This window comes from Lytechinus variegatus, chromosome 8 (assembly GCF_018143015.1).
Source record: "Lytechinus variegatus isolate NC3 chromosome 8, Lvar_3.0, whole genome shotgun sequence".
Lineage (NCBI taxonomy): Eukaryota > Metazoa > Echinodermata > Echinoidea > Temnopleuroida > Toxopneustidae > Lytechinus > Lytechinus variegatus.
This window is the reverse complement of record NC_054747.1, coordinates 13,945,097-14,017,185: the sequence shown is the minus strand read 5'-3', so window position 1 is coordinate 14,017,185 and position 72,089 is coordinate 13,945,097. Positions and strand designations below refer to the sequence as shown.

Genomic DNA, 72,089 nt, shown 5'->3' with positions numbered 1-72,089 from the left:
TCTATTACATTGATGGTCTAGTAAAAGTTTGCGTCACATTAAATTTGGTTACCCTTATAGATATAACATTTGGTTAGCTCAGTAAACGAGGTTATGATGCATCACTACCATTTATATCCTGGAGGTTGTTACAAGCTCGGGCAGCTGCTGTTCTCATGTCTTGGTCAACGTCACACGGATTCTGAGGGGTATCTATGCCCTGGCATTCCTCGGTACCCGTCTGCCAACTATTACCAAACTCATCAACATTCCTTTGTCTACATCAAAGAGAGAGAAAGAGGGCACACTAAGAAACGTTTATGGATATAGTCATCAAAGTTTTACAGATAAATATGAAAATGTATATCTTATGTGATAACCTATCCCGGTAACCTAAACATGTTCTGCATGTTAAGAGAGGGAAATCTTCTGCAATCCAACTACATTGATTGCAATAATGGCATGATACGTTTCATAATACTACATAATTACAATAGGGAACGTATTCGGGAACACAGTAAATGTATTGAAAATGCAAGTCAACTCACAATGAACTGCTAAGAGACCTTCGTCGGAAATCGGTGAACCTGGATAGAAGTTTCGTCCCGGCTAAGTTTCATGAAAGGACTTGTCGGACGTTATATCCGACAAGTCCCATTTTATCCGACTGTTACCATAGGAACAGTGCCTCTCAGCCAATCAAAATCATGGAAAGATGTCAGATCTGACAACTTGTCGGATGAAAATATTGATGAAACGCTCCCCAGGACGAACCTGCAGTTTTGATTCACCAATTTCCACAAAGACTTCTCGGTTGGTCTTTGCCATGAAGGGCATTTGAAAACATACTGACATTGCGAAAGCTCCCTAATGTCGCTCCTATCAACATACCTATAAATCTTTCACGTCAATGATATACTTCTTACCAAAGTTCCATCACTGGTTGTGAATTCGTTGGTACTGATACCATCAAAGTTACCACAAAGTCCGCAGGCATTGTTCCAAAAATCATAAGAAACAGATATGTGTGCCAAAGATCCTCCATTGAATTGAATTCTGACTCCAAATTTCGTCTCCAGGGTCTACAAATGGATTGGTGTTAGGTTGAGAAAAAAAAACAACTTTATGTTATATCTGTCAGAAAATAAACCATTCACAAACTCACAATAGGTTTCACTGTCTTCAGCAAAACAATTATCATTTATCACTATTATCATTATCATTATTATTATTATTATAATTATCATCATCATCATTAAAATAATAAAACCTGTTCTGGCAATGTCGTAGAGAAAACAATCGGCCTTTAGCGACCCGGACACCATTAGGAATAACCTACCAGATACCGAGGATCCGCCCAAGCGTGGACGGATCCGTCCTGATAATCGATGTTTGACTGGGCCACGCCGTCCACAAGGAAAGCCTTGCGTTGACCAAGCGTGTACGTGGTGCCGTTTAGAAGCAGAAAGACCTTGCGCAGATAGGAGACAGTGGCATCTGGGTGGTTCTTGACCGGGTCACCCCAGATGTGGAAGTCCGGGAAGAGATCAGAGGCTTGACAGGGTTTTACCAGGGTATACATACAGTCGCCTTGGAAGTGGTGGTAGAACCGGTCAAAGGTCCGGTAGTGAGGGTCACCGGAGATCGTGCAGACAGCGGGAGCTGATAAGATAATTAATATTCAGAATTAACTCAACAATGATCAGATAGAGGCAATACAGAAAGTACATCATCTATCAACCCCCCCCCAAAAAAAAAAAAAAAAAACTTCTTCACGACTACCTCCCCGCACGGTTTACGCGCGGGAAAGAACGGTAGCTCGGCGGAAGGAATTCAGTTAAAATCGTTAAGAACTAGTCAGGGTAATACCTCGTAAGCATTCCCCACTCGGATTGAGAATGTAGTTATCTTGACAGTAGCACCATCTGACTCCATTCCTCACGGCACAGATCTCATTATCCCCACAGCCTAGAGGTTCGCACGTCAAGATCCCTCCTTGGCAGTTGCATCTTTCTTCGCACGTGTCCGGTGTGATCCAGACTTCTCCAGACTTGGAAAGACCAGAAATACAAGTCGGTAATGCTTAGGTCACATGGCCACTTCCGGTAGCTGTGGATGCTGATACCTAGTTGCTACTGTCCCGATTTACGCCATGATTTGCCTTTCGTAACTGACCGCGAACATTTTTGAACCATTTAAATTTTTCTACGATGAATACGATTGTCACGACTGATCTTTTTTTTTCTTTTTTAAAGGTCACACCTAGTTACAAGTAATGCACATTTCCATTTATGTGAAAGCAAGATAAAAGAGCATTGTGGATTAAATGCCTTGCTCACGGGTATATAGCTGCCGCAGCCGGGGATCGAACCCCAGACTTTTTCATGTATAGCCAGGCGCCTTAGACCACTCAGCCACGGCACCTCCACTGATAAGATCACTACGATTACTCTAAGATCAGGACCGTGGCGCAAATCGTGACAGAGTCAACTAGGTATTAGCATCCGCAGCTACCGGAAGTGGCCGTACGTGTGACCTAATCATAAAGGAGAGAAAATTGGTTTGTTAATAAATTAGTCAGTCGCAATATGATCGTGGAATTCGGTAGAACATTTACGAAATACATGTAGAGTAGTGAGCTATCGGTATGTAATGTTGACCGGAAAAGGGGACCTGGCTTTTAAAGCCTCGTTCTTTCTGTGGATGGTACCCATGTCGTTAATGTTAAAACCGATAGAAACAAGATAAGGATTCTGATTGAGCAATAGAAGAAAATGGATGTGGCCATGGGTGGATTTAAATGATTACAAGTACATGTATAATGCAACTGAAACTCTACTTACTATCAATTCTTCTTTTCTTCAATTTCGATGTAGAATATGTTTCTACAATGCCCATGTTATAATAACAACTTAGAACTTTGTTCAATATTGTTTTATAGGTAATATCCATGTCAAGCAATGTCAGGCCCTTCAACCCACTCACCTGCTCCTTATCCACTACATCCCTTTTCATCCCAACCCCGCCACATCCATTAACCCTATCTAGGCCGGGGGGGCCTCGGAGGCCCCCCCCCCCTCAACGAATCGCGCGATATTTTCGCCGTGCGAAATTTTTTGACCACGCCGCTCGCTGACTTTTTACTTTCAAGTCTTGCGCAACTTTTGAGACCAATTTTGCGTCACCCGGGTACGTGGTTACGAAATTACGCAACATTATGTAAGTGCATGTCAGACCGAATATTGCTCAAAAACGTGATTTCGTGTACAAAGTCAATGCAAATTGTGTTTTCAACCAAAATTCATAAATGTATGATTATTTTTAGTTTTGCTAGTCTAAATGTATTCATTTTATGCTTTTCATGATCACAGAAGAGTCCCCAACAAATTTCATTGAAAAAACAATGAAAAACAAAAATTCAAGAAACAACGAAATACATAAGAAATTGCAAAAAACAATATAATACATAAGAAAAAGATTTGATATCACAATTTTTTTCATGTACACTTGCTAAGGACACCACAAAGAGTTTCTATACCAAAAATTAGTACATTTGGAGCTCTATTTAGGGAGTTAGAGGAAAAAGTATGATTTCGCATACTAATTACGCATAAATTAGCATAATCACTTAATAGCGATTCGCATGAAATAAATTACTATACAATCTTGTAGATTATGTCCCAGGCAACCCGCGTGCCAATTTTCGGCGCGATCGTGCTGTCGACGGCCGAGATCTTAGGGGGGGCCTGGGAGGCCCCCCCCCCCGGCCATAGGAACTCCCAAAATACCCCCGGCCTAGATAGGGTTAAAACGAGGAAAGGGTGGAAGAGAAAAATCTTACAGAAATGTAGACATTGTTGGGTAAGGTACATCCACAATCGGCAATTTCGACGCATTTTTCTCCATCCAACACGAGGCCATCAGGACATACGCAGGTCTCGTGGCAGGGGCGAGGGCAGCTGTCGGCCACGGTGGGGTCGGCGCATGTGTTTGGGCAGGCCGTTCCACACATTCGATATCCCGTCCCTTCGGGACAATCAAAAGCTGCAATGAAGATAAGATTTCTAAACGAATCCATTCCTTGCTAGGAAGAACACAATGTCTCACAGTGGGTTCACAGTGTGAGGTCATCATCACACTGTTGAATTCGAGCATATTAACAGTGTGCTTCACATTTGCACATAGTCCCAATATATGGACACATTGTGAACACTCCACTGTAGAGATGTCCACAGTGTGAAATTGTCTTCAATTTGAGCCTTTTTACAGTGTGGATATCATTGCACTATCAAACTCCCAGACTAATCGTTCATTGTGCAAAATAAATGAAAATAAAATGGATATTAGACCAACTGTTTATGAGACAAAATGGTCAAGAACTGGTGATTAGACGAGGTGATTAACCCAAATAGTTATTGGACAATTGGTTGTTACACAAAATTTTGATAGACGGAAAAGCAGTAGATTAAATGAAAGTAGACCAGGCGATGAGTGGACGAGTTGGCAGTAGAGGAATTGGCAATGTACCTTCTCACCTATTACTAATTTTTTCCCCGTTTTACCACTTCTTTAAATTAAATAGGGACGATTGCCCCTGGATGAAACTTGGACTTACTACACTGTGGAATCCAGTTTCTCCATTCGCCTATAAGGACACCAGGGTTCCTAGCCTGGCAGAGTACTATGTATTCCTGCACGCTGGCACAGACAATCTTGTTCAATTCGTGTGTGTAACAGAGGTCATATTGGCACGAGGTGTAGAAATTGAAATGATCAACGAAGTTTGAACAGTCTCCGAAGATACCTGTAGATATCAAATAAAAACGTCGATGGTGATGATGATAACACAGGGTAGCCACTTTAGCACTTATGAAATGTTCTTTCAGCAGGCTCTTCGTAAGAGGATATGGTATTATAACCCATCTCCATTCTTTTACACCGAGCACCTGATAAGAACGCAGAAGATCACATTTGTATGTATGTAGGTATAAGGTATTTACTTGGTCGAGGATCGAACCAACGACCTTCTGTTCATGGACGGATGTTCTTCCACTGGGCCACCAAGTCTTGTGGCTAAGGAAGCTATTTTATATCTTAAATTCCTGCCATTATATTTTTCATTGACTATTGAATACCTCTGAACATTCTACGGTCTAAACCTCCTAACATTGGTAATTATAACCTTTGTAGGTCCGGGCCAAAGGCAAGGCTGCCACATTTAGTATGATTTTAATTTTTAGCATATTTTGTTTACCCTCGAAGAGCCATTCTTTGCACTATTCTTTAAAATTGATGTAGCTTGATTTCTCGAGTATTTAGCACGAAGTTCGGCATTGGAACAGAAAATGGAAGAGCACACCTGTGGATTACTATCTCACTAGATTTAGCATTACCCCTGATAGAAAATCTGGTGGATAAAAACTGAAGATATCCCCCCTTCCATCCTTGCTCGAAAACATCAACATGAAAGTCCTGCACCTGCCAACATAATAAACATGATAAATGGAAGTTGAAAATGGATAGAGAATCCATTCGATGGTTCCTGATGTAATACAGACTTATGTCTTTGGTAACATTTAGGGGCGATGGAAGGTTATTTTGATAGTGGCGAGACCTATTTTTCTCGATTGAATGTAAAGTTTACTACATGGCCAATATTCATCTCTTCATGCTGTTCTTTTAACTTCACCGATTTGTATCTTTACAGGGTATTTTTTCACTACTTAAAAAAGAAGAATATAGGTTGCGTTCACAGCTGGCCTACCTCCATTACGTTTAGGATCGAAGATTGAACAAGACCGTTCTATCCGGTTGGCTAGGGCAGTGTCTCTCTTACACGGATCATCAGTTGGGTCAGAACTCAAGACACAGAAGTCCTCGTTTGTACTCCACTTGAATCCGAAGAGGTTGACGTCATCGGTCTATGTAAGGGTAACCAAATTAAGCCGAAATTCATTACTGAAAAATCGTATCACTATATCTAAACCCCTTAGTCACTTTGGGCAATGTCTGTTTCTCATGCATTGAGATATTACGGTAAAGTGGAGATCCTACTCATAGTCTGGACGATGACACGACATTTGGTCCTGCGACATTTCCTCCGGTCTTAATATCTATGAAGGCATAGGGTTAAAGCTAGGATTGTAAATTGGGTGGGCATAAAGCAAAGATATAAATATTACGGTTATTTTAGTGTTGGAGGTTAGGTTTTATGTTTCGCTTAATTAGCAGATTTTCTATCGGAGCAATTGTCGCCGGAGCAAATGTCGTGGAAACACGCGACGAAGGCCTGGTTAGTGGTTGTGAGGCGAAATGTTGATGGACGGAATGGCATTAGACTAAATCAAAGTAGACCATGTGGTGAGTGGATTTGTTGGCAATAGATGAATTGGCATTTTACCGTCGACGATGATCTTTTTTTACATAATTATATTGGTTTTAGTTGTATAAAGTAGAGATACATATGATATCTATATATTTTTTTCAACCTTTTGGACAATTTATGTTACAACTGCTTCAGGTGTGGATTAGGGGATGGGTGGTCCCCAGAGAGCTTCTCCGCTGAAGCCAAGGTGGTAATGAATCTGCATTGCAGAGCACAGAGACTTCCATCAAAGAATTTTAAAAACAAGTATAATAACATTTTCTATAATTAATAGATGTTTTTCGGATTATGCAGTATAAATTTGACAGCTTTTTTCCAAAAGTTCAATGGTGTTGAGACGCAAAATATTTTTTTGCATCGTCAATGTAACCATGTAACCGGACATGGTGGCTCAGTGGTAGAGCGTCCGCCTCATGAACGGGAGGTCGTGGGTTCGATCCTCGGCCGAGTCAAACCAAAGACTTATAAAAATGGGACCTTCTGCCTTCTTGCTAGGCGCTCAGCATTTAGATTGGAGAAGGGTAATAATAACATATGTTATGCAGGGCCCGCTGGTAGAGCAGTTTCCTAACTGAAGTGGCTACCCTGGCTAAATAAAACGTTATTATAATTCCGCACCAGAATCTACAGCAGATAAATATCAGGTAATGCATGTACTATATAGAATAAAAACCACAAAAGAGAGGAAACGCCTTATGTTATAGACAGAGGCGGATTCAAGAGGGGGTATATTGACCCCCCCCCCCCCGACAGCTAATCAAAAAGTTTTATGTAAAGCCAATTATGACACAAATCACTAACAGTATATGATCAATTTATCAGATCATTTGGCACTCAAAGAATTCAGTGTTGAAAATTGATAATAGTTTCCTTCACATTTAAAATCAAGAAAGAAGAGGACACGATATAAGTACAACTTTGCCACTTTTGGCTTCGCATGATTTTAGCACAGAGTCAGACCGTGGTCTAAGTTAAACTGGACTTCATATTAGTAGACAGGAATAACCGTCGTTTGTGGGGATTTATTCAACAATTTCTGACATTTTAGTTCAGCGTAACAACCAAAATACAGAGACTGAAGCTTTTGGTCTACATACATGACATATGGTCTACAGCCATGGCGTAATTTCCTTCAGCAAGAAATTCATCCACATTGTGCTGCACTCAACCCAGGTGAGGTGAATGGGTACCTGGCAGAAATTTATTCCTTGAAATGCCACCGCGCTGTAAAAGGCTGCGGGGCTAAAGCCAGGGTAATAATATCCAAGTCCTTTGTTGGAAGCACATATGAACGTCATGACATAATGTGATATGCGCTATACGAGAATTGCGTTATAATTATTATATTACGGGCCCCCGTGAACACACACGTTACCATGGTAATTACCATTGGATGACAAAGCTACCATAATAGAATACAAATAATGCACGAAAGCGCGTACATACAGGGCCAAATATTAAGAACGATGTGCGAGAAGAGCCAGGTGATATATACCGCACCGAGGTCCACAAGGCCGAGTGCGGTATATCCGTTTGGCGAGTCGACTACAGAGTTCGTTATTTAGGTCCTCTATTCACAAGAATGCGTGCATTGTTTGTTTGATACAACCCCTCCCCCCCCCCCCCCCATGTTACTGAATGCTATATTTAATCTAAATTCTAGGCAATTATAGACAATTCCAGACCTCGCACTATCCTGCACTGCATAATAGTACTTATGGTATGACGTCAGAGTGCAGGAAAGTGCACTTTTTCATGAAATAGTGCAATTCGCTGAAAATCATGTGATCCGAATTGGACCAATCAGAATACAGAACATTATTGGGAGTTGTATAATAACCTTTATGCAACGGGCCCCTGGGCTAGAAGTGGATTAACATCTTCAAAACTTACCACTGTCCCATCTGGCAGTGTGAAGTCATTATCCGGGTTACCGTCAAAATTCCCGCACAAGCCACACGTCTTATCGTAGAAGGATGGACTGAGGTACACCTTTGCGAAGTGAGCACCGTTGTATGTTACTCTGAGTCCGAATTCGGTTTCAATGATCTGTTTATGAATTAAGATTTTAAAGATGTATGATATATATTTGAAATAAGGGTGCAAAATTACAAGACGATTGGGAAAAATAGAATTCTGATTAATTGATGCTCTCGTTAAAGGAATGTGAAAGCAATTGAAATAGCTAGTTTGACGTGAGTGTTTGATGGTCATGCACACTATTATAAAGTTCGATTTGTAGAAGAATTGAACGTGGTCAAATTTGTAGTCGTCATAAATAGGCCTACAAAAATACATGTATGGCATATTGGTAGACACATAAATCTGATATGTTGGGGTTTTTTTTTAAATGAAAACCATATTGCTATAGTGATGGACAAGGTATAAAATACGAGTCAGAACTATCGCGTATTGATAAATGATGACACGTGTTTGAGATACAATGTCCGTGTTCAGGGGCGGAAATCTCTCCCAAAAGGTAGGGGGGACAAGGGTTCTAGAAAATTTGACAAGCCCAAAAAAAAAAGCTAATACCTAAAATTTAAGGTCATTTCGACGAAAATATATTTGACAAGGAAAAAAAAAGGTCATCTCGTCCCAAAACGCAAGTTTTATTCCAATTTTGAGTGATATATTTCTTAGCCTCACCAAAGACCAAAAATAGTAGGGGGGACATTTGATATTGTGTCCCCCCCCTACTATTTTGAGTAGGGGGGACACGTCCCCCCTGGGATTTCCGCCCATGTCCGTGTTGGTCTTTAAGCACAACATTTCATGACACTTTACTCTTTATGAAAACACTCAGAATTTTTCATTCTATTTTTGATCACTTACTATAAGTGGGAATGCGTAGGTAATGGACACGCCATTCTGATTTACCGGGGCCGTCACCTTTAGGTCATCAACACGAAGAGTCCTCCCCGAAGGTTGCCCGATGGAGAAGGTCGTGCCATTGTATGTCAGGAATACTTGCCGCAGGATGGAGACCCTTGATGAAGGGCCTAACCTCACGTTGTTCCCATAGAGATGGAAGTCGGGTAACTGGTCGGTTTCAGGAGAGCACGGTTTCAGCAGGGTGTATTCGCAGTCGCCCTGAAAGTCGAATCGCTTCCCGTCAAAGGAAGTGTAGTGGGGGTCACCCATGATCTCGCAGTACCCCGGTCCTCGAGGAAAAAGTAGATTTAAATGTTATGATGGTTAAACCATGTTCAACAGTTGTGGTTTAACTCACTTGGTTGCCAAATGTGATGCGAATCTCCATCATCATTAGGCTCTATGCATTTCAAACATCTAGGCCTATAGCAATTTTCGTCAAAATCTGGAAATACATCTTTCAGCCATACCTTGGTTATATCACGGTCCGGCGTAATAACAATGCAACAGAATACAGGACCATGAACGCATGTTATGCTTTGTGCTGCCCAAGAACTGTACAGTCACTAAAACATGAAATTGTATGTTATGGATTCAAATGAGTATTTCAATCTATTAAATGTTTACACTGCTTAGCATGGTTGTGTTCTTACGCAAAGCGGGAAGGGGGGTACACGAAAGCATATATGTTCAGTCATGTGTGTCGATAGGTTTTGAGTGAAAACAAGGCAAGCGATAAAAAAGAAAAACACTGGATGGTGTCGTCTACCTGCAATTGAGACATCTAGAGAAAACCCGCGTCCATTCGGCCCTTCAGCAGAGAGATCTTCAAGAGCAATGGTGACGCCTCCAGCCTGGGAGAACAGTGTTTCTCCTGCAATACCAGCACCCGAGAAAGTACGCTCGAACGAAGGATTGTTCGAAGGCGTCGCCCCATCGGTGATCCTCACTCTCTCGTTCGTGGTCGTCGTGACGTCATTGATGTCGACCTGGACCTGAGAGCCATACGGAGCAGTAATAAACCACCAGCACATTATGCTAGAGTCTGAAGTCTCTGGCCGATTTGGGTCGTAAGGTGAGCGGATGTTCGCTGTTGGTAAAGTTCCTTCGGCAAGAACGAGAGAGCCACCGCAACCAGGATTGGCGTTGTTACCGTCTGAGGAACAGAATATCGTTTGGATAAATGCACTTAAGTTGCACCTGGGGAGCGTTTCATGAAAGGACTTGTCGGACGTTTTATCCGACAAGTCCCATTTTATCCGACAGTTACTATAGTAACAGTGCCTCTCAGCCAATCAGAATCAAGAAAAGATGTCAGATCTGACAACTTGTCAGACAATGTTGATGAAACGCTCCCCTGGTCTAATGTTACTTTAAATATCTATCGATCATTCCAATCTGACACCTGTTTATCATTTCCATGAGTTTAGTGGCTTTGCTACGATTGTCAGAAAAGCGACTGACAACAAATATTGTTGCCCCACCCCCACCTGACAAGGTTTTCATGATCAGTGATTGATGAATATGTCCTTATTTTCTTATAATATAAGACACATGGAGATATAGAAACCTTAAAGAACATCCTTTTGATTCCAATATCTGCCTTTCTGTCGCCTGGGGTCAAAAGGGTCAACAGATATGAAAAGGTCATAATAGTGGGCATGGTGGGTCCTAATTGTAGTAGGTCCATGGTTTAAGCCAGAGTTTCTTGAGGCAGAGTTCCAGTATTTTTTTTCAATTGTGAAAGATACCGGATCCTCATAACTGTTCTAATGGAACTTTCACACCGGCGAAACCGGTTTCAGACCAACCAAATCTAATACGTCATACCATCGGTCAGTAAGTCACACCAAACGAAACTAATATCGTTTGGTGTGACTACAAAAGGGATATGTTGCTAATTCATTTTGGGTGAGTTAGAAATTTGTCAAGTCGAAACTCAGTTACCTGTTGGTTCTAGTTGAAGACTAAATCCATTTCCGATGACGAATTGGAAGGCGTCTTGCAAAAGATACACGACGATGACATTTCCGGTCGATGTGAAGGCAGGCATTTGCCAGTCGATCAGGCCTTGGAGTCGAGTTACCTCGTGGTCCCAAGAGGGCGTTTCATGGTCGAAGATGCCGACTCTTTCATCCAATGTATCTACTCTTGTCCACGTCGCTTCGTGTTTAAAAAGTGGAAATTTTGATCGGTATAAACAAAATTGCATCTTTATCCTTTCGCCGTTTCACATTTATAATAATACATCTATCATGTCTATTCATTATATAACACGTTACTCTCAAAATACAAAAAAGATAATCTGGTCTCCAATCACGCTCGCCTCGGTGTGAGACGATTTCACTCCTTGTGAAGTGAAATTTGCATCTTTTGAAACTGGATTTTACCCTATTGGGGAGTTAATATGTCAAAATGAACATGCAGTTCACACCAATAAGAGTCACAATGCACTCTTTAAGGGTGTACAGGTTAATCCAAAGGAATTGATCCCTAGTATCACTCCAAGGAGTGTGATTATTGAGGGACTAGATTCGCTTTTGCTTTTAGTGAGTATGTTGAGGGTCCTCTTACATTATCCCAAACGTTTTTCTTGAATAATTCCGTTCATTATCAAAATACTAGCCCATTTCTATTATTTAAACGATAAACACAGTCTTATTCTTTTAAATTCATTAAGGCATAACGCATTCGGAACACTTTTTCTAAAAATAACGTCATGTTTAAGAAAAGGCTTATTAAGCATGAATGAAATAAAATATACAATGTATCTTTTTTCCTTCTTGCCCTATCCTACATGCATCCACCGACTTAAGCAATCATCATAGACTCTTAACACACAAAGAAAAACTTGAACATTTTCTCCTAGATGATACCTCGGACCCTGCGGTTAGCTTGTGCCACTACAGTCCACACGCAAGACATGTATCCTCCTCCTATGAAAGGCCTTATATGGTTGTTGTAAGGGGCCTCGAGTACGGTGTTTCCATCAATTTCGATACGCCCTCCGCAACCAAGTTCGTTTCCCGAGATATCTATATGCAATGAAAGTAAATAAAGGCTTATTCATATAACCAAGGCATGAACCTAAGAAACGGGTCGGGGCTTCAGTCCCCACCTTTAAACGTTTCTATAAAAAAAAAAATTAAAAAAAGAAAAATTATTTAACAAATGAGCATCTGACTGATTGTGATTTTTTGCTCAGTCATTTCCTCCCCCACAGCGTTTTCAGGTCACCTCCCATAGCCCTGAAAAGTGGGGGGGGGGGCTGGGTTAGGGTTACATCAGGTAACATCGGCAACCCCATTACGAAATCGTTCCCAGAGCACTGCACCCCCCCATTCTCCTCCCCACAAAAAACCCTGTTCCGCGACCCCGTGCCCTTGCAGGGTCCCCTTGTAACATAGAGGTCCAATCAATATGGACATCACTAAAATGCACAGGTCCGTTCAAAGTGTTTTCAATGTAAGTTACCATTTCCGAAGTGGAAAGTGATTAATATTCCGCATTTATATAGCGCTTAATACGTCGAAACGACGTCTCTAAGCGCCTTACAGACAAATTATTACCCCGGTCATCGGATACTTGCATGCCCACATACAATGTATGCACCTTCTCCACTCCCTGGGGAGCATTCCAACAAGAGTTCCAAGAATCAATTGCTAAATTGTCCTTATGATTTCTATTTATTTTTTTTATATTGTTAGCATTAAGTTTATATCTGATATACCATATTATTAAAGATTTAAGAAATGCGATTTTCTTTGTTTTCTTTGGATCAATCCCTTTTCTTATTGTCACATGTGTCTCTTGTCGAGACCCTGCATGGCGACTGCTCCTTGTCTGTTGATTATGATCCCGGGGGCCACTTCCATTCACGAGTGGATACCATGCACGACCATGGGGTCTCGAAAAGCACCCTAAACACGTAATATCCATATTCTGAAAATACACCCCTTAACAAGTATTGGCGTGTGAAACCCTACCTTTAACTGGTATTGGAAACAAAACGATACTCTAGGCAAATATTCCCTAAAATGAACCACTAAAACCACTAAACAAGTACAGGAATGTTTTATTGTTACGGGTCCTTCGGTCGTCTGCTTTACCTTATTGGTTTAGTACGACCCCACCTTCTACACCTCGCGCAAATCGGACTCTAAACACGAAGTGTTGGGGCAAAAAGGACATCCTTTATAAAACATTTTAATTTTGTTTTATCATCCCCGCAATTTCGACCCTAAACACGTAATTTTCCTAGCGAAAGATACCTTTTTTCATTATTTTTGTGTTTTTGACACCCTTATCACGTTACGTACGTAACGTCCCCTCGTGAAAGGACATCCTTTTTACGTGTTATTTCTTTGTTGGTCGCGCATGGTATCAACTCGTCAATGTAAGTGCCCCCCCTCCCCTCCCAGGGATTATGATCCAGAGTGAATCGAGGGATACCCAGAAGAAAATTAGCGTTATTATGTACGGGACTATAGACCTATCGTATTTTAGAAGGGAAAGATAAATGAAGATACTCTTCAGAAAGTTGTTTGTAGTTAACGTCATGAAGCCTTTTAATCAAAGTTCGAGTAGGTATGAATGAAGCAGTAATTTACAGCAGGCGATATAAATAAAATATTCAGAAGCATGATAGATGTTTTCTAAACGTAGATTTGAATAAAAACTCAAGCTAAAAAGGTGAGATGTTTATATCAGATTGAGGACAAAATGCTACAGAATCAATCATGATCACATCGAACTCACAATTTTTATGATAATTATCTTCTTGCAAGATGATAACATCGTGATGCCTTGTTGACAAGTTCAGATTTGTTTCGGTACGGGCGCTAACGGTGACAAATTTGCGGATCTATTGTCAATATTTTCATGAATACTGAGCTCATCATAAAGGAACCTACGTCAAAGTCTAATTTGAGGTCACTTGCCACGTTGATGATGTAAGATTTTAAGGATATTGACAAGTTTTTGAGATAATGACCGTCCGCGAAGTATGGACACACGCGAAGTTTGGACTCACTGACATAAGATCAGCCGCGAATCCTCGACATGAAGCTGCCGCCTCAACAACGAAACCGCGACTCCAGACCAATCAAATCGCGCTATTATCAGTGGCATGCCATCGGGCGCTTTTGAGTCGTTTCGCTGGTGTCACTGGGAAATGATATACTGGTTTATAGCCTACCTGATACGAACGAGAAATGGGCGAAGAAGCGAATTCCTGGATTTAGACTTTCTTGGTCGGCAGTGTATCGCACCGTCAACCCTGCTCCCGACGATATAATGTTCCCTGACGAGGTCCTTAATAGGATCCCTTTGTATGAAAGAAAATTGCAGATAATTATCTACTTCGTCAGTCAATTCATTGCCATTTTTCATTTCCCGCCCATTTGATGGTATACAATGGTGACGTAAGCATACTTTATTAAGACCATACATCCCACAACCAACAATTAGTCACCCAAAATAAATTGTAAGATTTTCAATGAGATTGAAATAGCACATGCTAAGCTTTCAAATGAAATATAACTTGTCAAATGTGATGAACAGAAAATAACCCTCGCAAGTTCTTTTTTGAAAATGCAGAAAAAATGGTAATCGACGGCTTCAAAAAATAAGAACACAAGGTTTGAAGTTTAGAGTCTACTCAGGCACTGAATTTCCACGATGGAATTTCCACAAATCTCAGTGAAACTTCTAAAGCAGTCCGCAAAAAGAAAAATGTGGCAAAGAAACTCTTTTCTTTCATTTAACTTCACAACTTCATATTTGGACAGTATGAAGAATCATTACCTGATTACTATTGTAGATATGACAAAATATTTTCCATTTTTTGACTTTTTGAAGACCAAAATTGTTACTTTGGCTAATTAGAGTATAGAAAACCTTCCCAGGGCTCCGTAACACAAAGGTTTGCGATGAATCGCAAATATGAAAGAACCGCGCTGATTGGTCCCTGGTCAGTATTTCAAACCTAATGTGCGTGTAACATTAATATTGATTGGTCAGTTCATTTAGCGATTGATCGCTAATCTTTGCGTTACGGAGCCCTTGTGATGTATTTTTGGTTAGGGCATAGATAGCTCTATGGTTAGGGGATGGCAGGTCACCTATGTAGAAAAATCAATATGACGATCATTGTTTTAAAGCAGATACGAACCTTTAAAGTCCTCAACAACTCAAAACCTGCCAGGATCCTCACCCATAATGCAACATTCTTAGCAATTAAGAGCTTTTTCACACGTGAATCTTGAATCATCATTGTAATGATATTTGCAATTCGCCTTTAGAATCATCGGACCTTTCACACAGAAAATTCGTTCCGCAATTTGAGTTAAACTTAACTGGAATACACCTCCAAGACTAGAATTTGAATTCGTGATTGTGACTAGTGTTCGCGATTCTAGTCTGGTTTCACACATGCTAAAAAATCATGATTAGTCTTATTTTTCACTGGAAATCATCACTCAAATTACTTTTTTTTACCGTGTGAAAAGGCGGGTAGTCTTGTAATATATATGCCCACTTGAATGACAACATGCTAATTCAGTAGGTCCTATACTCAATACATTCATACGGTAGTAATTATTAATCAAGAAGCATAACAAGTGGGTTCCTTTATAAAATAATTTACTTTCTGTATCCAAAATTTAATCATGGGCTAATTTCATTTTCTGTATGAGTAGTAATTAGCTAAAAGGGCATGCTTTTAAGAATACAACTTTTAATCGCAACAGACGGCCAACGATAAACCACACACAGTCCGAACCCAAAACTCACCTTGAATAATAGACACAAGGTACTGGTCATCGGTCGACGTCCCGTGGTCGTAGACGGCGATCTCTTCGTGTTCATCTGTCTGCATGAAGACGACATTCAGGTTGACGTGTTGCCCTGGAGGGGCGGTCACCTGCCACACACACTCCATTAGGTTTGTTGTTTGCAGTGGGACGATCAACTGGTTACCGAAACCGTTGCATTGAGGCAAAGCTGTTCGGATATCATGCACAGAGATGCGGTTAGTATGGGCCACATCATGGGTCGTGTGGTCGAGTGGTTAGAGGCTCTACCTTAGAGCGTTGGACTTAAAATCGCAAGGTTTTGAGTTCGAACCCCCACTCTGCCATTGTCTTCACTTCGATAAAAAAAAAGGGCGCCGAGAGTAAGGAGGTGCGATAGCTCAGTCGGTGGAGCGGGGGTTTTGGATTCCGTTGACCTGGGTTTGATTCCCAAGTGGTGCGCTAGTGCCTTTTGGTAAGGCATTTATCCTCATTACCAGGTCCCTCGGAGAGGACCTTAAGCCGTTGGTCCCCTGGTTGCTTGCTCACAGGCATTCGTGCTCTCTTAGCAGTCAGGTAAAAAAAACTCTCGGTATGTATGTAATATATGTTGTCTACAGTAGAGTACCGAAGTGTGACCTACGAACTGTTGCCATGGTGTCATGGTGGGCTGGTTCCAAACAGAGTCGCAGCTGACGATCGTCTGTACACATTTGTATTTGCAAATGACTTTGGATCGTCTGAAAAAAATAGGTGGCAAGCGATCAAGTTCCAATAGCAGCCATTTTCTCCTATTAGAAACACGCTTTCATTCGGTGGGTTCATTTTGTTTAGAACTAGGCCGCCATGACACCATGGCAACTGACGTCATCACTTCGGTACTCTATGACGATGTTGATCGATGGTAATGAAAATGCAGATGGCAAATTAAGGGGATGATAGTAACTGATGATGATAATTTGATCATGTTGTAATGGTAGTGAAAGTATAGTTATTGAATGTTTATTCCATCGCGAAATACGAAATTTTGTTCATTTAGACCAGGAAATCAGGCAAGCTTATCAAAATCATCAATGTTGGCTTTTGCGTTTAACCAGCAAAATGCTGTCCTGGACATCTAGTTCCTAGGGGAGTTACCATAAACAGAGTACAGAAACATAGAAATAGTGAGCTTTCGCATCGCCACCCAGAACGAATTCTAAGACTATAAATGAATTGAAAGTGCCCGTCAAAAGACAGTGAACAGCTGGGAGTCGGTCTTTGCCCCATATTGGCGAACCGGAACAACCGTTTCGTCTTAAAGGACAAGTCCACCCCAACAAAAACTTGATTTGAATAAAAAGAGAAAATTTCAACAAGCATAACTCTGAACATTTCATCAAAATCGGATGTAATATAGGAAAGTTATGACATTTTAAAATTTAGCTTCATTTCACAAAACAGTTATTTGCACATCTCGGTCGGTATGCAAATGAGGGAACTGATGACATCACTCATTATTTCCTTTGTATTTTATTATATGAAATATGAACTATTTTGATTATCTCGTCATTGTTTCATTCCTCCCTGAACACGTGGAATTCCATTAATTTTAACATTGTGTGCTTCACGCAAGGAGGTCCTAATCATCAAATTCGTAAAAATTGAAAAATTGTATAATTCAAACAATAAAAAACGAAAGAAATAGTGAGTGAGTGACATCATCGACTCTCTCATTTGGATGTAACTGGCTCGTTAAAATCACTATTTTGTTTTAAAAAAATAAGCGAAACTTTGAAATGTCGTAACTTTCTTATTTTACATCCGATTTTGATGAAATTTTCAGTGTTATGCTAGTTTGATTTTTTCTCTATTCATTTCAATAAACATTTTTCTGAGGTGGACTTGACCTTTAAGTGTCGGACCTGACGAAAGAAAAAAAATGGAAATGTGTCGTTTGTCCAAAGTCCCGGACGAAACTGCTATTTTGATTTACCAGTTTACGACAAAGACCTCTCGGCTGCGCTTTGTCATGATGGTATTTATAATATATTCTCTATGTTCTTGAATTCGTTGTGCGCCGTGGTGCGAACACTACTCAATTATGAAGATTTTAATGACAATAGAGTACCAAAGTGTGACGTCACGATGTCATGACAACTACCCGGCTGGTTCTAACCTGAGTCGCAGCTGCACGATCGTCTATACACATTTGTATTTGCAAACAATGGTGATGTGTTTTGTCACTGGTTGTTACCATCATTCTGAGAGTCGTAACAGGGCGCCGTTACATAAAGCTCTTCGTAAGTTAAAATTGACTTCAAGAACGACTGGTGATCCTTTCTTGTGGTAAATGGCAAAATAAATTGCGATAGTTCAGCGGGTAAGAAAGGATTCCCAGTCGATCCTAACTTACGAACAGCTTTATGCAACGGCCCCCGGGTTCATTTTGGTTAGAACCAAGCCGCCATGACACCATGGCAACTGACGCCATCGCTTCGTTACTCTATATGATGATGCTGATCGATGGTAGAGAAAGTGACGAGGGCAAATTAAAGGGAGGACATTGAGGATTTAGGGATGGTAATGATGATGATGGTAGTGAGAGTATAGTAGTTGAATGTTTTTTTCCATCACGAAACACGAATTTTTGCTCGTTTAGACCATCAGGAAATCGGGCAATCTTATCGAAATCATCAATGTTGGCTGGTTCCAATCACGTTAGCCAATCGTTTCAGTTTGAGTTTCGACCAATAATGGTACGATAAACCCAGGGTGACCAGATTTCACAAAATGAAATACAGGACAATATACAAAATTGAAGCCCACACACAGTGTTAGACTTGTGAAAAATATAAAGAATTGGAAGGGAGGGTGAATAAAAGAATGAAGGAGAGAAAGAAAAGAGATGAATTGAGAAGGACAGAAAATGAAGATTTTTTTTTAATAACAGAAAGTTAAAATAAAAGAAAGATGAAAGAAAGAATAGAGATAAAAAAAGTTTCCGTCATTCTTTGAAATGAATATAGAAAGAAAGAAAAAGAATGGAATGGAAGATGGATAAATATGTGAAAGAAAAAATAAAGAGAATCAAAGGGAAAATTTGAAAGTAAGAAAAATGAGGAGGAAAGAATGAAGGAAAGAAATATGTATCCTTCATTCTTTGAGAGAAAGAAAAACAGGGAGAGAGGGAGGGAGGGAGGAAGGAAGGAAGGAAGTAAGGAAAGAAAGAAAGAAAGAAGGAAAGAAAGAAAGAAAGAGGGAAAATAATTAAAAGGAAAAAATGAAATAAAGTAAGGAAGAAAGAGGGAGGGGAGAATGAAGGGAGGAGAGAACGAAAACTTAAAATAATGGAAGAGAAAATAATGGAAGGAGAGAAAGAACGAAAAGAAACAGGAGAGGAAGAGAGAAGGAAGCCAATGAAATTTGAAGGAAAGAAAGAATGAAGGAAATAAAAAAAGGAATTTTGATAAAGAAGGAAAGTCAGAGAAAAGAAATAGAGAAAAAAATGTTCAGGAAAGAAAGATAGGAAATAAAGATAGATGGAACAAAAAAGGACAAGCAGGAAGGATAGGGTAGAAAAGAAAGAAAGAGGACAAAAGTTCAAACTTCAAGCAAACAAAAAAAATCCAATCATCTAACAAAATCACTATGTTATTTGGTGTTATTTTTTAATGTATTTAAAAAAAATTTAAAAGTAAATTGTTTTAGAAAATCACCGCAGAACTTGCAAAACTTTACAGTTATCTATTCAATTGTTGTTTCTGCTCCGTCATCTGTTGGTTATTTAATGAAAATTCTTCACTTTTAAATGTATTAACTACATTTGTTCAATATTCTGAAATACGGGACAAATAGGCGTCCCGGGAAGGGTTTGTCGGGACGCCGGGACGAAGGAGCAAAATACGGGACAATCCCGGGAAATACGGGACGTCTGGTCACCGTGGATAAACCACAACGTAAAGTTAATTTGAATAAAAGTCAATCAAGTATATCACTGAAACCGTCATTTAAATTGGATGTAACATGTTTAACTTGCGCTCTAAATGCAACAGAGCTAATCTGGGGCCCGTTGCAGAAAGAGTTGCAACCAATCGCAACCCTAAAAATCAGGCGCAACTTGATTTTCAACCAATCATCAGCGCGCATTTGTTACTTCCGATTGATTTTTGGTTTGCTTTTAAACAGGTAACACGCAACTCTTTCTGCAACGGACCCCTGGTCCTAATTAATCACACTCCCCTCAGAGTAGGACGAGGGACCAGTCATTTTTTAGTAGGATTCTCATCTTTCGAGGGTGCATTATAGCTTCTTCTGGAGAGAAGAGTATATGTTTTTAGACACTTTTACTCCAAAAAGAGGCAAATCCACTCTCAAAAGATGTAAATCCCACCCCCAAAACGGCTGGTCCCTCGTGTCACTCTGAGAGGAGTGTGATTGGGGACCAGGGCCCCGTGACCCCAAAAGAGTTACGATTGATTCGATTAATCGTAACTCTATGGAAATCCATCAGTGACATCATTTTTTTCAATAGGAAATTCACACAATGTCCTTTTTAAACAAAAAGAAGCACAGTGAATTTTCCAGAAAACAATGAATGCTGAATATACATCATACTAGTAGTTAGAAAATATTTTGAACAAATATGAATAATACCTGTTGATGCTGGCCGTCTATACTTGCGATTAATCGGATTAATCGTAACTCTTTGTAAGACGGGGCCCCGGGACGGGGACCTGATTAGCTTTTTTGCATTTAGAGTGTAGTATCTCAAGTTTGTGTGGTCATACATACATTAAAATGATTAAATTTCAATATATTTTAACGAGTTAATTACTTACCATTAGCTGTTCCTTGTGCTACAACTAGAAAACTGTAATGAATGTAGTAAAGTAGAAAATTACGCAGATATGATAGACAATATTTTGCTAAAATTGTTCCTGACTTTTTGCTAAAAGTATTCTTGACTTTTCACACAAGTTTATGGAACACAATTTTATGGGGACCGTTTTCACAAGGGATAGACAATGATGTCGGATGTTTTATCCGATACTCTAAAAAATATTGGGTAAAAGTGCTCCATGAGGGTAATTAGGTGTCCAGCCAAAATTGGGCATTTCTTTTTGCCTTTTTAATTCATCCAGTGTAATGAAAATTTTGCACATTCTAAAGTAATTGCTGCTTATTTTCTAACCTTATTGGATAATAATGCTTCCCGCATGGGGTAAAATACTGTCCAAAATTATTTGGACACATAATTACCCTCGAAGTAGTAAAAACTTAACCCAAGTTTTTCTTTTTTTTTACAGTGGACAGTTACCACTCTAATCGTGCTTCTCATTAACCAATTACATCCGAGGAAATTTATAAGAGCCGAAAACATGTCAGACAAGAAAATGTTCATGAAACGCCCTCTTTGGCGAGTGTTTCATTATATTTTTTTTCGAAAACTTTCCAGGTTTGACAATTTCTTTGATTTGATATGCTGAGAAGTACTATATTTGCATGACAATTACTTGTATAACGTCAGACGCGTCCTTCATCAAATGCTTTCCCGATGTCTCACAGTTCTCCGTTTCTTATTCATTTTGATACTCATACATGTCATACGTATATTAGTTTATAGCATCGTTTGATTAAAGGTATTGTTTAACTTTGTGAGCAGCCGATTTAAAAAATTCTCAAACCAAGATGAAACATGTGTACCAGTGCATGTATTAGAACTAATAAACCCTGAAAACAACCATTATTGAGAATGAAAAGCTAAAACTACAAGGATAACCCCGATTTTGTAAATAGGCGTCTTATAGACGCCTAAATAGTACACATAAGTGTATGGGATGAAATTAAGATGGTGTTTCCGGTCACTTTATATTTCAATTTTTGAAGCACTAAATAATTATTTTCGAACGCAATTTTTTCTGGGCTTCATTTTTGTAACATATCCTAGACACAGGTGACAAGTGTGACCTTCTAGCTCAGATTTTTTAAAAGTCAAACCAATGTTAAACAATCACTTTAAAGTAATGTATAAGTAGCTTTGTCAAAAGAACGCTGATTTGTCTTCCTTTAATTGGCATGAGACATTAATTTCATTTCTAGCTTGTAAGAAATTTTGAACGAAAACAATCGCATGTGCCCAATTCTGGATCTAACCGTTTTTCACGCCTAGGACAAAAGTTACATTTTTTTACCCTTTGCGTGCTGTTGTTGCAATTTTGCACATTCGTACAGTTTAAATTCAACAATCATAATAATTAGTTTTCTCCCCTTCCTTCAATTAAGATAAGCTAATAAAAGGCAAATATATATTGCGTATCAAAAAAAAGTTTACACTTTGAAAAAGCCCTGGGAATTAAAAAGTATGCAACATATGGGTAATTTTTTACATATAATTTTGGGTTTGGGTCTCATCTACCCAATGAAAGTCAAAGTTTTGACAGAATGTTGCACTTGAGTGAGCACTGTCCATTTTTGTAAAGCTCGCAGAAATCTGATTGCGCAGAAATGCTCGTTTTCACGCTTTGTCAAGGGGAAAGGGCGAAATCAAACTTACCTTGCGAAACATTTCTCATACATTTCCCTTGCACTTTTAGTCAATTGAAATAAAACGGATACATTCAAGCTTTTGTAACAATTATGCCGCCCATTTTGAAATTTCAACACAAAGTAAGCACATCATTTACCCTTCTTGTGTCAGCTGGATCTGAGGACATAGCTGAATCTGAAAAAACGTTTATATCAGACATCTCCAGCATTTTTTCACTAGGTTTTTGACATTCAAAGTGGGTTTACATTTCATTTTCATTTAATACTTGTTCTCCACACTTTTCCCAAGCTTCAAATGATTAACAAAATGAAAATCAAGCCTAACCCATTTCATGTAAATCACAGCTCAGTGTAAAGCGAATATCGTCATGAGGGCCTCGGTTTGTGGGAGAGTAGGGTGGGGCGCAATGCACTCTTCGAAGTGTTTTGGTCAAGGAAAGAAGTTAAAAAAGGTAAAAATATCTTTAAATCAATTTTACTAGCTAAATTTCATATGTTCTTCATGATTAAGGTCTACTTTTATTCGCATAACTATTTCAAATTTCTACGCAAATCATTTTTCACTAACTTTTCATAAGTGGTGCTCACTCAAGCGGAAATATTTGTCGACAGTTATGTCGTCATTTGCTTAAATGGATCTGTACCAACGTTAAAATGTGGAAGAATCTTCAGGATATCACCAATATATAATTTTACGGGATTTTTTTTTAAGTGTTAACTTTTTTGATACGCACTGTAGTTCTTGGATAACATCTATGCAATAATAATAATAAGTATCAATGGTGCAATATGGATATCTTGAATGAAAGAAAATAACATGGAAAGAATTTTCATTATTCCCAAAAATTATTTCAGCGTGCAACGAGTTAAAGATGTCTATAAAAATATACAATTTAAACCAATGAACATTATAGGAAGAAAACAAGAACTGATCGAAACTAATTGTGATCTATATCCAGCAAAATGAAAGATTGAGGAGGGGGGCGAAAGGAACCATTACTGTGTCGGCATCAATATAATGCTCTAAAGATATAGGTACAACAATTTCAATACAATACAATAGTACAATAATTTACATTCTCAATTAAAAAACACCATCAAAAGTATACATAAAATACATAAGTAAATCATTGTCACATCATACAAAAAACATATTTATGAGAATGAGAGGCCAACAAAAAAGAGCAGGTAGCCTTATTGAACGTTGACCCAAAATCTAAGACAAAAAAAAGAATGAATATTTCAAAAAACAGATAACATAAATGAAAATATAGGGTAATTATTCTTGTAAGCAAATTTAGAATACAAACTTAAAAGATGTAATTTGCAATAACGCTTGAATGAATTGAGGGTTTGGCATGTTTTTAGAGAATACGGTAAATTATTCCTAAGATTAGGTACTTGAAAAAATTAAAGCTGGCATCACCAAAATATTATACAAAATATAATTCGAAGATAGCGAAAGTAGTAAGCTAAAACATTTTCAATTTCAAGGTTACCAAAATTGTGGATAGAAAATCTCACCCTTTATTTCCCAAGATTAGAGATAAGAAAAATAGATGGAGGTTGCCCGCCATGGCTTCAAACTTTTCCCGTTTTCTCAAACTTCGAAATTGCTTTTCCCGTCGAAAATAAATCAACCCGTCTTCGTTTGAATTCCGTTGCCTGTTGCTAGCTAGTGATGAAACTTAACGATTGCTTGCCAGATGACACAAGTGACAAAAACCTCCAACGGCGTACAACATTCTAAATATTTACCTTCATGTAGAGCGTTCATTGTGTGCTATATTAGTCGCCTGGTCTATGCAATTCTGCATCCTGCTGTAGGATGGTTATTTTGTCATTTTGCTATTTTGTTTATTTCCTTTATTTTTCAGCTGTTGTACATTTCTGTTCTGTCTAGACTTATGTTCATCTGCATTTCTTTTCAGCACTGCCCTTGCAGTGTGAACTTAGGTTATGTGAGTTTAATGATATTCAGTTGTCATTCATTCATTCTTCTCTGAATGCCTTTCCCTGATTCTCTTTTGTCATCTTCATTCCTTCTCTATTCTCTCTTCAGGTGTTCCACTCATTCCATCCCTCACCTGACTCCTTAGTTTCTACTTCCATTATTACATAATCACCAGACATCTTTGTCATCTCATCTCATTCCTTATTAGTTTATCTCATGAATTGGGTTCTTACATTTTAGTTCGATCCTTCCATTTTCTTTAGTTTGATTGGTTGTTATTTTTAATTTAAATATTTATGTAAATTATAGAATGATTTGATTTTAGCTGAGGCAAAGCAGCCCAGATATTAGACAGTGCACTACCAGACTTCTTCGGTTACAGTTCTATTTATTTGCGTCTTAGTTTCACTATTTCCCCTTCAGTTTGATAATTGAGTTTGCTGACTTAGAACTTTATTTTCCACTCCAAACCTATCAATTCTCAACCTTACACTGCTATGTAAGGCATGCTTACGTAATATTTTGCTTTGAAATATGCCTATCATAATCATGACAGATCATTTTACCAAAGTTGCCCATGAGGTAACTCCGGACTGGTCTATTCCTTGTCAAGATGGTGCAGCTCCCTGAGCGCAAGGGTTCAGGGCGGGCAGGCCATGCCTTCTCCCCCTTCAGTTTCATCCTCCTAACGACACATGCCGTGTCTTTTTTAAGTCGGCTTTTGAATTCTTAAATATCTGAGAAATTCGTAATTTTTAGGGTTTTTTCAACTAGGTTTACAGTGTTTTTTTTTTTTGTATCAAAAACACCAATTTTCAAGAAAAAGGGTAATTTGGAAAGAGCGGTCAATGGTCAGTCGCGGGGTCAAACGTATTTAGGGTATGTTTTTTCCCCTAATTTTTCTTTTTTTTAGACTAGCCAAACGTGTTTAGAGTATGTTTTTCCCCAAGCTTTTTCAACGAGGTCATATTTTGGCGGCAACTTGTTTAGGGGCCAAAATTTGTAAAAAAAAAAAAAAAAAAAAAAAAAGCCCAGGAAAAACTTGTTTAGGGGGTTATTTTGTACACAGAAAAAAACTCATTCAGGGGAAGTTTGGAAATTTTTTGGTCACGGGTGTGTACAGCAATAAATTTGACTGACCAGGGGGGGGATGGGGTATGAAAATATTGTGGAGAGGGTATAAAAGCGAATTATTCATATAATCAATAATTCAGGTCTATTTTTGCAGGGCACACATCTAAATAACTATAAAAACATTTTAAATTAGAGAATAATTATTGTAGGCTTATATACGATCGGCTGTTCAGCTAGGAAACAATCTTTGATCTAACTTACAATTGCCTTTGTCTCTCATCGATAGGTTTTAATAAAATAATTTGACTCTCACTCGCCAGCCAAACTCTTTACCCCTGAAAAGAAACATCATCTGCTATAAAGATGTTTTTATTGGTCCAAAACTATAGATTATTTCACACTGATATAAAACAACATGGCCTGTACGCAGAAATTTTTTTTAAGACGCATGATAAAAAAAAATCGAAGAAACGTGAAAGCGAGGGAAGAAGTGACTCAGCTTGTCATCCGGGGCGCTATTGCGTTTTCTAAAGTGATATTCCCGAAGGATTACGTACACATTTTTGGTGAGTTTTGTGAAAACTTTCAGTACTGAATTTGAAAGGGACAACTGCTCCTTGCCCCCCCCCCCCCCTCTTACGTAGGCCAACGGCCATGAATACACATTTTCAAAATAAATAAGACTTAAAAACAATTATAATCCTGAATGGTTACCTAAGGCTGTTTACCAGATTTTTCATTCATCAATGAATAAGGAAACTGCTGTCGGCCTACTCATTGGGAAATTTTGATATTTTTGTATACAGTGGGCCTAGAATGAGTCCGGAGCCGCGGGAGGTGTGGTATGGGGCTCCAGTCCCCACTTTTTTTAATAGGTGTGTAAAAAAAAACGTAAAGTTCCCATTAAGGGAGTGCTTCATAAAAGGACTTGTTGGACGCTTTATAAAAGTCCCATTTTATCCGATAGTTACCATAGCTTCTCAGCTGAATTGAAATAATGAAACTGGTTGTCAGATCTGACAACGTCTTGTCGGACAATGATGTTACGTTCATGAAACAGCTCCCCTGATTTCTGACCCTCTCTCTTTAGTTTTGATTGATTGATAACGAATTTATTCATTCCAAAATTTTAACAAAGTTACAAAGTAAAGCAAAATATAATATAACATTTTGAAATGAAATAGGAACCTTCTGGAAAGCAAAGCTTGTGATCGAAGGTTTCCTTCAATAAATAAGTCATATTAATGCAAAAAAACAATATATATCTAAATATAATATACAAATCATATCGTTCTTGTTGAAGTTCAAAATATATATAATATACAAGTCATCATATCTTTCTTGTAAAAACTATATGTAAATCCTTGTTAAATGTGTATATTTTTTACATATTCTTTCAAGTAGAGGATAAACAAGGCTGGGTTATAATACAAGTTCATCTTGTTGTACTGCCTATGTTGATCTTTATTCATGTTCTTAAAATTTGTATGCTAACTGTACCATCATTTTAATTGTGAAAATTGAAAGTGGAAAACGATGATCTCCAGTTTGCATTCGACGAGTCCGATTGCTTTGGGGTTCGAATTTAGACTGGGTGGTGTGTATAGACCTCTAAGTTTAAAATGACGGACAGTGACAGTGCGTGTGTAAGCATGCCCGTGTCGCTACAATGTTTCGCCAAAATATCTCTACACTTTTTGTTTGGGTGAGTCAAACGATATTGACGAGGATAATACAAATCTAAATCAGATCATTTTCGGGAGTTCTGAATCTGAAAGGCCATGAAGTAGATATTTCTCTAAATATCTAATTGTCATCATTTTCACATCTTTCACCCTTCTGTCCTTGTTTTGATTCAGTTATAATCATTCCATTCCATGTTATAGGGATTGTCTATGACGAAAAACGATAAAAATGCCAAAATCTCTGACATCCGATTTGTTTTCCCTTGTTCCTTATAAATGTAGCCATTAGAATCGAAAGATTAATGAATAGGCCTATAAAGTATCTACATTTAGAGTTTTGCATTAAACCTATTTTGTCAATTATTTATCTATTCAAGGAAATATATACCTTTGCATTTCATTGTGTTTTCATATATTTTGTCTTAATATTATGAAGATCGTTGTTTAAAATTTGTCTTGAAAGAAACTCAGTAGCTCTCAATCAATCAATTATCGATAAATCAGTTAATGAATCACATTTTGAGGACGGGTTATACTGAAAAGGGAGTAAAACCTAAATTCCTCTGCTCACATACCTTTATTTGGTTGGTGATCGATCGACATGCAGTGGAGTAATTATGAGCCAAAATAAAGTTGCGAGCGAGCAAGCAAAAATTTCGACATATTTTGTACAAAAATCAAAATTCTGTGATATAGATATTGACATAATACTGTTGGGAAAATTATACAACATTCCACCTTTCTCTTTCCTTAGGGTTAGGGGGGGGGGGGTTCTCCATCTGTAGGCCTACGCTACCGGTTGATGATATAAATTTGTACTTACGTGTTATTCACATTTGGAGAGAAAGTGATTAAGGGCCTTTTCACACGTGAATCTTGAATCATCATTGTAATAATGATTGCTATTGAATCGTGACTGTGATTAGCGTTCGTGATTCTAATCATGTTCTAGTTTGGGTTCACACTTGCTTAATAGCCTTATTTACAATGGAATCATCATTCAAATTACAATTTTTTTACCGTGTGAAAGGGAGCTAAGCGATTTTGATCTCGATGCCACGTTTTATCGGTCTTGGCCTTGCATGGCTAAAATCCGAGTCACTACTTATTGGAAAGTTCTCCGATGGCCTCGTAACACCCGGTTTCAACTCCATTCATGTCGACTGCATAAACAGCACCAATTAAATAAGCAGGGAACACACATACACATCCACGGACCCCGCATGCTGATACATACCTAGCTAAAACACAAAAAACGCACACTAATCACCATCCTTCTATCACCCCAAACCATCATTAAAAGTTCACATCCATCACGAAGACAACCATCACCATCATCATCTTCATCATGATTATCATTATCGCAACAATGCATCATCGACCTCCCTATTATCATCATGATCATCTTTACCACCACCATATCATCATCATCATCATCATCATCAACATCAACATCATTATCATGATGGTAATCATCGCCATCATTATCACCATCACACTGTCAGAAAATTTATCCTTAAAATAAAAGAAGTTCCTGCAGCAGAGTCTCGAGTACACCTGTAATCTTACCAGATTGCGTAATCTTACAGAAAATTGGCATTTGGAGCATGGAATATTACACATTTCCTAACATCCTTTCCCCCTTTCAAAACCTGTTCTGTTAAATTGCATAAAAAAATCCTGTTTTATGAATTTATAGAATGATTCTGTTATTGCTTTCTGCAAAATCTTTTTTTCTGTAAAATCACGTTATTTTTAACAATACACCATCAGAACCACCACCACAACCACCAACATCACTATCATCACTGTCATCATCACCACGATCACCAACATCATCTTCAAAGCCATCACCACAGCCTCTTTTATCTGCATCATCGTCATCTTTAATGATACATGTAATTCTGTCAATCATCTGCATGCTACATCTTGGTACACATCAAGAGATACAGATTTACTACTCCGGAAACGCTGGAAAAGATAGATTTGCTTAATCAAATTTAATAATGTAATCAAAGGAAATACTTCATACCATGACCACCATGATCAGGGTTTAAGCAATGAACAAATAGAAAATACAATAGAATATGATAATGTGATAATCACCCTTTACACGATTTCTTTTATACTTAGCTTCTTAAACCTTAATTCATCAATTCGAACAGGACAAGATACAAATTGAAAGAGAATTTAAGGGGACGTTATCAATTGAAGCAACACACCGTCTCGAATCTATTACCAAGAACACAGTGAGTGTCACACAGTGTGTCATGCAATGTGTTTATGATGCGTTCACTGTGTGTGTGTTTTGCTCATGTGTTCAAAATGTGTTCACAGTGTGATCATAGTGTGTTCAGAGTGTATCCAGAGTGAGTTCACAGTGTGTTCATAGTGTGTTCAAAGTGTGTTCATAGTGTGCTCACAGTGTGTTCATAGTGTGCTCACAGTGTGTTCATAGTGTGTTCAAAGTGTGTTCAAAATATGTTCACAGTGTGTTCATATGGTGTTCATGGTGTGTTCAAAGTGTTAATAATGTGTTCACATTGTGTTCATATGGTGTTCTTAGTGTATCCAGAGTGAGTTCACAGTGTGTTCATAGTGTGTTCACAGTGTGTTCATAGTGTGTTCATAGTGTGTTCATAGTGTGTTCAAAGTGTGTTCAAAATATGTTCACAGTGTGTTCATATGGTGTTCATGGTGTGTTCAAAGTGTTAATAATGTGTTCACATTGTGTTCATATGGTGTTCTTAGTGTGTTCACAGTGTGTTCACAGTGTGTTCACAGTGTGTTCATAGTGTGTTCATAATGTGTTCTTAGTGTGTTCATAGTGTGTTCACAGTGTGTTCAAAATGTGTTCACAGTGTGTTCATATGGTGTTCATGGTGTGTTCATAGTGTGTTCAAAATGTGTTCACAGTGTGTTCATATGGTGTTCATGGTGTGTTCAAAGTGTTAATAATGTGTTCACTTGTGTTCATGGCCGTTCATAAAGTGTTCATGGGCCGTTCGTCATGTGTTCATGGACATAGGCTTTCACCATGTGTTCATGGCGTGTTCATAAGTATTCATGATGTGTTCACCATGTCGTCAAGATGTGTTCATAGTGCTTTCATGGTGTGCTCAAAATGTTGTCACAGTGTGTTCATAGTGTGTTCATGGGGCGTTCACCATGTCTTCATGGTGTGTTCACAATGTGTTCATGGTGTTTTCAAAATGCGTTCAAATAATATTCTTAAACCCAACAGTGAAATGCCGATTTCCTCTGCTGGCTCCCATATATTTTTTGTATTCACAATGTCATTTATTGTAAATTTATTATATTTAAATGTTTTTTTCACAAGAATTGGAAGTATATATATGAAATGAATAAATGAATAATGATCATTTTAGATTGTGCTCCACATTGTGGACTTTGTGTTCCTTCCAAAAGGGGTTGGCTACTGATAGCAGGATTTACAATTCAAGTCATAGGCCAGCACTGTTGTTTTTGGCAAGCTATTAAAACGGAAATTACAATGAAACTTAGCTTTTATCAGTCTTTAAAGATAAACATACCAGATTAAATGAAATGATTGTCTCAAAAGCACTGTATATTGTTGTGAGTATCAAATAAAAACTGACTTGCTCCGGTAAAAAAAACCTGACAGGCCTTTCATTAACACTACTGAGTTATAATACTTGCACAATGTATATAACGTATATAGCGTACGGCATATATACTTTATAAAGGCCCTGTTTGCAAAGTTTAGCATTGTCAAAATTTGGATATAGTTGTACTTTGTAAAATCACCAAAGAAAATGAAAGGTACCTAATTTCCAAATACCACACTGTGTTTCGTACGGCGTGCCCACAGCGATTCATTAACTTAAAGATAAAACATACATTAAAGATAACATTCTTAAATGTATCTGATATCAAAATGGTATATATATCAGTGAGTCTGTTTATAATTTTCAGGTTGAGGATGACGTTTGAGTACCTTGAAACGTGTTATCTGCACGAATCTCCGTTTGTGGAAATGTTATGTTCTCTTCGGTATTGGTGAATGGTACATACTCTTTATTGTAAGCCTATTAACTGTACTTGAGCTCCATCTGAGATAGCATTTCCATTTATAAATCCTATCACTATGTTAAATACAGAAATAAAATATTTAAAGGATAGATAGTAGATTCTAGATAATAGAATTACTTTTTTTTCAGCTCCTTAGAGCTAAAACTGGAATTGAAAATTAAACCATGTTTTCGTGAAGAGTATTTAATCTACGATAACATGTTTATGTTCACTTCCATATCTAAATATTTCAAAAATATAGATGAGGGGGAAATTTTCAAGCGTAATTACTATTTTAATTTTAATCATTATTCATATTTATTACGTTAATATTTATGTTACTTATATCAATCATGTTTTTTTTTGCTTATTTCTATGAGTTCTTGAAAATGATTACACTTCTAAATATTTTTGCAATGTGATTTTGCAAGGCGTAAATCACATTTAAACATAATGGTATACAAATCCCTTCATAACTTAGCCCCACCTTATTTAGCAGAGTCTTTTCAATATTGTAATCATTCGTATTCTCTCCGATCGCAAGGAAATATTAAAATCCCCAAACCCAAGAGTGAATGCTGTCGAAGAACGTTCTGATATAGAGGATCACAAGAATATAATAACCTACCATCTACAATAAAATTGTCAAATAGCCTATTTACTTTTTATAAAAATTTAAATAAGTTAATTCAGTCTTGCCCTGACCTTTAAAAGAAATACTAGCGACAAGTGGGCGGGTGGGGATGGGGGGGGTCGCGTTATATGGTATAGATGTATTCTCTTGTATTCTTTTTACTGTTTTTCATTATTGTTTAGTTAAATTATTATGTTTAATTCTATTTTATGTCATGTACAGTAACTGTTGTTATATCATATGTTATGTACAGTAACTGTTGTTACATATTTTCTGGACCCCAAGGAAGAACAGCTTTGTTACATTAACAAAGCTGAGTGGGTTAATCCAGCCATCTCACTTTCGATTTTTATTATGTACATACATTTACATTGTATTGTTTTTTTAACATTGTGATATGGAAAATAAATACCAATACCAATGTGGAAATAACATAAATAAAACCAAATCAAGAGCACTCATAATAATATCCAATGTGATACATCAAGAAATGGTCAAGATTTCTTTCTCTACTAGATGTATGCTGAATAAGAAAATGCAAAAGAATCGTTATACATATAAAGTCCAAAAAGACAAAGTTGATTATAGTAGCTCAATCAACCCAAAGGTTTCAACCATTTTAAACCGATCTGAAAGAAAGTAAGAATTATAGAAAAGGATTTTCGGCGGGAAATTGCTCCTGTGGTCGGAATTCACAGAAGATTACTGTACGCGCATCCGGGTTCAATGCTCCCACAGTGATTACATCCAGAGGCGCAGTGGCGACATCAGCGAAAATGACGTCATTCCCCTCTCCCTGCAGAATAGAGAACAGCCAATCATTATCAATTTAAAATAACAACCAGGAGCCCGTTTCATAAAGGACTTACAACTGTTGTAACTTTGCCATAATGGCAACTACCATGGCAACAGGTCTCTGCAGCCAATCAAAATCAAGGTTACCATGGTAGTTGCCAGAAAGGCAAAGTTTCAACAGTTGCAAGTTCTTTATGAAACGGGGCCCAGATCTTTAAAGATGATAGTAACAACAACGACAACAATAATGACAACAATATCAATAATGATAATAACAATAACAACAAAAACAACTATAATAATAAAGAAGAAGAAGAACGTTAGTAATTTCCTCACTGATCATCAGTCACATTATGAAATTAATGCCACCAAGTTTTTACAGTGTACAACTTTCAATAATCTAAGCTTCTTTTTATAAGCTAGATATTGTGATGAGTTTTATTTTCATTTTGTTTTGGCTTATCTTATAAAGGGGAACAGGTGAAACAGTATTTTATTACTGGCAGGGCTACCTGTTTGAAAATAAAAAGAAATAAATGAATGAATGAATAATAATAATAATAGGCATTTATATAGCGCCATCTATCTAGAAATATTCTATTCCGAGGCGCGTTGTTATTATTATTATTACCCTGGCTTTAGCTCGAGCTACCTCTCAGCGCTCATGCATTCAAGAAATTAATCCTGCCGGGTACCCATTCACCTTACCTGGGTCGAGTGCACCACAATGTGGATAAATTTTTTGCTGAAGGAAATTACGCCATGGCTGGGATTCGAACCCACGACCCTCTGTTTCAAAGTCAGAAGTATTATCCACTGGGCCACAACGCTCCACACAAATACAAAATACAAATGAATACCAAAATAAGAAAATAAATCATCTCTCCTTTTTTTTTTACCTCCGTCGCAGCAATATGTGCGTCACAGGACTCAAAGAACTTCTCGAATGTAAACGAGGTTGGCCCATATGTGAACACACCGCATACTGCTCCTCCCACAGGAAAGTCATTGGGTTGAATGTTTTCTCTAAGATCATCTCCGTTCACACCGGCGGACATAACCGCATTGTCGCACACGACCCGGATCTCTGTGAATTGTCAAATCGGCAACAATCAAATATGATAATGCGTTGTGGTTTCATATGAAATAACTTGAAATAAGGTTGAAAATAGGCATACCTTCTTTCAGTAAAACAAGAAGAATAAGATGATGATGATGATGATGAAGAAAAAGAAAAAAAAGAACAAGATGAAGATGATAAAAAGAAGACGAAGAAAGACATTAACACGAGGAGGAAAAAAAATATATACAGGGATAAGTAAGAAGAACGGCAACCATAGAGTAACATTTAATCCCACAAGAACAATAGAATACAACAAATCATCATCGGTGGTTGACAAACAAACAAATTAGGAAGAATTACATGACCAAATCAATACCATTTGCAACATTATAGGATTAAAGTAATTCATTCCATATCACCTCACGAGATATATTATGTTCCCCAATCTAGCAAGCACCAATCAAAACTTGGACAGAATAGGAGAAAATTGTCTCGAGATTGCTGGTTACTTACTTGAATCATTGAATAAAATTCATTCATTTGTAATGTGCTAGCTAAACAACTGATTATAATCAAAGGCCAAGGTGCATATACTTCGCCCACTTATGCCATATGGAATAGAAGCGCTTTTCAGTGCGGGGTCCGGTTGCATAAAGTTACAATTATGGTAACTCTGCCCTCCAAAGGTAACTACCATGGCAACAATGCTCATCAACCAATCAAAATCAAGGATTCCATTAAAGATGCCAATGGATAACACAATTAACACGATAGTAACTTTTATGCAACGGGGTCCAGAACCCCGTAGCACAAAGCTTAGGGATTACTTCCTGATTGGAAAGAGCAATTCTGATTGGTTCCAGTCAGTCTACTAAGTAAAATGCGCATGCCAGGACGATCTTGATAAGCCGTTTCATTTAGCAATTTATCGCTGAACATTTGTGTTCCAGGGATTAGGGGAGTGTTTCATGAAATGGCTCCTCAAACGCTTTTTATCTAACAAGTCCATTATATCTGTCATGGCAACATATTTTGGGGAATTTGCTAAATGAATATGTTAAATTGCAGCATGCATTTACTTGTTTAATACAATATCCGACAGTTCCCATAGTATCAGTGCTTCTCAACCAATCAAATTCAAGGAAGCTTGTCATATATGACAAATTGTCAGATGAAAATGTTGATGAAACGCCCCCTGGCCTACAGAAATGACAATGAAAAGAGAAGGTACCCAGGACAATCCCCTTCCAAATGGAGGAACAATGACGGAAGACATGCACAGGGTAGACCAAGGTAAAACTGAGTGAAAAAGATTCACCTGTTGGAGAGCGAATGGAACACCGTCCTGTGCACCGAAGACATGGCTAATCTGGACTGATTTTTTTGTTGCTTTGAAACTACATTTGCAACGCTTATTAAATTGGTAAGTAACCTGCACTTCTAACTATGAAGTAATAACTACTTTGGTCATGACGGAAATCACTTTGGCAACCGATCTACCAGTTGCAAATGTATAATCAAATTACAAGTGCAACGCATATCCGTTCATTTTGCAACATTTAAGATGAGCTGGCTATGCAAGAGGAGCTTGAATCTAGTGTAAATAATCTGTTTGAAACCTTTTTACGTTTGCCCATCCTCGGTGGAATGAAATCTCTAAGATCGTTTCTAACAAATGAATAATCTATTTCATCAAGAAGTATATAGATAAACTAATAAATGGATGAAGAGACATATATATTTTTAAATAATCAGTTCATTAATAAACAAATAACACGAATATGTTTAGTTTTTGAAGCTTACCTGCTGCTGGTGGAATCTCTGTCAACGTAAAGTAAAAAAAAGACATTAAGATAGCTTATTATCAAAAATGTAGTTTCATATCATTTCATTTATCTATGTAATGATTTCTACCAACTTTCAGTATTTGATTCATAACACGTTAAGTAATTATTTAAAGATAGAAACTACGCCAAGAAATACAAAAGTACTTTCATATGAAGCTGCCATCTGGCTATAATGTAAGTAAACTTTGTATGAAAAGGACGTGCTCAATTTTGGTTCACATAGTCGACAATGTGAAATTTTGATCCATATTATTGAAATACTCAAATTTACGTGTCAAGATGATCTCACAGTGTGTTCTACTCTGTAAACACAGTGCTATTAACAGCAGGACAGGTTTACATAATAAAAAGTATATATATTTCAGGGGCAACGGAACAACCCGAAGTCACGGGGGGGGGGCATACATAAAATCACAGTTCGATGGTGGTAATTTTCTAATTTTTGTACACGATCCCTGAAAAAAGTGCATGGAGCTGAGGCTAAAAAGTCGACGAACTGTATCAGTGGCGTTTATTCAAAAGATTTTCCCCCACATTGGATCACTGGCGTACATTATGGGGGGGGGGGGATAAGCGGGCCACTGCCCATGGCGCCAAATGTTACTCGACCAAAAAAAATGCAAATAGAGCATGAAGTGTGATCGAAGTGTGATATATTTTTTGGATGTTATGTCAAAGTCTCTCTCAAAGAAAAAAAACAATTTTTGTATTTTAAAGGTCTACATTTTTGTTCCAAACGCCATATGTCTGGCCCTCACAGAACAATATGCTGCTTACGCTATACTATAGGCCTATGTGATGCAAAAGTGTTTGTTTGGATTAAACACTATTTACCTCCTACGCAAGCACCATCAACGCGGCTAAGTCCCCGACGGCAGTAACACCCAGGTACCCCTTGGGCATCCACAACACACTCCTCGCCGGGATGACAATAGTTATCATTGCACACGACTTCCCTAGATACACAGGAGCACGACGACGAACAGTCTACACTGGTCCAGGTCGCACCATTCTGTTTCGGATATATGAAGAGCAAAATCTTTATGTCAGCATGACGGGGTTCTCTATATTACATTTTTATGGACTGAAATCTCGTATCCGTTGATATAAATCTCATTAGATATCACAAACTTTGGATAATAAAATAAGTGTGTGATATCATAGATATCCAAGATTTTCGTCCAGCCATCGTGTAGTCCCATTGATAAATACACCATGTATGCGAAGCGCACATTCAGTGCCTGACCACGAGGTTAGGCTTTCAGTTTATATCACAAACAGCTTTATTTTGTCAGACTTAAATCTTCGTGAAACACCCCCCTTACAGTATAAAGTAATCGATGCATTTATTGCATTTTCCTAACTCTTTTCGAAGTGCCCATTTTACCGGATAGTACGATCCCTCGTAGGTACAGCCACATCGATCTGGTTCGACGCAACTATCTCCATCGAGCAACAACCCATCTGGACAACTGCATGTTTCGATGCATGTTTCCTGACAGTTTTCAGGGGCCGTCGGATTGGCGCAGGTCGCCGGGCACGGTGAGCCACATGGGTTGTACAGCTGGGGTTCCGGGCACGGGAAGGCTGCGTGAGAAAATGCAAAGAGAGACATAGACAAAAAAAAAGACGAGAGCTTGTACTGAGAGAGATCAATGAACCTGGTAGTCACGTCAAATCAAAATAAAATCCTTAAGCCAAGTCGCACGTTAGAACCTACATGACCTATATACATGTAGGCCTATTCTCCTTACCATCATCATGATCATGATATATCACTCGTGTTATAAACACATTGAACAAGGGAATTTTGGACTGTACATTTCTCTCTAGCCAATATTTATTATCATTCCTAAAGGACAAACACATTTGGTACCAATTTGAGGAGGCTATAGCCTTGCAGTGGGCTAAACATGGCCTGATGCATATTTACACGTTGCTAAAGAATGCATGCAGGTATGGATAGAACCCCCACCGACTGAGGGCTACTGTAAACCTTTTGACTATTACCTATTTTCATTTTGAACAGGCCCTATATGTGACTTTTAATATATCTGTGGCTTTTCGTTTGGTTCAATTTTTTGTTTAGAATAATGGTATTATAATGCCTTTACGACGCTTTATATATTTTGTTCCAATTCATGAACGGCAGAACGGCACCATACCACACTGTGCAAGAGAACTCCTCCAGTCGCCGGGCTGTTGGCCAAGTGCTTGGCAAGTCCCTGTGTACTGATCGTAATGGTCGCACACGGCGTCATCATCGGCACCAAGCACGCATGCGTCAAAAAGGCAAGACGTGTAAATGTCCGTCGGATCCGCAAAGTCCAAACAGTTCTGGAACGGCCCTGAGGTTTTGGAAAGTGAAAGACGATCAGAATTAGTAAAAGTAAAAAGCCATTGGGATCGGGATGTTCTAGGTCATTCAAATCTTTAGATGGTTCTAGAGGCCTATAAAGTAATGATATACAACTCATTTCTTAAAGTTCAATATAAAGGCTTATAAAATGCGAGAACTGAACAATATCCCCTCATGAATCATATAGTTTTTTTCTTTATCATTTTATTTTTTCGTCATTTGAAATATTTCTTGCCAATTTGTTTAATGTTTTCTGTTAATTTGTTAATAGTTTCCGATTTTATTATAATTGAATACTACAATGGCATACACACTTCCTAGACACACAATTCACTTTAAGTTAATATTTTCTTCTACAATTCTACAACACAATTAGTTTCAATATAATACTTTATCCGTGTCATTTTTTTTTGTATTATTTTTTTTTATCTATGTTACTGTTTGAATATACTTTTTTATCAATATTACCTTGTAATACATCGCAATTCGGCCTTAGCCGCGATGATGTCTTGATTTTTAATAAACCATTTATCTATCTATATTGTATTATTTCCAAACAGTTTGTAATGATTTTAGAGCTAAATCTTATTTTAGATTCAATATCTAGTTAATAAAAGTTTGCTTCACATTTAGCTACCCATACAGACTTTGGTAAGATCTTTTCTTATAATTCCCTGATAAAAGTGTCAATAATTTGTTCACACTGTGTACATACGGCAGTGGTTCCGTATTTCAATATCCAGCCAGCTAAAGGCCTGGTCCCACTGGCCGACGGACACAAAATGTATTCATTCTCCAGACAAAGGACCAAGTGGGCGAACTATGAAATCACAGAGGACGGATGCTCGATGGATAAAGAGCGTATGAAATACATATATGCAAATAGTATACAACGGATAAATAACGTTTCCAACGGATGACAAGATTCTTTTCCGTTTTACATCCTCTCTGCATCCCTAAGTGCTGTGGGACCGAGCATTTAGAGCCGATTTAATGTGATATAGAGTATCGAAATGTGACGTCAGTTGTCATGGAGTCATGGCGGGCTGGTTCTAAACAAAGTCGAAGCTGGCGATCATCTGTACACATTTTGTATGACTTTAGCTCGTCTAAAAGTGGGTTGCAAACGATCAAAATCCGATAGAAGCCATTTTCTCTTAGGAGAAACACGTGCTTTGATACGACCAGGCCGCCATGACACCATGGCAACTGACGTCATCGCTTCAGTATTCTATTAGATTGATGGTCTAGTAAAAGTTCGCGTCACATTGAATTTGGCTACCCTTATAGATATAACATTTGGTTAGCTCAGTAAACGAGGTTATGATGCATCACTACCATTTATATTCTGGAGGTTGTTACAAGCTCGGGCAGCTGCTGTTCTCATGTCTTGGTCAACGTCACACGGATTCTGAGGGGTATCTATGCCCTGACATTCCTCGGAACCTGTCTGCCAACTATTACCAAACTCATCAACATTCCCTGTCTACATCAGAGAGAGAGAGAGAAAGAGAGGGCACACTAAGAAACATTTATGGATCTTTCGAATAAATATAGTCATCAAAGTTTTACAGGTAAATATGAAAATGTATATCTTGTGTGATAACCTATCCCGGTAACCTAAACATGCTCTGTATGTTAAGAGAGGGAAATCTTCTGCAATCCAACTACATTGATTGCAATAATGGCATGATACGTTTCATAATACTACATAATTATAATACGGAACGTATTCGAGAACACAGTAAATGTATTGAAAATGCAAGTCAACTCACAATGAACTGCTAAGAGACCTTCGTCGGAAATGGATGAACCTGGATAGAAGTTTCGTCCTAAGTTTCGGCGCTTAAGAAAAATTGAATATATGTCGTATTTCCAGAGTCCAGGGGGGCGTTTCATGAAAGGACTTGTCGGACGTTTTATCCGACAAGTCCCATTTCATCCGACAGTTACCATAGGAACAGTGCCTCTCAGCCAATCAAAATCATGGAAAGATGTCAGATCTGACTACTTGTCGGATGAAAATATTGATGAAACGCTCCCCAGGACGAAACTGTTGTTTTGATTCACCAATTTCCACAAAGACCTCTCGGTTGGTCTTTGCCATGAAGGGCATTTGAAAACATACTGGCATTGCGAAAGCTCCCTAATGTCGCTTCTATCAACGTACCTAGAAATCTTTTACGTCAATGATATACTTCTTACCAAAGTTCCATCACTGGTTGTGAATTCGTTGGTACTGATACCATCAAAGTTACCACAAAGTCCGCAGGTATTGTTCCAAAAATCATAAGAAACAGATATTTCCGCCAAAGATCCTCCGCTGAATTGAATCCTTACTCCAAATTCCGTCTCCAGGGTCTACAAATGTATTAGTGTTAGGTTGCGAAAAAAAATTATGTTATATCTGTCAGAAAATAAACCATTAACAAACTCACAATAGATTTCACTGTCTTCAGCAGAACAATTATCATTTATCATTATTATCATTATTATTATTATCATTGTAATTATCATCATCATTGAAAAAAACCAAAACCTGTTCTGACAATGTCGTAGAGAAAACAACCGGCCTTTAGCGACACGGACACCATTAGGAATAACCTACCAGATACCGACTATCCGCCCAAGCGTGGACGGATCCATCCCGATAATCGATGTTTGACTGGGCCACGCCGTCCACAAGGAAAGCCCTGCCTTGACCAAGCGTGTACGTGGTGCCGTTTAGAAGCAGAAACACATTCCGCAACCAGGAGACAGTGTCATCTGCGTTGTTTTTGACCGGGTCACCCCAGATGTGGAAGTCCGGGAAGAGATCAGAGGCTTGACAGGGTTTTACCAGGGTATACATACAGTCGCCTTGGAAATGGTGCTGGAACCGGTCAAAGGTCCGGTAGTGAGGGTCACCGGAGATCGTGCAGACAGCGGGAGCTGATAAGTTAATAAATATTCAAAATTAACTCAACAATGAGGCAATATGAGAAAGAACATCATCTATCACCCTCAAAAATACTTATTCACGACTACCTCCCCGCACGGCTTAAGCACGGGAAAGTACGGTAGTTCGGCGAAAGGAATTCAGTTAAAATCGTAAAGAACTAGTCAGAGTAATACCTCGTACGCATTCCCCACTCGGATTGAGAATGAAGTTATCTTGACAGTAGCATCCTCTGACTCCATTCCTCACGGCACAGACCTCATTATCCCCACAGCCTAGAGGTTCACACGTCAAGATTCCTCCTTGACAGTCGCATCTTTCTTCGCATGTGTCCGGTGTGATCCAGACTTCTCCAGACTTGAAAAGACCAAAATACACGTTCGCAATGCTTAGGTCACACGGCCACTTCCAGTAGCTTCGTACCTAGGTACCTAGTTCCTAATTGTCACGATTTACGCCATGATTGCCTTTCGTAACTGACAAAAAAACTGTTGAAACATTCAAAGATTTTCTACGATAAAAAAAATTAATAAAAAATGAAAAGGGTAGCCACTTCAGCTAGAAAACTGCTCTTCCATCGGGCTCTGCATAACATAATATGTTATTGTTACCCTTCTCCAATATAAATGCTGAGCGCCTTGCAAGAAGGCAGAAGGTCCCATTTTATAAGTCCTTGGTATGACTCGGCCAGGGATCGAACCCACGACCTCCCGTTCATTAGGCGGACGCTCTACCACTGAGCCACCATGAATGAATGCGATTGCCACTAATGATCTGATAAGATCACTACGATTACTCTACGTTCAAGACCGTTGCGCAAATCGTGACAGAGGAAACTAGGTATTAGCATCCGCAGCTACTGTAATTGGCCGTACGTGTGACCTAAGCAGAAACGAACAAAATTGGGTTGTTAACAATTAAGTCGGTCGTATTATGATCGTGGAATTCGGTAGAAAATTTCCGAAATGTATGGAGAATTATGAGCAATCGGTATGTAATAAGGACCGAAAACGGGACCTGGCTTTCAAAGCCTCATTCTTTCTGTGGATGGTAACCATGCCGTGAATGTTAAAACCGATAGAAACGAGATAAGAACTCTGATTGAGGAATAAATCAGAATGGGGTTGGCCATGTGTGGATTTAAATGAGTATAATGCAACTGAAACTCTACTCGTCATCAATTCTTCTCTTCTTTAAAGGACAAGTCCACCCCAACAAAAACTTGATTTGAATAAAAAGAGAAAAATTCAACAAGCATAACACTGAAAATGTCATCAAATTCGGATGTTAAATAAGAAAGTTATGGCATTTTAAAGTTTCGCTTATTTTCAACAAAATAGTTACATGAACGAGCCAGTTACATCCAATTGAGAGAGTTGATGACATCACTCACTCACTATTTCTTTTGTATTTTATTATATGAAATATTGAATATTGTTATTTTCTCGTCATTGTCATGTGAAATGAAGTTTCATTCCTCCCTGAACACGTGGAATTCAATTATTTTAACATTTTGTGCTTCAGGCAAGGAGGTCCTAATCGTCAAATTCGTAAAAATTGAAATATTGTAGAATTCAAACAATAAAAAACAAAAGAAATAGTGAGTGACATCATCGACTCTCTCATTTGGATGTAACTGGCTCGTTCATATGACTATTTTGTTGAAAATAAGCGAAACTTTGAAATGTCATAACTTTTTTATTTTACATCCGTTTTTGATGAAATTTTCAGCATTGTGCTTGTCTGATTTTTCTCTATTGATTCAAATCAACATTTTTCTGAGGTGGACTTGAACTTTAATTTCGATAAAAAAATACGTTTCTACAATGCCCATGTGATAATAACAACTCAGAACTTCGTTCAATATTGCTTCATAGGTAATGTCAATGTCAAGTAATGTCATGAATGTCAGGCCTCAAGGAGATATCTTTCAACTCACTGACCTCCCCCTTATCCACTACATTCCATTTCATATCCAAACCCCGCCACATCCATTAAAACAAGGAAAGTGTGGAAGAGAAAAATCTTACAGAAATGTAGACATTGTTGGGCAAGGTACATCCACAATCAGCAATTTCGACGCATTTTTCTCCATCCAACACGAGGCCATCGGGACAAAGGCAGGTCTCGTGGCAGGGGCGAGGGCAGTTGTCGGCCGCGGTGGGGTCGGCACATGTGTTCGGGCAGGCCGTTCCGCACATCCGATATCCCGTCCCTTCGGGACAATCAAAAGCTGCAAAGAAGTGAAAAGATTTTTATTCTAAAGGAATCCCTTCCCTGCTAGAAAGAACACAGTGTCACACAGTGGCCGTATTCTGAAGTCGGGTTTAACTTAAACCCTGGTTTAAAGTTGTGCTTTAAGTATGGAAAGCCAATTGCCACATAAATCACTAACAATAAAGGTATAATTTTTCATCTCATTTGACTCTCAAATCATTTATAATTGTATAGGAAGTATAAATAGATGATTGTCTTCACCATCGATGAATCAGGAAAGAGCACAGTTAACATAAGAAACTTACAACTTAATAAAGATTTGACCCTTTTGTCTTCCTTAACTTAAACCCCAACATTAAACCTGAGTTTAAGTTAAACCTGACTTCAGAATACGGACCAGTGTGTTCAAAGTGGTAGGTCACCGTCACACTGTTGAAATTGAGCATATCTAACAGTGTGCATCACATTTGCGCACAGTCCCAATATGTGGACACACTGTGAACACTCCACTGTAGAGATGTCCACAGTGTGAAATTGTCTTCAATTTGAGCCTTTTTTTACAGTGTGGATATCATTGCACTATCAAACTCCGAGAACACACCGTTGACACACCTTTCGACACCCCCCCCCCCTTCCTCCCAGCAGGGAAATATGTCAAATAAGAAAATAAAAAATAAGATGTCTTTAAATTAAGAGCTGAAAATGGGTTCAGTACGTGCATCTTAACATTGAAACATTAATTCTTTTGTGTCATATTTGCCCTTACTATCTGCGTAAAGGCCTTTTATTCGTATTCGTCTTCGAGCTGGTACAACAGGAAGCCAATGCCCCCCCCCCTCTCTCCTTACCTAATAAAATCATACAGATTATTTTAATGGGGTCATTCAGATGACCAAAAAAAATCTGACGTCATTTTTCTAAATTAAACAATAAAGGTATTATATATTCAAACGACCCAAATTCCGCATAATTGTTTCTTCTAACCCAACCTCATCAGTTTATTTCCAATTTGTCAAATGCTGATTCGTCCACTCACTATTTCGTTTAATAACCAGTTGGTCTAATAGCCATTTAGTCCATATACCATTTGGTTTAATTGGACTAAATGTTAATTGTGCAAAATGAATGAAAATAAAGTGGATATTAGACCAACTGGTTATGAGACGAAATGGTCACAAACAAACTGGTGATTAGACGAAATGATGATTAACCCAAATGGTTATTGGACCAATTGGCTGGTACACAAAATGATGATATACGGAAAAGTATTTGACCAAATGAAAGTAGACCAGGCGATGAGTGGACGAGTTGGCAGCAAAGGAATTGGCAATATGCCTTCTCACCTATTACTTTTTTTCGTTTTACCACTTCTTTAAATGTAATAGGGACGATTGCCACTGTATGAAACCTGGACTTACTACACTGTGGAATCCAGTTTCTCCATTCGCCAATAACAACACCAGGGTTCCTGGCCTGACAGAGTACTATGTATTCCTGCACGCTGGCACAGACGACCTTGTTCAATTCGTGTGTGTAACAGAGGTCGAATTGACACGAGGTGTAGAAATTGAAGTGATCAACGAAGTTTGAACAGTCTCCGAAAATACCTGTATTCGATAATAATAATAATGATACTAATGATAATTATGATTCTTATTTTTACAGTATAGCCACTTAAGCTCTTATGAACAGATACTGTTCTCCAAGCGGGCCCTGCGTAAGAAAATAATGTTAATTTAACCATGGACCTATTACATGATTCGACCCGTCTCTATTCTGATCATGATTCGAATACACCAAGCGCCTGGCAAGAACGCAGAAGGTCCCATCGACATGTCTGTGGTTGCAGGTAAAAGGTATACCTCGCCCGAGAATCGAACCAACGACCTTCCGTCCATCGGGCGGGCGCTCTACCACTGAGCAGCCATGTCCGATGTCTCAGGAAACCTCCCCTCCCCCTTAAATTCATGTCATTATATTTTTCATTGATTTCGAGTACCTCTGATCATTCTACAGACAGTACCACCTTCTACCATTGGTAATTATAACCATTTTTGTAGGCCCGCGCGGGCCAGAGTAGAATTTTAACTTTTAGCATACTATTTTTGTTTTACCTTCGTAGAGCCATTCTTCGCACTATTCTTTAAAATCTAGCTAGTTTGATTTTCTGGGAATTTAGCATGAATTCGGCATTGGAACAGAAAAAAGCATTTCATTCAATGTTTCCAAAAAATCAATCCATTCATAACTATCCAACAAGGCGATTGGGCGAATTCCATTTACCACTTCTAAGAACTTTGCTGGCTCAGAACACATTTATATATGAGGGACCGAAGTTATGGAACTCACTTCATAATGATATAAGAACTGCAAAATCTTTGAACTCTTTTAAGACTAAATTCAAATTATCTCTATTAAAATCTTATAATGTATCCTCAAATTAAATCTTATTCATCATCTCTGTCAAGAGGTTAGTCATCATTTTTACTATAAAGACTATAATTAAAACATAAATCATCCCTTTTTTTTAATTGAAAAAAAAAAAATCTGACACAAGTCCTTCCCAATTGTGCTCGGTTTTTAACCTCATATATTATTTGTGTCTATCCTCTCATCTTTTTTCTCTTTCCTGTCCGCTTATCCGCCTTCCTACCGCTTATTTATTTACGGCATCAATCACATTTTTCGCGCATTTTATTCTTTCCAGGTCATTTTATATATTTTTTTCTCCTTTTATACACATTGAATCCAGTTTGCTTGAGTCCACGATGGCATGTGTTCTACCTACGTTTAGCAGCACCCATCCATCTTCTCAGGGCATTCTCCCCTTTCTCTTTTCTTTTTTTTTTTGGGGGGGGGGGTGGGAAGGGTGGATATATTTTAGGACGGTTTGTTTTGTCCTATACAAACTATATTTTTTGATATCTTCGTATTTTATATTTTGTGAGTATTTCTCTCTCATTTATTTTTTTCTCATTTGATTACATATGTCTGTATTTGTACTCTGTTAATGGTTTTGTTATCTATTTTTGAGGGGCCCACATTGTACAAGCATTGCTTTTTAGTGGGTCCCTCCATTTCCATCTTAATTTAATTTCTATTGAAAAATAGTATACTTATTTAAAACCTCCAATGTGTTGCCCAAATCGTGTAAGTTTTTTTTTTCACAACATATGTATTATTATTTTTGTTTCTTTGCAATGGATACAAATACTTATTTTTTATATATATGGTATACAATTTGTTTTTGTTTGATGGAAGTGAAATAAATAGAATTGAATTGAATATAGAACATACTCGTGGATTACTATCTCATTAGATTTAGCATAATTAGAACTCTTGATAGATATTCTGGTGGATAAGAAATAAAGAGGATATTTTCCCCCTTTCATCCTTGCTCGTTTGAATATATTGACATGAAAAAGTCCTGCAGCTGCAAACATGACAAATGGAAGCTGAAAATGGATAGAGAATCCATTTGGTGGTTCCTGGTGTAGTACAGACTTTTGTCTTTGGCAACATTTAGGGGCGACAATAGGCTATTTTGATAGTGGCGACTGTAGTAATGTTTACCTGTTAATGCTGTTGTTTCAAATTCCCCGTTTCATATTTTCATATTTTTTCACTACTTGAAAAATCATAGGGTGCGTTCACAGCTGGCCTACCTTCGTTACGATCAGGATCAAAGATTGAACAAGTCCGTTCTATCCGGTTGGCTAGGGCAGTATCTCTCTTACACGGATCATCAGTTGGGTCAGAACTCAAGACACAGAATTCCTCGTTTGTACTCCACTTGAAACCGAACAGGTTGACGTCATCGGTCTATATAAGGGTAACCAAATGAAGTTAAATATCGTTTCACTATATTAACCCCTTATAGCCACTTTGGGACAATTTCTGTTTCTCATGCATTGAAATATCACGGTAGAATGGAAATCCTGCTCACAGTCTTGGCCGGCGACACGACATTTGCTCCTGCGACATTTCCTCCGTCGTTAATATCTTGACTTGTTATGATTGTATTTATTTGATTTATATTTTGTTGAAAATGAAATAAATGAAATGAATGAAATATCTAAGAGGGTTTGGGGTTAGAGCTAGGATTGTAAATTGGTTGGGAATAATCTAAAGATATTGTTTATTTAGTCTTGGAGGTTAGGTTTTATGTTTCGCTTAATGTGCAGATTTTCTATCGGGGCAATTGTCGCCGGAGCAAATGTCAGGGAACAACACGACGTAGGCCTGCACATTAAGAACACGCACATACGAGCACCCTCACAAACCAACGCACGTCCACAACCACACCACATGGCCCCACAGTGTAGGTCTCATACTTCATAGATATGCATTACATATGGAATGGTGCTCACACCTTCATATTCCTACATACATCACTATCCACACACTCGTTATTCCACCCTCACACACACCAAACACACATTATGCAGTACGCACCAAAGATGGAGAAGGCTGATATTGGATTGTCAAGCCTTACTGTCTCCTTCTGATCGGGTTCCACTTAAAGCTTTCAAGAGGAAATAAGCCATTCATTCGAGTTTATTACGATGTATGTATATAATTATCCATGTGTTCTTCCGATTTACCATGTACAGTCTAGACAAAGCCAATGATGTTTTCATATCTACCCCTGATACAAAATAGCCAAGTTGACGAGGTTTATTTCCATTTCGTCTAAAGCCAATTCGTCCAATTTCCAACTCGTCTACTATCATTTCGTCCACTACCCACATGGTCTTACAGCCAATTCGTCCACTCACCATTTGGTATAATAACCAGTTGGCCCAATAGCCATTTAGTCCATGTACCATTTAGTCTAATTGGACTAAGTGTTATTTGTGCAAAATGAATAAAAAGGGAATGGATATTAGACCAACTGGTTATGAGACGAAATGGTGATTAGGCGAAGTGATGATTGGAACAAATGGTTGTGAGACGAAATGTTGAAGGACGGATTGGCATTAGACTAAATAAAAGTAGACCATGTGGTGAGTGGATTTGTTGGCAGTAGATGAATTGGCATTTTACCGTCGATGATGATCTTCTACTATATACATAATTATATTGGTTTCCATTGTACATGTTGCATATAGTAGAGATACATATGATATCTATATAGGTTATTTCAACCTTTTTGGACGAGGTATGTTACAACTGCTACAGGTGTGGATAAAGGGTGGGGGGCGTTCCCCGAGAGCTTCTCCGCTTAAGCTAAGGTGGTAATGCCGCCGCATTGTAGAGCACAGGGAATTCTTATAAAGAACTTTTAGAAATATAATTGATTGATTAGATTGTATTTTCCAAAAGTTTAATCTGGTTGAGGCGCATAATATTTCTTGGCATCGTCCATGTAAACAATTCCGCACCAGAATCTACAGCAGATAAATAACAGGTTATGCATGTACTATATAAAAAAAAAAGTTTAGCAGCTGAAGCTACAGCCGGGGTAATATATAGTGCGCCCTTGGCAACTACATAGATCGGCGCCTCTTAAATGCTATATTATTATTATTATGATGATGATGATAAAAAGAAAAAACAAAAAAGAGAGGACAAAGCCCTATATTGTAGACAGTGGCGGATTCAAGAGGGGGCGTATTGATTGCCCCCTCCCCCTTGAGAGCCATAATCAAAAGGTCTTATGTAGAGCAAATTATGACACAAATCACTAGCAGTATGTGATCAATTTATCAGATCATTTGGCACTCAAACCATTCTGTGTTGAAAGTTGATAATAGTTTCTTCATAATTAAAATCAAGAGAAAAGATGACACGATATAAATACAATTTTGCCACTTTTGACTTCCCATCATTTTTGCGAAGTGAGAACCGTCGTATGTTACTCGAGTCCGAATTCCGTTTCGATGATCTGTTTATGAATTAAGATTTTCAAGATGCACATGGCCATTTAGACCATGGCCTAAGTTAAACTGGACTTCATATTGCTGATCCCCGTGAATACACCCGTTACCATGGTAGCTACCATTGGATGGCAAAGCTACCATAATAGTAACTTTTTATGCAACGGGGCCCAGGGGCCTGATTCATAAAGGACTTGCAACTGTGGTAACTTTGCCATAATGGCAAGTACCATGGTAACAGGGCTCAGCAGCCAATCAGAATCAAGGTTATCATAGTAGTTGCCATAGTGGCAAGGTTACAACAGTTGCAAGTCCTTTGTGAAACGGGCCCCTGGGCTAGAAGTGGATTGACAACTTCAGAACTCACCACTGTCCCATCTGGCAGGGTGAAGTCATTATCAGGGTTGCCGTCAAAATTTCCGCACAAGCCACACGTCTTACCGTAGAAGGACGGACTGAGGTACACCTTTGCGAAGTGAGAACCGTCGTATGTTACTCTGAGTCCGAATTCTGTTTCGATGATCTGTTTATGGATTAAGATTTTCAAGATAATCATGTTTGAAATAGAGATGCAAAATTATAGGACGATTGGGAAAATTAGTATTGACACTCTCGTTAAAGGAATGTGAAAGCTATTGGAATAACTAGTTTGATGGTCATGCACACTATTATCAAGTTCCATTTATGGAAAAATTGAACGTGGACAAATTTGTAGTCGTCATAAAAAGGCCTACAAAAATCCATATATAACACATTGGTAGACACATAAATATGATATGTTCGGGGCTTTTAAGATTAGAATCATATTGCCATGTTAATGATGGACAAGGTATGAAATACGAATCATTTATGAATGATGGCACTTGTTTGATGTACAATGTTCATGTTGATCTTTAAGCATGTTAAGCACAACACTTCATGAAACTTTACTCTTTATGAAAACACCCAGAATTTTTCATTCTATTTTTGACCACTTACTATAAGTGGAAATGCGTAGGTAATGGACACGCCATTCTGATTTACAGGGGCCGTGACCTGGAGGCCATCAACACGAAGAGTCCGCCCCGAAGGTTGCCCGACGGAGAAGGTCGTGCCGTTGTAAGTCAGGAAAATCTGCCGCAGGATGGAGACCCTTGATGAAGGACTAGATCTCACGTTGTTCCCATAGAGATGGAAGTCAGGTAACTCGTCAGTTTCAGGAGAGCGCGGTTTCAGCAGGGTGTATTCGCAGTCGCCCTGAAAGTCGAATCGCTTCCCGTCAAAGGAAGTGTAGTGGGGGTCTCCCATGATCTCGCAGTACCCAGGTCCTTGAGGAAAAAGTAAGTGTAAATATTACGATGGTCAAACCATGGTGGGTCGAAAGTTCTGGTTTAACTCAGTTGGTTGCCAAATGTGATGCGAGCCTCATTAATCATTTGGCTCTCAGTGATATTCAACACATCTAGGCCTATATCAATTTTCGTCAAAATCTGGAAAAACATCTTTCAGCCATACCATGGTTCTGGCGCGATAACAATAAAAAAAAATATAGGACCATAAACGCATGTTATGCTTTGTGCTGCTCAACAACTGTACAGTCACAGAACACGAAATTATGTTATGGATTCAAATGAGTATTTCAATCTATTAAATGTTTTTACTGCTTAGCATGATTGGTGTTCTTACGCAAAGCAGGGGGGGGGGGGGGTTACGACAGCATATAAAACCTTAATGTTTAGTCATGTGTGTTTAAAGATCCTACCGCTGCAAATTGATAAGTTTTCATGTGAAAACAAGACAGGAGATAACAAAACCCACTGGATGATGTCGTCTTTGCAACGGATACAGATAATTATATTCTTATATGGTTTACAATTTGTTTTTGTGTGACGGAAGTGAAATAAATAAATTTGAATTTGAATTTGAATTTATCTACGTGCAATTGAGACATCCAGAGAAAACCCGCGTCCGTTTGGCCCTTCAGGAGAAAGATCTTCAAGAGCAATGGTGACACCTCCAGCCTGGGAGAACAGTGTTTCCCCTGCAATACCAGCACCCGAGAAAGTACGCTCGAACGAAGGATTGTTCGAAGGCGTCGCCCCATCGGTGATCCTCACTCTCTCGTTCGTGGTCGTGGTAACAACATTGATGTCGACCTGGACCTGAGAGCCATACGGAGCAGTAATAAACCACCAACACATTATGCTACAGTCTGAAGTCTCCGGACGATTTGGGTCGTAAGGTGAGCGGATGTTCGCTGTTGGTAAAGTTCCTTCGGCAAGAACGAGAGAGCCACCGCAACCAGGATTGGCGTTGTTACCGTCTGAGGAACAGAATATCGTTTGGATAAATGCACTTAAGTTGTTCCTAGTCTAATGTCACTTTAAATATCTATCGATCATTTCAATCTAATGACACCTGGATATCATGAGACAGTTGGAGTTTGGTGGCTTTTCTATGATTGTTAGAAAAGCGACTGACAACAAGTATTGTTGCACCCCCCACCTGACAAGGTTTTCATGATCAGTGATAGGTGAATGTGTCCAACTTTTATTATAATATAAGAAACATGTAAAAATAGCAACCTTAAATGATATCCTTTTGATTCCAATATATAGTTTTGCTGTTGCCTGATGTCAAAATGGTGAACAGATATGTATAGGTCATAGTAGTTGGCATGGTGGTTCCTTATTGCAAGTCCGTGGAGGATTTTCTTTGAGAGTGTTCCAGTATTGTTTTTTCTTTCCTTTTCTTCAATTGTGGAAGATGCCGGATCATCATAACTGTTCTAATGGAATTGTGACACCGGTGAAACCTCTTTCAGACCAACCAAATATAATACGTCATACCATTGGTCCGTGAGTTACACCAAACGAAAGTAATTTCGTTTGACTACAAAAGGTGTATTTTGCTAATTCATTTTGGGGAGTTACGAATTTGTCAAGTAAAAACTGAGTTACCTGTTGGTTCCAGTTGAAGACTAAATCCATTTCCGATGACGAATTGGAAGGCGTCTTGCCTAAGATACACGACGATGACATTACCGGTCGATGTGAAGGCAGGCATTCGCCAGTCGATCAGGCCTTGGAGTCGCGTTACCTCGTGGTCCTCAGAGAGTGTTTCATGGTCGAAGATGCCGACTCTTTCATCCAATGTATCTACTCTTGTCCACGTCGCTTCGTGTTTAGAAAGTGGAGAATTGTGATCGGTTTAAACAATATTGCATATTTATCTTTTCGCCATTTTACATTTATTTAATACATATAATATATTCATTATGTATCACGTTACTCTCAAGATACAAAAGAAACTATTCTGTTCCCTAATAACACTCGTCTCGACGTGAGACGATCTTACCCTGTATGAAGTGAAATCTGCTTCTTTTGATGCATATGTCAATATGTCAAAATGAGCATGCAGTTCACTCCAAAGAGAGGCATAATGCACTCTACAAGGATGTGCAAGTAAATCCAAAGGAATTGATCCATAGTATCACTCCAGAGTGTGATTATAGAGACTAGATTCGCTTTAGCTTTTAAAGGTATGTTGATGGTCCTCTTACATTATCCCACACGTTTCTCTTAAATCATTCCGTTCATTATCACAATCATCACCCAATTGATCAATTCCATTATTCCAAGGATAAAACACAGTCATATCCTTTTAAACCCATGAAAATAATCAAGTGTTCTACTACAATAACGTAATTTTTAAAGAAATGGCTTATTATGCATGAATGAAATAAAATATGGACTTTCTTTTCTTCTTGCCCTATCCTACATGGATCCTACGCCCTCAGCAATAATAGACTCTTAACAAAAAAACGTGAAAATTTCCTCCTAGATAATACCTCGGACCCTGCGGTTATCTGGTGCCACTACAGTCCACACGCAAGACATGTATCCTCCTCCTATGAAAGGCCTTATGTGGTTGTTGTAAGGGGCCTCGAGTACAGTGTTTCCGTTCAGTTCGATACGCCCTCCGCAACCAAGTTCGTTTCCCGAGATATCTATATGCAATGAAAGTAAATAAAGGGTTATTCATATAACCAAGGCATGAACCTAAGAAACGGGCTTGTGGCTTCAGTCCCCACCTCTAAACGTTTCTAAAAAAAAAAAAAAAAATTATATAAAAAATGATCATCTGACTGATTGTGATTTTTTATTCATTTCCTCCCCGACAGCAGGGGCGGATCCAGATTTCGCCAATAGGGGGGGGGGCTGAAAAATATTTTGATCAACATTTTTCTCGATTGGCCGCTACAATCTGGTTTTTTTTTCAGGGGTATAGTCCTAACTAAAGACTGAAGTTTTAAGTATATGTTAGTGTTTATTGCTATAAACAATATAAGGTATCTCATGTGGTCTTAATAAATAATGCGAGCGCGAAGCGCGAGCTAAAAATCTTCGATACTTTATGTCCTTAGAGCTGAAGATTCAGAGCAGTTTTTATAATCATAAACAAAGATAAGTATCCGACTAAACAATGCGAGCGCGAAGCGCGAGCCGAAATTTTATCATATAGTAACGTGAAAAGTGACTCAATTAGGACTGTTTTAGTGATTAATGAAGAGGATACAAGTATCACCAATTAAATAATGAGAGTGCGAAGCGGGAGTTCAAAATCTATGATATTCCGACCTAAAAAAAATGAACAGTCTAAGCGCGTTTCTATTTAAATAAACAAGCTGTGAGTCTCAAACAATTAAATGCGAGCGCGAAGCATGAGCTTAATTTTTTGATATACTGACATGATAAAGGAACATTTTGACAAATTTTGGTAGTAATTTCCAGAGCATAGGTTTCTCACAAATCAAGCAATGCGAGCGCGCAGCGCGAGCTGAACATTTTGATACACATTTGTGTAAATCAAACAAAATACTGAAAGCTTGATGTGCGAGCTAAAAAATTGTGTGCAAATTGATATCAGAACTGGATACATTGTATATAAAAATATTGGTTATATATTAGTGTCATTTAACCATCTTGATTGGGATTCATTACACAGGCAATGCGAGCGCGAAGCGCGAGCGAAAAAATATATATAAAGTATGTTTTCCAATTCTTCCCCTCACCTTTTTTTTGTATCCTTTCGGGGTCGGGCCGGTCGTTACGAGGCAGTAAATTACACATCATGGGTAAAATACCTCTTTCTTACTTTTCTTTCTGTGTTTCGTAGTTTCTATCAAGGTAAAGAGTACACTTTTTCTGCAGGTTGTCAAAAATAGGAGGGCGGGCCCGGCTCGGCCCCCTCCTGGATCCGCGCCTGCACAGCGCTTTCAGGTCACCTCCCATAGCCCTGGGAAGTGGGTGGGTGCTGGGTTAGGGTTACATCAGGTAACTTCAGAAACCCCACTACGAAATCGTTCCCAGAGCCCTGCACCACCCCCCCCCCCCACATTCTCCTCCGCACAAAAACCCCTGTTCCGCGACCCCGTGCCCTTGCAGGGTCCCCTTGTTACATAGAGGTCCAATCAATATGGACATCTCTAAAATGCACAGGTCCGTTCAAAGATAAGTGTTTTTCAATATAAGTTACCATTTCCGAGTGAGTGTCATTATGATTTCTATTTAATATTCGTCATTGTTAGCATTAAGTCTATATATGATATACCATATTATTTAAGATTTAAGAAATGCGATTTTCTTTGTTTTCTTTGGATCAATCCCTTTTCTTATCGTCACATGTGTCTCTTGTCGAGACCCTGCATGGCGACTGCTCCTTGTCTGTTGACTATGATCCAGAGTGAATTGAGGGATACCCTAACGAAAATCAGCGTTATGTATGGGACCAATCGTATTTTAGAAGGGGAAGAAAGATGAAGAAAATCTTCAGAAAGTTGTTTCTAGTTAATGTCATGAAGCCTTTTAATCAAAGTTCGAGTAGATATGAATGAAGCAGTAAATTACAGTAGGCGATATAAAGAAAATATTCAGAAGCATGATAGATGTTTTCTAAACGTAGATTTGAATAAAAACTCAATCTAAAATGGTGAGATGTTTATATCAGATTGAGGACAAAGTGCTACAGAATCAATCATGATCACATCGAACTCACATTTTGATGATAATTATTTTCTTGCAAGATGATAATATCGTGATGCTTGTTGACAAGTTCAGATTTGTTTCGGTACGGGCGCTAACGGTGACAAATTTGCGGATCTATTGTCAATATTTTCATGAATACTGAGCTCATCATAAAGGAACTTACGTCGAAGTCTAATTTTAGGTCACTTGCCACGTTGATGATGTAAGATTTTAAGGATATTGACAAGTTTTTGAGATAATGACCGTCCGCGAAGTTTGGACTCACTGACATAAGATCAGCCGCGAATCCTCGACATGAAGCTGCCGCTTCACCAAGGAAACCGCGACTCCAGACCAATCAAATCGTGCTATTATCAGGGGCATGCCATCGGTCGCTTTGGAGTCGTTTTGCTGGTGTGACTAGGAAATGATAAACTGGTATATAAACCTACCTGATACGAACGAGGTATGGGCGAAGAAGCGAATTCCTGGGTTTAGACTTTCTTGGTCGGCAGTGTATCGCACCGTCAACCCGGCTCCCGACGATACAATGTTCCCTGACGAGCTCCTTAAGAGGATCCCTTTGTATGAAATAAATTGCAGATAATTATGTACTTCGTCTGTCAATTCATTGTTATTTTTCATTTACCACCCATTTGATGGTGACGTAGACATACCTTATTAAGGCCCGACATCCCTAAACCAACAATTAGCCACCCACAATAAATTGTGAGATTTTCAATGAGATTGAAATAGCACATGCTAAGCTTTCAAATGATGTATAACTTGTCAAAAGTGATGAACAACAGAAAATAACCCTCGCAAGTTCTTTTTTAATGCAGAAAAAATAATAATCGACGGCTTCAAAAAAATAAGGAGAAAACAAGGTTTGAAGTTTGGGGTCTACTCGGGCACTGAATTTCCACAATGTGCAATCTCGGTGAAACTTCTAAAGCAGTCCGCCAAAAAATGTGTCAAAGAAACTCTTTTCTCTCATTCGACTTCACAACTTCATATTTGGACAGTATGAAGAAACATTACATGATTACTCTTGAAGATATGACATTTTTCCAATTTTTGCTTTTTGAAGACCAAATTGCTACTTTGGCTAATTAGAGTCTACACTACACATGTTACAGAAAACCTTCCCAGGGCTCCGTAACACAAAGGTTTGCGATGAATCGCAAATATGAAAGAACCGCCCTGATTGGTCCCTGGTCAGTATTTTAAACCTAATGTGCGCGTAACATTAATATTGATTGGTCAGTTCATTTAGCGATTGATCGCTAATCTTTGTGATGTATTTTTGGTTGGGGGATGGCAGGTCAACTATGTAGAAAAATCAATATGACGATCATTGTTTTAAAGCAGATACGAACCTTTAAAGTCCTCAACAACTCAACACCTGCCAGGATCCTCATCCATAATGCAACATTCTTAGCAATTAAGAGCTTTTTCACACGTGAATCTTGAGTCATTATTGTAGTGATATTTGCAATTCGCCTTTGGAATCATCGGACCTTTCACACAGAAAATTAGTTCCGCAATTTGAGTTAAACTTAAGTGGAATTCACCTCCAAGACTAGAATTTGAATTCGTGACTAGTGTTCGTGATTCTAGTCTGGTTTCACACCTGCTAATAAATCGTGATTAGTCTTATTTTTCACTGGAAATCATCACTCAAATTACGATTTTTTTTACCGTGTGAAAGGGTGGGTAGTCTTGTAATATATGCCCACTTGAATGACAACATGCTAATTCAGTAGGTCCTATACTCAATACATTCATACGGTAGTAATTATTAATCAAGAAGCAAAACAAGTGGGTTCCTTTTTAAAATAATTTACTTTCTGTATCCAAAATTTAAATTACTTTCTGTATCCAAAATTTGATTATGGGCTAATTTCATTTTCTGTATGAGTAGTAATTATCTAAAAGGTTATGGTTTTAAGAATACAACTTTTAATTGCAACAGACGGCTAATGATAAACCACACACAGTCCGAACCCAAAACTCACCTCGAATAATAGACACAAGGTACTGGTCATCGGTCGATGTCCCGTGGTCGTAGACGGCGATCTCTTCGTGTTCATCTGTCTGCATGAAGACGACATTCAGCCTGACGTGCTGCCCTGGAGGGGCGGTCACCTGCCACACACACTCCATCAGGTTTGTTGTTTGCAGTGGGACGATCAACTGGTTACCGAAACCGTTGCATTGAGGCAGAGCTGTTCGGATATCATGCACAGAGATGCGGTTAGTATGGACCACATCATGGGTCGTGTGGGTCGTGTGGTCGAGTGGTTAGAGCATTGGACTCAAAATCGCAAGGTTATGAGTTTGAATCCCCACTCTGCCATTGTATTCAATGGTAATATCTGTTGTCTATAGAGTACCAAAGTGTGACGTTAGAACTGCTGCCACGGTGTCAAGGCGGGCTGGTCCTAAAAAGAGTCGCAGCTGACGATCGTCTGTACACATTTCGTATGACTTTGGCTCGTCTAAAAAATTGGTTGCAGGCGATCAATTTCCGACAGCAGCCATTTTCTCCTATGAGGAAAGTACACTTTCATTCGGCGGGTTCGTTTGTTTAGAACCAGGCGGCCATGACACCATGGAAACTGACGTCATCGCTTCGGTACTCTGTAAGGTCAGCCACTATGACTGATTAACCTAGATGTAAAATGTCCTCTATACGTAATTGGTTGCGTTTACCAGCAAAATGTAAGGACCACATGGGTAGTGTGGTCGAGTGGTTGGAGAATTGGACTCAAAATCGCAAGGTGATGAGTTCGAATCCCCACTCTGCCATTGCCTTCAATGGTAATATCTGTCGTCTATAGAGTACCGAAGTGTGACGTCAGTACTGTTGCCATGGTGTCAAGGCGGGCTGGTTCTAAACAGAGTCGCAGCTGACGATCGTCTGTACACATTTCTATTTGCAAATAACTTTGGCTCGTATGAAAAATGGGTTGCAAGCGATCAATTTCCGACAGCAGACATTTTGTTCTATGAGAAACGTAGGCTTTCATTCGGCGGGTTTGTTTGTTTAGAACCAGGCCGCCATGACACCATGGAAACTGACGTCATCACTTCGGTACTCTGTAAGGTCAGCCACCATGACTGAATAACCTAGACGTAAAACTTTTCCTAAGTAATTTTTTATACACCAGCTTTGCGTTACCAACAAAATGGTGTCCTGTCGAGTTCCTACGGGAGTTACCATAAACAGAAATCAGAAACATAATAGAATCAGCGAGCTTACGCATCGCCACCCAGAACGAATTCTAGAACACATGAAATGTATTGAAAATTTCCGTGAAAACACAGTGAACAACTGGGAGACGGTCTTTGCCCAAAATTGGTCAAACGGAACAGTAGTTTCGTCATAAGTTTCGGATTAGACAAAAAAATCAAATGTGTCATTTTTCCAAAGTCCAGGACGAAACTGCTATTTTGATTTAACAAAATGTGAACTTTGTCCGAATTCCAGGACGAAAAAGCCATTTTGATTTACCAATTTACGACAAAGACCTCTTGGCTGCGCTTTGTCATGAATGGTATTTATAATATATATTCTATGTTCTTGAATTCGTTGTGCGCCGTGGTGTGAACACTACTTAATTATGAGGATTTTTATGACAATTGAGTACCAAAGTGTGACGTCACGATATCATGACAAATACCCCGCTCGTTCTTAAGCGAATCGCAGCTGCATTTATCCACATTTGTATTTGCAATAAATTGTGATTTTTGTCCCTGGTTGTTACCATCATTCTGAGAGTCATAACAGGTCGCCGTTACATAAAGCTGTTCGTAAGTTAAAATCGACTTTAAGAACGACTGGTGATCTTTTCTTGTGGTAAATCGTAAAATAATATGCAATAGTTCAGCGGGTAAGAAAGGATTCCCAGTCGATCGTAACTTACGAACAGCTTTATGCAACGGCCCCCGGGTTCATTTTGGTCAGAACGAAGTCGCCATGACACCATGGCAACTAACGCCATCGCTTCGTTACTCTATGATGATGCAGATCGATGGTAGTGAAAGTGACGATTGCAAATTAAAGGGAGGACATCGAGGATTTAGGGATGGTAATGATGATAATGGTAGTGAGAGTATAATTGTTGAATTTTATTCTATCACGAAATACGAATTTTTGCTCATTTAGACCAGGAAATCGGGCAAACTTATCGAAATCATCAATGTTGGCTGGTTCCAATCACGTTAGCCAATCATTTCAGTTTGAGTTTTGATTAATGATGGTACGATAGACCACAACGTAAAGTTAATTTGAATAAAAGTCAATCAAGTATATTACTGAAACCGTCATTCAAATTGGATGTAACATATTTAACTTGCGCTCTAAACGCAACAGAGCTAATCACGGGCCCGTTGCAGAAAGAGTTGCAATCAATCGCAACTCTTAAAATCAGGCGCAACTTCATTTTCAACCAATCAACAGCGCGCGTTTGGGACTTCCGATTGATTTATTGGTTTGCTTTCAACAGGTTAAACGCAACTCTTTCTGCAACGGACCCCTGGTCCTAATTAATCACACTCCCTTCAGAGTGGGACGAGGGACCAGTCATTTTTCAGTTTGATTCACATCTTTCGAGAGTGCATTATAGCTCCTTCTGGAGTAAAGGGTATGTATTTTTTTACATTTTCACTATAAATAGGTAAAGCTACTCTCAAAATCATGTAAATCCCACTCCAAAAACGGTCAGTCCCTCGTGTCACTTTGAGAGGAGTGTAATTGGGGACCTGGGCCCCGTCTTACAAAGAGTTACGATTGGTCCATTCAATTGTAACTCTGGAAATCCATCCATGTCATAATTTTTTTTTTGCAATATAGGAAGTTTGCACAATGTCCTTTTTAAATAAAGAGAAGCACAGTGAATTTTCCAGAAAACAATAAATGCATGAATATCCATCATAGTTAGAAAATATTTTGAACAAATATGAATAATACCTGTTGATGCTGGCCGTCTATACTTGCGATTAATCGGATTAATCGTAACTCTTTGTAAGACGGGGCACCGGGACGGGGACCTGATTAGCTTTTTTGCATTTAGAGTGTAGTATCTCAAGGTTGTGTGGTCATACATACATTAAAATGATTAAATTTCAATATATTTAAACGAGTTAATTACTTACCATTAGCTGTTCCTTGTGCTACAACTAGAAAACTGTAATGAATGTAGTAAAGTAGAAAATTACGCAGATAAATGATAGGGAATATTTTGCTAAAATTGTTCCTGACTTTTTGCTAAAGGTATTCTTGACTTTTCACACAAGTTTATGGAACACAATTTTATGGGGACCGTTTTCACAAGGGATGGACAATGATGTCGGATTTTTTATCCGATACTCTAAAAAATATTGGGTAAAAGTGCTCCATGAGGGTAATTATGTGTCCAGCCAAAATTGGGCATTCCTTTTGGCCTTTATTATTCATCCAGTGTAATGAAAATTTTGCACATTTTAAAAGTAGTTGCTGCTTATTTTTCAACCTTATTGCATGGACAATATGCTTCCAGCATTTGGTAAAATACTGTCCAAAATTAGTTGGACATATAATTACCCTTGTAGTAGTAAAAACTTAACCCAATAATTTTCTCTTACAGTGAACAGTTACCACTTTAATCGTGCTCCTCATTAGCCAATCACATTCAAGGAAAGTTATAAGAGCCGACAACCTGTCAGACAAGAAAATGTTCATGAAACGAACTCTTTGGGGAGTGATTCATCAACTTTTTATCCGAATCTCTTTTTTCAGGTTTGACAATTCTTTGATTTGATAGGCTAAGTAGTATTAACACTATATCTGTGTATAGCAAGTATTGCCGTGTGTAACCTGAGGCAGGCCCTTCATCAAACACTTTCCCGGTGTCTCGCAATTCTCCATTTCTCGTTCATTATGATACTCATACAATGTCATAGGATTTAAGTTTATAGCATCGTTTGATAAATGTAACTTATGAGTAGACCTATCAAAAGAACACTGATTGGTCTACCTTTAATGGACATGAGACATTTTTTCTAGCTTGTAAGAAATTTTGATCGAAAACAATTGCATGTGCCCAAATCCGGATCCAACCCTTTTCACGCCTGTTTACAAAAGAAGTTGCATTTCTTTTTGCCCTTTTCGCGCTGATGTTGCAATTTTGCACATTCGTAATCATAATAATTAGTTTTCTCCCCTACCTTCAAATAAAATAAGCTAATAAAAGGCAATTATAGTTCTTGGATAACATCTATGTAATGATAATAATAAGTATCAATGGTGCAATGTGGATATCTTCAATGAAATAAAATAAGATGGAAACAATTGTCGTTATTATCCCCCAAAATTAATTCAGCGTGCAAATAGTTAAAGATGTCTATAAAAATATTATACAATTTAAACCAATGAACATTATAGGAAGAAAACAAGAACTGATCGAAACTAATTGTGATCTAGATCCAGCAAAATGAAAGACTGGGGGGGGGGGGCGAAAGGCATCGATATAATGCTCTGAAGATATAGGTAAACAATTTCAATTCAATTAATTTACATTCTCCATAAAAAAACATTAAAAATATACATAAAATACATAAGTAAAAACATACAAAAAAGATATTTATGAGAATGAGAGGCCAACAAAAAAGAGCAGACAGAACGTCGACCCAACATCTAAGACAAAAAAGAAGAATACAGATAACATAAATGAAAACAAATATTAACTCGTACTTTCAAAATAGCGAAATTATACTTGTGAGCAAATTAAGAATACAAACTTAAAAGATGTAATTTGTAATAACGCTTGAATGAATTGAAGGTTCGGCATGTTTTAAAGAATAAGGTAAATTATTCCAAAGAATAGGTACTTGAAAAAATTAAAGCTGGCATCACGAAAATATTATAAAAAGTTATACTTCGAAGGTAGCGAAAGTAGTAAGCTAAAACATTTTCAATTCCAATGTTACCAAGATTGTGGACTCTCACCCTTTATTTCCGAAGATTAAAGATAAGAAAAGTAGATGGAGGTTGCCCGCCATGGCTTTTAGCTCTCCCGTTTTCTTAAACTTCGAAATTGCTTTTCCTGTCGAAAATAAATCAACCCTTCTTCGTTTGAATTCCGTTGCCTGTTGCTAGCTAGTGATGAAACTTAACGATTGCTTGCCAAATGACACAAGTGACAAAAACCTCCAACGGCGTACTGATTTAAGCGAAAAGTGAAAAGTCGCTCCTCAAGAAGCCAGTTCGGATTTCCATTCTGCGCATGATCAGAAGCTCATTCATATTAAACTGACATGGCGCTTTAATATTTAATGAGATAAGCATCAACTTTGATGTCTTGATTATTCCTATATTCTTTTGAATTTGGTTTTTTAAATGCGTTCTGGTATTCAGTTTACCAAGTAACCCCCTCATTATATGCTATTTTATCGTCCTTTCACACTGTGCTATAAGAAAATCGTAATTCCACTGAAAAATAAGGCCAATGACGTTTTTTTTATAGCACGTGTGAAACCAAGTATTACGAACGCTTATCACAATAATGAATTAAAATTCTACACCGGAGGTGAATTCCAGTTAGGTTTCACCCAAGTTACGTGGCGAATCGTACATGTGAAAGGCTTGACATTTTGGGGGGCGGAGCTTATGTGTCTTTTCAAGCACTTCCGGAGATATTGCACTCATCGTAGTTTTTATTTGCGATGTTGTGCTTTGATTGACAAGTCACCAAAAACACATACCGCATTTAATCGGGAATTCGAATTCAAATCACAGTTTTCATGGTTTTCGAGTGAGCGTGTGAAAAGGTCCGATGATTCTGAGGCCGAATTGCAACCATCAATACAGTGATGATTCAAGAATCACGTGTGAAAAGGCCTTCTGTCACGTCTATGCAAGTTATGCCCCGATTTATGCATCCTGCTATGTAAGGCATGTTTACGTAATATCTTGCTTTAAAATCTGCCCATCATAGTTATAAAAAGGTCATTTAACCGACACTGCCCATGAGGTAACTCCGAACTGGTCTATTCCTTGTCAGGATGGTGCAGCTCCATGACCGCAAGGTTTCAGAGAGGCAGGCCATATGACTCCTCCCCCTTCAGTTTCATGCTGTGTTTTTTGTTGCTTTGTTATTGTTTGTTTGTTTTTTAAGTAGGCTTTTGGATTCTAAAAAATCTGAGAAATTCGTTATTTTTAGGCTTCCTCAACTAGGTTTACAACGATGAAAACATATTGCAGGTTACCAATGAGCCCCCCCCCCCCCTTAAAAAGGAACCGATACCAGGGCTCGGCCTTAACACACAGGTGAGCGAATACTCGTTAATTTAAAAGAACAATTCTGATTAGCTACTAATCAATCTAGTGAGCACAATGCAATGCAACGATGATCTTGATAGGCCATTTCATTTGATGAAAGCCCAGAATTGTCTTCTTCAATAGTGTCGTGTGCAAAAAAATATCATCGGCAACTAGTATCGTGTGCAAACAACATTACCTTCGTCTGCACTTCTAAAGGCGGTTCTTTTTTTTCTTTGTCTACATTTTTTGTCGTAATTACTGCAATGCTTTTCACATTGCAGTGTATACCTGGGGAGCGTTTCATGAAAGGACTTGTCAGACATTTTATCCGACAAGTCCCATTTTATCCGACAGTTACCATAGTATTAGTGCTTCTCAGCCAATCAAAATCCAGAAAAGTTGTCAGATCTGACAACTTGTCGGATGAAAATGTTGATGAAACACTCCCCTGATATGCTGCCATTTAACTTTCATCGTCTGCACTTCTAACAGCGGGGGGGGGGGGTATTTATTTGTCTACATTTTGTCGTAATCACTGCAATGTTTGTCACATTGCAGTGTATACCTATAATATGCTGCAATTTCGCTTTCTTATGTAAAACATCAATTTTAATTCATTATAAAACCTTGCGTCAAAGTATAGCCAAATTCATTCTCTTCGGCCTCAGATATGAAATATAGTGCACGTTTCCCTTTGGACTGCTGTTATTATAAGGTGGACATCATTTTCGTTTATACATTGAAGTTTAAAATGGACCATTATAACTTCGATGCAGAAGTTACCTAATGTAATTATTATCATTATATTACCGTTAAGCACCGATGTGTTTTTTATTTACTGTTATTTATATTTCTGCAGCTTTAGCAATACATCTCTATTTCCTTTGACTATTATTTCTTTGGCCCCACCCCCTTTTCTCTGCATTCCTACATTTTATTGTGCAAAAAGTTTTTTTTTCAACAGATCAGGACATAACATTTCGAAATTTCACCCTTTTTCTTTTATTTTTCGTTATTTTCTTAATCGTGATTTTTTTCGGGGGGGGGGGGGGGGAACGTGGCCCCCAAGAACCCACCCCCCTCCCATCCATAGTGCGATTTATAATGGGTAAAATTTCAATTTGTCATACATAATGATAGATAAAAGCAATTGGCCCCACGATCTATCGGATGATTGATGAAACGGTACCGGGGGGGGGTTGTTTCACGAAGGTTAATTCAGTGTGATTTACGGCTCTGTCACATCGTTCCATGCAACACTTGCGTGTGACTTGCGGGTAACTACTTTTGGTAAATCTTTGTGAACCCCCCATCCCCACTCCCAGCTGTTATGTTGGACAATGTTAAACCTGCGAGTGAAGCCATCGAAGAAATCAAGCAATCACATTTTCGTGTTAACAAGGTTTTGAACTCAAGCGGCAAGATAAATTCCTTTCATGAAAATATTCGATGAAATACAGAGATTGCAATGATGACAAGATAAAATAATACAAAAAGTGACATTACATGTCTCATGCAATATTCATGATGAGTTTTCATGGCGTTTGAACTTGAAGTTGAATTAATGAAAATAATTGTATAAAATTCTAGAAAGTTGGGCGGTGTCCAGTCTGTGCCCCATCCACGAATCAATATACCACTACAGGAGACGCGGAACTGTTTTTTAAAGTGGAGGAGGGGTTGCCGGGATGGAATTAGCCCCCCCCCCCTCCCCTGTTTCCAAACCGTGTACAAATGGTTGTCAGAACTGAGTGAGATTTTTTGTATATATGGACAGCCCACCCCTCCCCCACCGTTCCGCGGCCCTTGAACTACAGTGGATTTTTTTTTTCCAGAATAGGTTAAGGTCGATGTTTCAGAATAACACAGGTCCTACTCAAATGCGGATCCAAGGGGCCCGTCCCCTCCTTTTGGCGGAGAAAAAAGAGGAAAGAATGAAAGAAATAAACGAGGTAAAAGAGAGGTAAAAGAGGGGAGAAGAAAGGAAGAGAAGGAAGACATGTGCATTAAATAAGATGAGGGGAAGACTTGGAAAATGGAAATAATCGTTCATGCAACTATATAAAATTGTCGCTCGCATTGCCGGTTAGGTGATTTACATAACTTCTTCGAGATGCAGCTTGAATTTCAAGTTTGAAAGTCAATATACAAACCATATTTCACCTCGAAATCGAACTTTCATTATTTTTTGTGTGGTTTTCAAATTTTTTTTAAAGTGCTCTGTAAAATGTCAGCTTTATAGTCTGAATATTAACATTTTCTGCTCGCGCTGCGCGCTCGCAAATTTTTATTTACTAGTATCATGTACATATTATTTTCGTGTATTCCACAAAGCTTTCAAAATTGATTGCCAAATCGTATCACCTAGCTCCGCACGCTTGCAATTTGATTGGCGAGTTATGTATGTCTCAATATATACAACAAACTACTTAAAATCTCCTTTTCATGACAGTTTATCAAATATTTTAAGCTAGCGATTCACACTTGATTTTCATGATAAAATAATGCCTAGATTCTAGGTTTAGATATGAATACGTCCGCACATGTTGATTCAGATACTCAACTTGTTCCCTATTTAAATTATCATCCAGTTTCAGATCTCAATATCGGAATGTTTTGCTCGTACTTTGTGCTCGCATTATTAATGTAGGAAGATCCCCGATCATTCATCCTTTTAATGATTTACAAAACATGAATAGGGTGGCCCATTTTTAGGTCTTAATCTCGAATTTCGCTCGCGCTTCGCGCTCTCATCAATTGTTTAGTTCTATAGCTATTCTATTCACGATTACAAAAATTGATTAAAATCTTCTATTCTATGGGTAGAAATTAAAAAAAATCAGCTTCTGCTTCGCGCTCGCATTATTTGATTGTTGAAATAATTATGTAACGTCTTGATTGCCAGCTGCAAGCAGTTCTTAACAGGTCCCTGTTCGATCAGATCCAAACGTAAATTAAAAAATTCTACTCGCGCTTAGCGCTCGCAGTAATTATTAAATTGAATACACATCTTGCTGAGGATAACGAACATTGCCCTTAATGTTTAAAGCTTAGGACAAAATACGTGAAATAATTAAGCTAAGACGTGACTCTTATAGGACTGCCCCTTCAAAGAAACAAAAAAAAATCAATTTCGAGCGGCCGATCGGGAAAAATATAGCTGATAAAAATTCTGCCCCCCCCCCCCCCCCCTCCTTTGGAAAAAAATGGATCTGCCCCTGCTACTAAAGTCTCAATTTATAGGACGGCGCCTAAAACGGCTCCTACCTTCCTGAATTTCAAAAAAAAAACCACAATAAATGAACAAACACCCTTATCCCCAAACTGACGCCATAAAGAGCAACACTGATAATTATTGGAATAGTCGTGTTATACGTGTACATCCGGGTATATTTCAGGGTGATTAGGATGCAATACGATCCGCTCTTAAATGAGTCGAATGTTGATTTGAAGTGGATATCCGGCATTGAAACCGAGCAACGATCCGACTCAAGAGGGAGAAAATACAGGTACCGGGATTCATGTTTCAATTCGTTTAGTTTTTTGGGTTTATTCCCTTGTCTGGTTAACAAAAAAACTTGAATTGCTTTTAAACCAATCTTGCATGGCCGTTTATTGGCAGTGATAGGGTCATGAACTGCTGCTCTTTCCTAAGTTCAAAATATTTTTTTTTCAGTTAGGTATTTTCTTGCATTGGGCCTTTATCTTCATTGAATGCAGATTGAAGTTGTTTATGTAATACTTTATTTCTTTACAGCGTGTTTTTTTGCGGCTGATTTTTTAAAGCGGAAATTAAATCCAGGAGTGGCTTCTTTCTTAAAGTGTTCAAGAATAACTATTTCCCTTTATTCTTCCCGTTTTTAAGGTCATTGGCAATTCAGATGGGCCGAATACTCATTCATTTTTATAGTAAATCTAAATCATCTATCAAATTCTGATTTCTGTACTCTCTTAAAAAGAAAATGCTCCCCTCTTCCCACGGAGAAGGAGGGGGGGGGACAGCCACTCGGATCCAGCTTTCGCCAATGGGGGGCCGGGGGCCGAAAAACATTTTCATTAAAATTTTTCTCGATTGGCCGCTATAATCTGATTTTTTTGTTGGTTTTTCAGGGGGTAGTCCTATAAAAAGACTGAAGTTATAAATGTATGTTAATTGTTATTGTTATAAACAAGATAAGGTATCTCATGTGGTCTTAATATATAATGCGAGCACGAAGCCCGAGCTAAAATTCTTTGATATTTTATGTCCTTAGAGCTGAAGATTCTGAGCAGTTTTTATAATCATGAACAAAGATAAGTATCCAAGTAAACAATGCGAGCGCGAAACTCGAGCCGAAATTTTATTATAGCAACGTGAAAAGTATCACCAATCAAATAATGAGTGCGAGCTCAAAATTTTTGATATTCCGACCTGAAGACTGGACAGTCTAAGCGCGTTTTTATTAACAAGCTGTGTGTCTCAAACAATTAGATGCGAGCGCGAAGTACGAGCTTATTTCGTTTTCATATATACTGACAGGGGACATCCCGATAGACCGCGGGTCCGATAGACCGCGGGTCCGATAGTCCGCGGGTCCGATAGACCGCGGGTCCGATAGACCGCGGGTCCGATAGTCCGCAGTGCGTGTAAAATTATGATCAGATATATCAAATGTCATCGAGAGGTCCAAAGGTCAAATGATACGAGACCATGGGGTTCTATCAGGTGCGGATCCAAGGGGGGGCGAGTGGGAACTGCCTCACCCAACCGGCCAACCCCCCCCCCCCCCCCCCGCTCAAAAAAGAGGGGGAGAGGGGAAAAGGAGAGAATAAAAAGAGAGAGGAAGATGGGAAAAGAAGATAATAGAAAAGAGAGTAAGAGGGGGAAAGGAAAGACAAAGAAAAAGGGAGAAGAATAGGGGGAAAGAAGAGAAAAAAGAGAAGATGGAAAAGGAAGAGAAGAAAAGAAAGCTAGGAGAAAGGAAAAGGAGGAAAAAGAAGAAGAAAAAAAAGGAAGGAAGAGAAGAATATTTAAATAGAGAGGAAGATGGGAAGAAAGATAAGAAAAATGAGAGATAGAGGGGGAAAAGAAGAGAATAAAAAGAGAGAGAGTGGAAGGAGGGAGAGAAGAAAAAAATTAAAAGAGAAAAAAGGGGAAAGGAAAGAAAAAGAAAGAGGGATAAGTAATGGGGAAAAGAGAAAAAAAGAGGAAGATGGAAAAAAGAAAAGAAAGGAAAAGAAGAAGAAAAAATAAGAAGAAAATAATATTAAAAAGAGAAAAAGAGGGGAATAAAGATAAGAAAAAGAGAGATGGAAATGAATGTCGAATGTCCGATTGGGGAATTTGAAATCTCATCTTGTTAGGCTGGAATATAAAAAAAACAGTTTAATCGTTGAAATATGTATCGTCTTAATGACTAACTTTTCGACCAGTCCATAATATTAAACATTTCTGCTCGCGCTTCGCGCTCGTGGTAATTATCTAGTTACATACGCGTCCTATTCAGGTTCACAAACATTGCCCAGAATGTTAAATTTTCAGGACAATATACATGAAATTTAATTTTTAGCTTGCATATGGCTAATGAGATTATAACACATTTAGTTGCTTATAAAGTAAATCTAGGAAATGACTGTTAGGACATGGGCGTTTGCCCCCCCCCCCCAACAAAAAAAAGAGAGAATCAAGGCTAAGAAAAAATATAGAAAAAAGAAAAGGGATTAGGATGAGATATACTTTTATTTTCCAAATTTTATGTCAAAATCTATCACGACCTTGTATTTTTGTAATAAAAGTGTCAACATATTTGCTTGCTCGCTTCGCTCACTGCCAACTTCTTATTAATTTTATGCGATACGCCATATCGAGCCCCCTCGAAATTGTTGGCTCATTACGGCACTTGGACAAATCAACTTTGAGCGGCCGATCGGGGAAAATATGGGTGAAAAAAAATGACCCCTCCCCTATTGGCGGAAGCTGGGTCCGCCCCTGACTTAGGCTTTCAGGATAAAATAAGGAAAATTCTTTTTTTAAAAATGAGATCGCGCTTTGCGTTCTCATTATTTATTTAGGCCTTGTGAGATACCTCAATGTGTTTTTCAAGAATAAAATCTCAGATTTTGTTTAACGTCTACCCCCCTCCCATTTCATTTATTTTTTTAATCTTGGTGCCCTCGCCCCCCCCCCCTTGCACCCATGCTGAATAAATACGCCACTGATGAGGATGATTTGTCGAGATTGTATATTTCCTAGAGGTTATCATTAATAATATTGAAGGGTATACTAAAACAACAGTAAAGAAACTACAGCTCCCGTTCACAATATTCTAGTAGGGCCTACTCTGGTGAGAAGTTAAACCAAATTGAAACCCCCCGAAATCACTCGTGCTTCGCACTCCCATTGATATTCCATCATGGGCGGAAATCCCAGGGGGGGGGGGCAGGGGGACGTGTCCCACCTACTCAAAATAGTAAGAGGACACAATATCATATGTCCCCCTACTATTTTGGTCTTTGATAATCATAGAAATACATCATTCTAAATCGAAATAAAACATGTATTTTGGGACGAGATGACCTTACTTTGGCGATGATAACCTTTTTTTGCTAGTCATATTTTCCCGCCCCTTGTCACCATAGGCGGATCCAGGGGGCCGAACTCCCCCCCCCCCCCCCTCTTGGCGGAGCAAAAAAAGGAAAAAAAGGGAAAGAAAGAAGGAAAAAGGAGAAAAAAGAGAGGAGAAAAGGAAGAGAAGGACGACGAAGGCATAAAATAAGATGAGGGGAATACTTGGAAAATAAAAAGAATTTTTCGTGCAACTATATAAAACTTTCACTCGCGCTTCGCGCTCACATTGCCTATTAGGTGATTAATATATATTGTTCAATGTGGAGTTCGAATATAAAGTTTGGAAGTCAATATACAACACATATTTCACCTGGGAAATCGAACTTTCATTATTTTGTGTAATTTACAAATTGGTTTTTAAAAAGTGCTCTGTAAAAATGTCAATTTTATGGTTCGAATGTTAACATTTGTTGCTTGCGCTACGCGCTCACAAATTTTGATTTATCAGGTACCTATATTTTCGTGTATTCCATAAAGTTTTCAAAATATCCCTTTTCTCTTCTGATTGTTAAGGCGCATCAGCTAGAGCGCTGCACGCTCGCATTTTGATTGGCGAGTTATATAAATGTTTCAATATTGTTTATACAACAAACTACTTAAAATCCCCTTTTCATGACAGTTTATCAAAAATTATAGCTCGCGACTTGCGCTCGCATTAATGGTTAAAAATATATAAACTGATGCATCCTATTCATAATCACAAAAGTGCAATGTCCAGTTTTTATGCCATGATATCATCACATTTCGCGCCCTCATTAGGCATTAATAAATATGATATCAATTTAATAATTAAATTGCCCCTTTGTTTCATCTCGCGCTTAGCAAGATGAATGGGAAGATAGTCATCATTTTCATATGATGGCATGTTGTAAGGATGTCCCGTACCTATGTCAAAACTCAAAGTAATAATATTATCAGCTCATTTTTAAGTGTGATCCATATCCACCTTACAATTTTTCTACAAAGTGCTGGAAATGTAAAGATGAAATTGAGTCTTTTTTTTAGATCGGACTATCAAAGCTTCATGATTTTCATGATTAAGTTGTATTTAGAATGCCTAGATACTAGGTCTAAATATGAAACACGCTCGCGCATGTTTATTCAGATACCGAACTTGTTCTCTAATTTAAATCATTATCCAGTTTCAGATCACAATATCAAAAATTTTCTGCTCGCGCTTTGTGCTCGCATTATTAATGTAGGAAGACCCCATATTACTCATCCTTTTGATGATTTACAAAACATGAACAGAGTGGCCCACTTTTAGGTCTAAATCTCGATTTTTTTTTCTGCTCGCACTTCGCGCTCGCATCAATCTTTAAACATAGCTAACATGTTCACGATTACAAAAACTGATTGAAATTTTCCATTCTTTCTTTAAAAGGTTCGAAAATGTTCAGCACGCGCTTCGCGCTCGCATTTTTTGATTGTTGAAATATGTGACGCCTTCATGGCTAAGTGCAAGCAGTCCTTAACAGGTACCAGTTTAAAACGTATAATTTTTTTTGCTCGCGCTTTGCGCTCGCATTATTAATACTCATATTTTTTAGGATTTACAAATCATGAATAGAGTGTCTCGTTCAGTAAATATTATAGAACTAAATCTAGAAATTTTCCGCTCGCGCTTCGCGCTTGCTGTAATTGTTAACTCATATACCTATTCTGCTTGAGTTAAAAAAAAACAGTGCTTAGAATTTCCTATTTTTGGGTGAAAATTTCAAAAAGATTCAGCTCGCGCTTCGCGCTCGCATTATTTGATTGTTAAATGCTACTTTAACAGGTATCTTTTTCATCAGTTCATTTCTCCTCGCGCTTTGCGTTCGTAGTAATTGTTAAGTTGCATACATGTCTTTTTCAGGATAACAAACATTGCCCAGAATCAGTTCAAATTTTAGGAAAAAATACGTAAAATTTTCCCCAAAATTAGCTAGCGCTTCGCGCTCGCATCATATAGATGAGGATTATGATATTATGTATTAATTTATAAGAATAAAGCCAAGAAGTAACTAATGAAGGCTACCGGCCCTTCAAAGAAACAAACAAAAATTATCTTCGAGCTGCCGATCGGGGAAAATATGGCTGAAACAAATTTCCGCCCCATTTACCCCCCCCCCCCC

At 38.4% G+C, this 72,089-nt stretch overlaps 2 protein-coding genes across 2 annotated transcripts in view; both read right to left on the bottom strand.

The window, feature by feature from the left end:
- LOC121420018 (zonadhesin-like) overlaps window positions 1-24,368 on the bottom strand; it is a 30,595-nt gene extending 6,227 nt beyond the window's left edge. Inside the window, exons 1-16 of the mRNA XM_041614541.1 lie at window positions 24,082-24,368; window positions 20,850-20,881; window positions 16,031-16,240; window positions 14,436-14,564; window positions 12,115-12,273; window positions 11,186-11,401; window positions 10,008-10,394; window positions 9,200-9,528; window positions 8,258-8,413; window positions 5,744-5,900; window positions 4,595-4,783; window positions 3,821-4,023; window positions 1,849-2,029; window positions 1,319-1,641; window positions 886-1,061; window positions 109-251 (exon numbers count right to left, since the gene is read on the bottom strand). Coding sequence (XP_041470475.1) covers window positions 109-251; window positions 886-1,061; window positions 1,319-1,641; window positions 1,849-2,029; window positions 3,821-4,023; window positions 4,595-4,783; window positions 5,744-5,900; window positions 8,258-8,413; window positions 9,200-9,528; window positions 10,008-10,394; window positions 11,186-11,401; window positions 12,115-12,273; window positions 14,436-14,564; window positions 16,031-16,240; window positions 20,850-20,881; window positions 24,082-24,134 — 3,043 coding nt within the window. The 5' untranslated portion in view covers window positions 24,135-24,368. The remainder of the gene's footprint in view (window positions 1-108; window positions 252-885; window positions 1,062-1,318; window positions 1,642-1,848; window positions 2,030-3,820; window positions 4,024-4,594; window positions 4,784-5,743; window positions 5,901-8,257; window positions 8,414-9,199; window positions 9,529-10,007; window positions 10,395-11,185; window positions 11,402-12,114; window positions 12,274-14,435; window positions 14,565-16,030; window positions 16,241-20,849; window positions 20,882-24,081) is intronic.
- An 8,032-nt stretch (window positions 24,369-32,400) lies between these two features.
- Window positions 32,401-57,299, bottom strand: LOC121420017 (zonadhesin-like). The gene is made up of 20 exons (XM_041614538.1): window positions 57,079-57,299; window positions 55,513-55,641; window positions 52,885-53,043; window positions 51,995-52,210; window positions 50,971-51,357; window positions 50,034-50,362; window positions 49,423-49,578; window positions 46,842-46,998; window positions 44,595-44,783; window positions 42,990-43,192; window positions 41,136-41,316; window positions 40,630-40,952; window positions 40,227-40,382; window positions 39,360-39,507; window positions 37,828-38,010; window positions 37,050-37,249; window positions 36,497-36,674; window positions 35,619-35,636; window positions 33,652-33,839; window positions 32,401-32,753 (listed from the first exon to the last, which is right to left on the bottom strand). The coding sequence occupies exons 1-20, from the start codon at window positions 57,224-57,226 to the stop codon at window positions 32,604-32,606; spliced, it is 3,798 nt and encodes a 1,265-aa protein (XP_041470472.1). The 5' UTR covers window positions 57,227-57,299; the 3' UTR covers window positions 32,401-32,603.
- Between the last annotated feature and the right edge of the window lie 14,790 nt (window positions 57,300-72,089).

Excerpts from the sequence above, each read along its gene's own strand:
- LOC121420017 (XM_041614538.1), bottom strand. The coding sequence starts at position 57,226 with ATGGAGTGTGTGTGGCAGGTGACCGCCCCTCCAGGGCAGCACGTCAGG. Across the intron at positions 44,784-46,841 it reads TGATCCTGATCGTAACGAAG|GTATTTTCGGAGACTGTTCA; the intron begins GTAGGCCAGCTG and ends TATCGAATACAG. Across the intron at positions 40,383-40,629 it reads GGGCGGATAGTCGGTATCTG|ACCCTGGAGACGGAATTTGG; the intron begins GTAGGTTATTCC and ends ATACATTTGTAG.